This window comes from Sapajus apella, unplaced genomic scaffold (genome assembly GCF_009761245.1).
Source record: "Sapajus apella isolate SASKATOON/1434 unplaced genomic scaffold, GSC_monkey_1.0 scaffold2, whole genome shotgun sequence".
Classification (NCBI taxonomy): Eukaryota; Metazoa; Chordata; class Mammalia; order Primates; family Cebidae; genus Sapajus; species Sapajus apella.
In genome coordinates, this window is record NW_022436942.1 from 85043135 (window position 1) to 85115223 (window position 72089).

General features: G+C 40.2%; 1 long non-coding RNA gene across 1 annotated transcript; it reads left to right on the forward strand.

Annotated features, from left to right (window-relative positions):
- The first annotated feature begins 14148 nt into the window (after positions 1-14148).
- Positions 14149-34349, forward strand: LOC116557224. The gene is made up of 3 exons (XR_004271426.1): positions 14149-14238; positions 19563-19569; positions 34333-34349. It is a non-coding gene; the product is annotated as an uncharacterized LOC116557224 (long non-coding RNA).
- The last annotated feature ends 37740 nt before the right edge of the window (positions 34350-72089 follow it).

Below are 72089 nucleotides of genomic sequence, written 5' to 3' on the forward strand. Positions count from 1 at the left end.
AACTGGTCATGATTATATCTCTCTAATTGGTTAAGAGACTGGCAGGTCACCCAGTTCTAACAAATGAGGTGCAAGGGACAGCTTGTGCCTTGGATAACATGTGCCTTGATAACAAAGTGTCCTTTATCCATCTACTTAGATAAGTATCTTGTAGCCAACAAGCTCAACATCACAAAGCAAAAGATCTTAACATGGCAGAATGCAAAGGCAGGAAGTGACGTCACTGAGCTGCTGAACCATTCAGGAGCCGCTGATCTCCAGACTTCCTGCTGTATGAGACAATGGGATGCCATGCTTTGTATTCCAGTCTGTCAGAGCACTGCGGGAAAGCTGACAGAGAAGCTTGTTGGTAGAAACTGCCAGGTTTCTTGATGATCCTTGATGGTCAAGTGTGGAATTGCATGATAAGGAAGAATCCCTAGGCACCACAGACACAAGGGAAGTTTGTGTATACTGACCATCTCCTTCTTTCTGATCTCCATCTAGTGCTTCTTAAGAAGGCTGTATGCAGAGAAGGACACCTGAGAGACCCCCACCACCACCCCACTTGATGGTTCAAGTAACAAGGTTTGAATGTAGGACACTAGCGTAGGTACCTGGAGTAGATAATCTATTCTTCAACACTTGCGTAGAGGCACATAGTAATGAGATGCTGCAAGTAACAGACACACAACACATACCAAATCTGTATTCTTCTTTTATACAAAGCAAAATTCACCTGCCACTAGAAGAGGGGCCAGAAACCTGCCCATGAATGGTTTCTAATGCTGTTTTGACAGGAAGGCTGAAATGGTACATAGCCTCCCATGGCTACATGTATTAGTTTGTTCTCACACTGTTATAAAGACATACCTAAGACTGGGTAATTTATAAAGAAAAGAAGTTTAATTGTCTCACAGTTCTGTGGACTGTACAGGCCTCTGCTTCTGGGGAGGCCTCAGGAAACTTACAATCATGGTGGAATGCAAAGCAGAAGTAGGGTCATCTTCATGTGACCGATAGGAGAGAGAGACAGAAGGGGAAGCTACCACACACTTTTTTACAACCAGATCTTGTGAGAACTGTATCAGGAACAGCACTAGGGAAATGGTGCTAAACAAGTAGACATCACCTCCATGATTCAATCACCTCCTACCAGGTCCCTCCTTCAACACTGAGGATTACCATTCAATGTGAGATATGGGTGAGGACACAGAGTCAAACTATTTCACTACATGTTAAACTTCAACACAGCACAGCTGCCTATATAGCAGAGTTTAATGGTTACCTTGAAGGCCATTTAGGAAGTCCATATGCAACTTCTTGCCTTCTAACTTTGTCATAAAACTCTTTTCAGCAACAGCAGTTCACTTTTTTTAATAGTATTTTCATAGCTATTATTTCAGAGAGACTATTAAAAACAACTACCCTGTGAACACACTAGAGGAGAAAAAAAAATAAAATTAAAATAAAATTTCTCTAAACACCATAAAGAAAAAAGTAATTAGTGCCCCCACACCCCCGCATTGGCATTAGAAATAGTTATTGGCTCAAGAAATGGAATGTTTTAAGTCAATGTATTCCCCAGCATGTGGGCATAATCAAAGAAATGGAAACGGTGACAGCCTGGGGCTGAGTATCTGATTTCCAAGACAGAATAAAAGCTCAAATGAAGGCATGAGTCTGTCTATCCTATTGTGTAAACAGAGAATGAATAAGAAGCTAAGGCGCTTATGTCAAATAAAGTCTTCAACTCCTGATGTGGATGGTGGATTCTCAGAACACCTGGCTTGTGGCTGATGGCTGCTCTATCATCTCCCTGATTGGGTAGCTTGTCAAATTAAACATAGAAATAATAATAACAAGGGAAGAAGAGAGTATAGTCGTGCTTGGGAATCAACATAGTAAAAACTGGGATTGTGTAGATAACAATAGTGATGATTAAAAACCAATGCATTCTGGAGTCCCCAAAATGTGTCAACTCTAAGATGGTTGTTCTAAGCAATGTTTTGCCTGAATTAACTGTCTTTGCTCCCTAGTAATTTTGTAAATCATTTTTTGACATTGTCATCATTTTGCAGGTGTGGAAATGAGTGCACTAAGAGTTTAGGTGCACAATTTACATTGTACAGTGATGATGGGGGTGGTTGGGACTTGAACCCACTTCCTGTGGCCCAGCTCTAATGCTTTAAGCATTTACATTTCTCTGCCTTAGTAAATCTGTTTTCCACGGGAGCAAAGGCTTCTTTCTGGGCTCATGAGCTTGCATTGTCTTGTGTCCCCTGCTAGATGTAGGTGGGGTTTGTTGTTGTTGTTGATTTGTTTTTTTGAGACGGAGTCTTGCTTGGTCGCTCAGGCTGGAGTGAGCAGAGGTTCTCGGCTCACTGCAATCTCCGTCTCCGGGGTTAAAGAGATTCTTGTGTCTCAGCCTCCTGAGTAGCTGGGACCACAGGTGCTCACTGCCACACCTGGCTAATTTTTTTAATTGTTAGTAGAGATGGGTTTTGCCATGTTGGTCAGACTGGTCTCAAACTCCTGGCCTCAAGTGATCCACCTGCCTTGGCCTCCCCAAAGACTGCAATTACAGGCATAAGCCACTGTATCCAGCCAAGGTCTAGGTTTAATGCCAATGCTTTGCCTGTGATATTAATCCCCAAAACCAAGATAGAAAATAGCATTAGCTTCTTTTATCTAAATTATTTCTCAAGAGTTTGAGTGAGAAGGATTTAATGCCTCCCTCCCTAGTCTTAGAGGACAAGGAAACCCTCCATTGAGATTTGTTTTTCCATCATGCCCCAGAACAGTGTTTCTCTAGCTTTTCCTGGGAATCCTGATGTTCCCCAACAAATAAACTTGATGCTCTGTCTGGATTTCTCAGGACTGTTGTTGAAAATCAGGAAAGCTGACTCTAATCTCACTTAAGCAATGCTGGGCAATTTATTTTGTCATCAAGCTGTGCTATGCACAGATGGACTTGCCAAGATAATAGACTCCCTTGGACTCTGGGACGTTAACATCACCAAACAACATTCGTCTTATTTTTCCTGATCTTTCTTCTCTTTTTGTTTCTATAATCTGATTCCACTCTCTGAACTGCAGACATGTTTTTTATAAGCCAAAGGAAATGTGAGTACAGGAAGCCCTGAACTCATACTGTAGCAGTACATTCTATCTGGGAGGAAGAAGGGGTCATTCCTATCAGCTCCAGATTGGAAAATCCCAAGGAAGAACTCAGGAACCTGGGCTTAGATTATGTGTTCATCCTTGCACCAAACACTGCAGCCAGGAGGGAGGGTGCATGGTCCTCCCTGCCTTGGGCCTGAGACTGGTCAGTGCACAGGGCTTGCCACTGAAGGAGGAAGCACAGGACTGGCCCTGACAAATGAGCAGTGCCCTACTGCCAAGCAGCAAAATGAAATGACTAACAGAAGGTTTTAGTTATCTCCTGTGATAAGCAAAATAAGAACCCCCCCCACCCAACCCAGAGATGTGCACATCCCAGTACCCAGAAACTGGGAACGTGTTACATTACATGGCAAAGAGGTATGAAGGTTGAAGATGGGATTAATATTGCTAATAGATTGACTTTAAAAGGAGGAGATTATCCTGGATTCCAGGCTGACCTGACCTGATGTAGTCAAAGGGTCCTTAAGTGTGAAGAGCAGCTACTCAGGGGTCTGAGGTGGGAGAATCCCTTGAGCCCAGGGAGTGTCATTGTCTGTGTAGTAAGACATTGGCTGCACTTGGCTACTCATAAAGTGTGAACTGAGACATTTAGACACGTTCGCAGTTCAGGCATGTCTGATTTCAAGGAATTTAGTAGCTGTGATGGAGAAGGCAGCTCTAAGTAGCACCGTGACTATCACGGCCATGTGATGCCTCAGCAGACTTAAGGCTTGGACCCAAGAGATTTCAAGGATCAGGTTTCTCCAAGGCCATTTGTGAGATGGATGAGTAGGCAAACCTTCTAAATTCTCTGAGCCTTTTATTATCAGTGAAATGAGAGTAAACTCACAGGCCGGTTTGACATCACAGGATTGTGGTGAGCAAAAACAAACTAACATCATTAATGTGACCTAATTTGTCAGGAAAAGCTCAGTGAAAACGTAAATAAAAATAATATTTTTCTTCAAATATAATGCTCATTTTCTGTATATTACTCATGGAAGACAAGGAACCTTTGATGACCTTGACTGTCTAATTTTGGAGTTGAACCATTGGCTGTACTTGGTGATTGGTGGTGACGAAAAACTCTTAAAAATATTTAAAATTCGATTTTTGGCAGAAAATATAGAATTACTAGAGTCTTGGGTTCTATTATGTCTTATACGACTACTGAAAATATTTTCTAGCTAATGCAAATAACGTAATATTTTGGAGATGGATCAACAGATACTCTTAATGAAACTAAATTGTTAATATAAAGTGTTAGTCCAACAATATAGTTGCCTAACATTCGTTTTCCCCATAGCTGCTTTAATGATGGTACATTCTGCTTTAGAACTAAATTTCAAGTTGATATTGAATTGTATAGAATGATGCTTTTAGGCCATTAAAATTCCTTTTTCCATTGTGCCTTCCTGGGGTCCCTAGGAATGTCTTCAGAGTCTACTCATTATCCTTCCACAAATATCTATGTCAAACTGGAAGGTAATGAAGTAGAGAGGGACAGTTAAGCATTCTCCTTTAAACCGTTTTATTACACTTGCTCTATTCTTTTTGTTTGTTTGTTTTTTGAGATGGAGTCTTGCTCTGTCCCCCAGGTGCGATCTCAGCTCACTGCAACCTCTGCCTTCCAGGTTCAAGTGATTCTCCTGCCTCAACCTCCCAAGTAGCTGGGATTACAGGTGCCCACCACCATATCTAATTTTTGTATTTTTAGTAGAGATGGCTAATTTTTGCATTTTTAGTAGAGATGGAGTTTCACCGTGTTGTCCAAGCTAGTCTTGAACTGCTGACCTCAGGTGGCCCACCTGCCTTGGCCTCCCAAAGTGCTGGGATTAGAGCCACCATACCCAGACTACACTTGCTCAATTTTATCACCATACATATTAATTTTCTAGTGTGATGATTCATGCACTTTGAATATTCAGCACCAAGATATGCATTATTTTTGAAATTTTAAATTATTGTCAACAAACTATAAAGATTTGCTTCTTATCTTTGTGCCCCAAATCACCAGAATTTACTACCTTTTCAAGAGTTCTTTGTATAATATATACGTAATATTTTACATACTCTCTGTCTTTATTTTCAGTAGAGCAAGCAGGGAAAAATGGAGGACTCCTAGGTATGTGTGTTCAGCCAGATTTCTGGTATGAACACCACAACCTAAACCCACATTCCCCTTGGAACTCATCACATTGATGACCAAGAAGTTCTCCCAGGGTCTCTTACTAATAGCACTAGAAGGTGTTTGTGAGCAATGTACAAATGGCAGGTTCCAGGGGCTTGACCCTTAAACACAGGCATTCAGTTGATCCTTTAATTGTTAAAATGAGGGTGAAGAATGGAGTCTGGTGACACTTGAAAATTCTTGAAATTTGTCTAGAGATGAACCATTAGCTGTAAAAAAAAAAGTTTGCAAAGAGATGCTAATACCTAGCAGAAAGTTCCTCAGTTAGCCAAAGAAAACCACTGCTTTCTTCATCTTTTCTTTTTTTATTGCTGCCATTATTATTTTTAACTGGGTTATTTGTTTCTGCCACTGTTGCTTTTCAAAGGATTTGGTGGAGAAGTAGCTGAAAACCCACCGCAATTCCAAGCCACACAGGTAAGTTCACCTGCATGTTAACCGAAACACAATTAGCAAACTAGGCTCGTGCTTACTGAAAGGCATTTTCTGTTTTCTTTCCATCTGCATCCTCAACAGGAAAAAATGTTTTTTTTTTACCCTGTGTAATTTGAATTGCAAAAGGGAATGAGCCTCTCTCACCCAGTTTCTCTGTTAACAGATACTGGGTGTGACTTCGGCTTGTGGGAGCATTGTCATGGATAAGAGACAGGACATTTCCTTACCGAGAGCGCAGTGAGGAAAGCAACATCTAAAGGAGGATATTCCCACATTGTGGATGCGTGGATGCTGAAGCCAACTCAGGGTATGCAGGGTACTGCATGCAAAGGTGGTTTCTCAATGGAGTGGTTAAAGCACTTCTGCTCTGAAAACGGCTTCAGGAAGGAAACAAAGATCCCTAAGTTAGAGGTCACCTCTGTTTGTCTGCTCCAACTCAGCTCCAGGTAAAAACGCAAATAGACGAGTTGGATGCCCACTGTCAAATTAAACTGTTATACATATCCATAACTTTACATTTCAATGCAGTATATAGCAAGTGAAGGAACATTTTGATGGGAAGCAATGAGGCCTTTTAACTAACCTTACATTTGCCACAGATATTAATCAGCCTAACAGAAAGTCGTCGAAGTTTCATCTGCTCTCTTTCCCTGATCATTGGGCAGCACAGGTTACAGCCACTCTTGTTTTCTAGCTGATTGCTTTTCAACAAACAGAAACTATGCCCTGTGATATGTAAAGTGAAGATGGGTTTGGGAAAGAACATAGGTTATAAAGTCTAGCAATTCAGTTCCCTGGACATCTGTAGAGGTCTGCAAGGCATGTTGATATGCACACTTCCATCCCAAGGTTTTGAGAAATAAGAGAGGAATCCAGGCATCCAGGCTTCCAGAGATTATTATGCCAGGCTTCTGCTCCGAGCTTTCCAGCTGCTGAAAACAAGAAAAGGTAAATATCTGTGTAATTTGACGTTTAGATTTATGAACATGCATTTACTTTCTTCCATGCTCTTAATGCTCTTTTTGCAGAAATTGAAGAAAATATAAACAAGTTTTTTTAAAAAGTTTAAAAAGGCACAAAGAAGTTGAATCTCTAAAAATTATCTTTCCTTCTTCCTACTAACCTGAGTAAAAGTTTTTGTTTTTGTTTTGTTTTTTCCAGATGTCCCAGTTTGATGATAAGAGAAACAGGACAAGTATTTGTTACCTTCTAATAGGGAGAGCAAACTACCTAAAAACAGTGTCTTAGTGGCCAAGACCATGGATCCCATTTTGCTCTTTTGCTTTAATGTCTTGATTATGTGTATGTGTAGGGGCAAGGGCTTTATATGGCGCCAGGAGTGAAAACATGTTACTGGTTCAGACGTGCAGAGCTCTGGAGACGTAAGAGAGACTCAAGACAACTGAGGATTCTGCTTGGATCCCTGAAGATTGCTGCAGATGTTTCAGGATTAGGGGGTGCATTATTTACTAAATTTTTTACAAGCCATCCTGTTGGCTATGGGGGCACTTCACGAACCTATCAGCATCATCTTTGCCATTTTGACAAACGTCATCCTCTGTCATTGGGATGGAAAGGGAGTCGCAGCTGGATGTATCTTAATGATCGATGACTCCCCTATTTCCAGACACCACAGACATCGTATAATAATAGACATACAACTTTAAAACTGTCTTTGTGAAACTAACCTGTAAAGCTGCATGCTTTTCTGAGTCTAAAAAGCTGGCAGAAAATGAGACAAATTGCTGGGTGTGGTGACTCATGCCTGTAATCCCAGCACTTTGGGAGGCCGAGGTGGGCAGATCACAAGATTAGGAGTTTGAGATCAGCCTGGCCAAAATGGCGAAACTCTGTCTCTACTAAAAATACAAAAATTAGCCGGGAGTGGTGGTGGGTACATGTAATCCCAGCTACTTGGGAGGCTGAGGCAGGAGAATTGCTTGAACCGGGGAGGCGGAGGTTGTAGTGAGCCAAGATCATGTCACTGCACTCCAGCCTAGGCAACAGGGGGAGACTCAATATCAAAAAGAAAAAGAAAGAAAGAGACAGAGAGAGAGAAAGAAAGGAGGGAGGAGGGAGGGAGGAAAGAAAATGAGCCGAAGTGCTTTTCTAGCTTTGCAAATTCAGCCTTACCATCTATGCTATTTCTTAATATTTTAGATAATTTCAGTACATCCCTTAAAATTTAAATTTATGGCTGAGCGTGGTGGCTCATATCTACAATCCCAGGACTTTGGGAGACCGAGTTGGGTGGATCAATTGAGGTCAGGAGTTCTGGCCAGCATGATGAAATACCGTCTCTACTTTTAAAAAAAAGTACAAAAATTAGCAGATGTGGTGGCACACTCCTGTAGTCCCAACTACTTAAGAGGCTGAGTCACAGGGATCTCTTGAACTCTGGAAATGAAGGTTGCAGTGAGCTTAGATCAAGTCACTGTACTCCAGCCCAGGTGACAGAGACCCTGTCTCCAGAAAACAAACAATTTAAATTTACATAATTACATATGTAAATATAATTATTTAAAGAAAACTCGTTCCTCCTAGAATATAGAAAACTTGAGCCATAGGTCCTGGCATTTTCTCTCCAGATCTCGCCATGCATGTATGTCTTGTAGTAAATGTGGTTTCAATAAAAAAAAAAAAAAAAAAAAAAAAGTGGAATTTGGAAATAAAAATTGTCATTCATGAAAAAAAGTACACCATTATTTTAAGTTTTGTTTGCAAAGTGCAAACACTACATATTAAATTTAATTCACATTGTGAGTATGCTTCAATGATCCCTTTATGAATTTGTAAAATGTAGATAAGTTATGATGCCATATTTGCTTCTTTATTTTTTAGATTTTTTTCATTTTTCATGAAGGGAAGTCTGGAGAGGGACATGACCGAGGCCGGTGTTTTATGGGGTGCCCTTACTTGAGACAATCAGAACATCATTACTTTTCAGATGGAAAATAACGATCCAAATGTGTTAACGTCCATTAGGGAAATTATTCTTTCAGGCCAAGAAAGCAATCGTGTTATCAACTTATAACACTGGGCGGTCTTCATGTTCTGTGAAATGTCTTCAAAATGTCATTGCTTCAGTTGGTCATTTTTTACATGATTTGTAAAAATTTTATTTCAAAATGCGGGCTTATCTCTTTAGGTTCTACAAAGGATGAAGCTATAGAAAAACCTTTTTACATATTTGTATTGCCTGTAGGAATAAACCACTTTGCAAATAGTGAGATGGATGTTGTGTCTTAATTTTTTGTCCGTGTGATGATGACTTTTTGCTCCTTTAGATGGTTTAATTCACTCTTTAGATGATGCAATTCTCTTTGCTGCTTTCATTGTACAAAAGGAATGTGAAATATAGGGAAAGAGGTAATTCACAGTTTTCACTTTTTATTGTTACACTTGGAACTGAAGTGACCCATTGCTTATTTTGAGAGAGATTGTAGATCCAAGTGTTAAAATTAAAAGAACAAAGCTTCTAAGAAAAAACAGAAGATAAAATTCTTTGGCATCTTGGCAAAGATTTCTTAATCAGGTCTCAAAATTGATAAAAATAAATTAATAAAATAACTGAACTTATAAACATTTTTAAAAATACTTTTCCTGATCCAGGAGAGAACTGACTAAGAGTGTGAAGCCTTTTAAAGTCTGATAAGAAACATTTGCAATTTATCCTCTCTGAAGCCTGCTACCTGAAAGCTTCATCTGCATGATAAGAATCTTGTTCTCCACACCACCCGTTATCTAAGCCCAGACCCTCCTTTCTATGGATACTTGGTCTATAGATAAACTCTTTCAACCAATTGCCAATCAGACAACCTTTGAATCCGCCTGTGACCTGGAAGCTTCCACTTTGAGTGGTCCCACCTCTCTGGATAACTGATGTCTTCTGTCTCCCTGGAATGTATAAAACCAAGCGGCGGCCTGACCACCATGGGCACGTGTTCTTAGGACCTCCTGAGGTTGGATCACAGGCATGTCATTAACCTTGGCAAAATAGGCTTCTAAATGGATCGAGTCTTGTCTCAGATACTTTTTGGTTTACAGTGTGAAATACACTATGCCTCCATTACACTCATTATCATGGGATAACACCTAGAAAAAATTAAAAACAAATCAACAAAAACAGTAAAGAACTTGGTACCATCTATTCTTCTTCTGCCCTAGTATTTGTGGCTGGGTCAGAAACAAACTAGACAGGACCCTGAGGGAGGGATATTTTTCTGACATCTGTAGGTAGGATCAGGCTTCTAGTGTTGCAGGAGTGGCCACGGGAAACAGATCTGTTGGACACCGAATACTGGAGGAAGGAGTTTATTTGCCTGGGAGCCAGGTGGCATATTTGCCTAATATCCAAGCTCGCCTAACAAAGGAAGGTTCCTTCTTTATATAGGCTTATACTTTAGATGTGACACGTGGAAGAATCTTAGGTTTATAGCTTAACATATGAAAAGGGTCTCTGTTCACAGTCTTAGGAATTACATATGAAAAGGGTCTCTGTTTACAGTCTTAGGAATTACATCTGAAAGGGGGAAGTTTAAGGTATTAGGAATGAAAAGGGGAAGTTGATCTGAGATGCCTGGGTCTCCCTCTTCACTAGGGCTGCAGAGGGAAGCGTTTCAATAAGACGAGGAAAGAGCAGTGATCATGACCTTCACGGGTCCTCTATAGCAGACTGTCTGGGCTGCGGTGCCCCGGCACATTTCCGTGCAGAGAAAGGACAGCAGTAGTGGGCTTCCTGATGTCCTTTCTGTTTTCTCTGAGGCCAGGAGGTGACAGGGTGACCTTTACGCCCCCTGGTCGTGGTCCGGGCCGCACACAGCCTCATGGCCGTCTGGTTTCCCAGGCGGCATGCAGGAGAATGCTTCGGTAGAACTTCGTTACTCCATAAAGCCTCCTGGTTCTCTAGTCCCTGGTAGTCTGTTCTGGTTGCCAGGTGCTTGTTTGCATTCCAAGCTCCACATTCCCCAGGGTCCAGTGTGGTCTTGTGTCTAATCTGGGTTCTGGCCACCAGAGGCAGGTGTGCAGGGCCTTGGCTACTGTGGCAGGTCTGCTGATGGCCACAAGCCTTTACTCACAGCTCTGCCTTAGCAGTGGTGATGTCTGAAGGCTCAGGGAATACACAGGTCCTCTAGGTTCCTGGGGAGATGATGGTCAGTAAGCCTTCTTAATAGTCTTTTAAAAATGCATAATTTAACATGGACAAAGCAAGCAATCAAAAGACTATCTGGCAAGGTGAAAACATTGTAAAATTCTTAACAAGTTTAGTTAGATTATAAACCCAGAAAAGCCTTGAGCTTCCTTTCAGATAGGTCAGCTCTCTGAGTGAGTTAGGTACACTGGGTTTGCCATCAGTTAATACTAATCTGAACAGGTCTATCTCTCTCTGTGCAATGATAAAAGAGGCCTTGCTGAAAACAAGTCAAAGGAAGCCCCTCTCCATGGTGAAGCGTGTATATGGGTCACTTACAAAGTTAGATATGATTTCTATAAGATGATGTCCGGCCTAAGTCACTTGAGTGAAAGCAGCTTATAGGCCTGGCAGAAGAATAATTTACAACCTATGAAAGCACTTTCTGGTCTTTAAAAACATCTGAAATTTGTTTTACAAAGAATTTGAAGGCTGGAAAGAAAGGGAGAAGGACTTGAATACACAGAAGAAATTATTGGAACTCTAATGAATATAAAACACAAATCCTAAATGATAAATTTAGTTTAAGTGTCTGATGGAAAGCTTTTTGAATATCACATATCTACCAGCCAATGGAAGATAATGTAGAAGGTGGAAATCTGAAGTTAAATATAAAGAGTGAATTATAAAATGAAGACCACATTGTCCATTAGGCAAAGTCCCTTTTGAGAAACCTATTTGTACTTCTAAGGTAAATCCTTTCTCCTAGAGGAAAAAAAAACAAAACAAAACTAGAAGACAGATAGTAAACCAAAAAAGAAAAAGAAAAATCAAATAAATTTCTTAGAACTTAAATTGAAAATATCCTATGGAAGAAAGGATCTTTCCATTTAGAAAATGCTCAAGAAGAGAGTGAGAAAGCTTCCACAGAAATTTAAAATCCCATTCGAACTTTTTCAATAACAGATACATCAGGTATGGATTTACCATTTAACATTGGAGAAGAAACAGTTTGAAGTAAAAGGAAGCATCAACCAGCCCCCTTCTAAGCTGGACACATAGAGAAAAGAACAAGGGAATTGAGTCAGAATTAGAAAGAGGCACTTTGATTTTATCCAAACCAGTTTGTGTCCTCTAAGGAAGAAAGCTTGCCATAACTAATTAGCAGTTCTGGCTGCTGGAGAAACCTCAATGCTTTGAGAAAAGAAAATGCCCAGGAAAACCACAAGTTAGCTGGAGTTGCATCAAATGTGAGCTTTTATGAAGAGGCTCCTTACATCCCTGCAATCCCCAGTACAGCTCTGGGAGAGCTTTCAGAGGGCACAGTGGCCCACCGATACCCAGATCCAGGGAAGGGAAAGAGAACCAGCAACAAACACATCACTAAGTTGTAAAACTGTTTTTTTCCCCCTATCTCCTATGCCAACAGTATCACCTTTAATAAAAATCTTCTGTGCTTTCTCTCTGTGGCAAGGGGAAAGCAGGAGAAAAAGATATTTAAGAGCAGGTCCTCGTGTGCACATTCTGCATAACCTAAGGATTTGGGAACGCTTCACTCATCTCTGAATTCATCCAGTTTCAACAAATCAAACCATGGAGGCAGCTCAGGGTCAATATAATTGCTGTTATTTGTGAGGTAAAGGGCATATCTAACTTCCACACAATCCATGCTGTGCTTCAGGACTCCTAGGAAAAAACAATAATTGTACAGGTCATCTCTTCCAGAGGGGGCTGGGGGCTCACTCCTCCTTTAGACTGGGTATTCTGGGTGCTGGCATAATCCGTGACCCACATTATGCCTGTGTAAGCAGGGCTAGTTAGCAAAGGGCAGTGTGAACAGCTTTTCGGTGAATGTCATACTAGGATGTTATATATACCAATAACTAAATCCCAACCATTCCAGCAAAAACACACATACAAAGTTTACAGTAAAAAAATGGAAGGCCAGGCTCAGTGGCTCACACCTATAATCCCAGCACTTTGGGAGGCTGAGGAGGGCAGACTGCCTGAGGTTAGGAGCTCGAGACCAGTCTGGCCAACATAGAGAACCCCCGAATCTACTAAAAATACAACAAAATTAGCCAGATGTGGTAGCATGCACCTGTAATCCCAGCTCCTTGGGAGGCTAAGGCAGGGGAATTGCTTGAACCAGGGAGGTATGTTGCAGTAAGTGGAGATCACAGCACTGTGCTTCAGCCTGGGCAACACAGCACAATTCCATGTCAAAAATAAAAAAAAAAGAATAAAAAAGAATAATAAAAAGAAAGAAAGAAAAGAAAAGAAAGAAAAAAAATGGAAATAAGATGGGACACGGTGGCTCATGCCTGTAATCCCAGCACTTTGGGAGGCCAATGTGGGCAAATCACCTGAGGTCGGCAGTTCGAGACCAGCCTGACCAGCATGGAGAAACCCTGTTCCTACTAAAAATGCAAAATTAGCCGGTCGTAGTGGCACATGCCTGTAATCCCAGCTACTTGGAAGGCTGACGCAAGAGAATTGCTTGAACCTGGGAGGCAGAGGTGGCAGTAAGCTGAGATCACACTATTGCACTCCAGCCTGGGCAACAAGAGCAAAACTCAGTCTCAAAAATAAAAAAATAAAATAAAAGGAGATAAAACATTTTAGACTAGTTGACTGCTGGTATACCTTGAGCCAGGTCCTCAATGTCCTCAACATCTCTTAAGGAATTTGCCTTCTTTTCCCAAATGTTCTCTCTCTCTTTCTCTCTCTCTCCTGTATTGGCCATATTCTATCTCCATCTAGTAACCAACGTGACAGTGCCATGCTTTTATTCTGCCAATGAAGCAAATCGTAGGCAGACTCCACACATACACAGGTGAAGTGGGGCTTCCAATTTCTAACCACGGTCAGCGGTCACTTCAGAAAGAGGCATGTAATTGAACACCTGCAATAAGAACTTCCACAAAAATTCTACAGGAACCACTGGGGACCACATTCTTCCCTTGGAGGACCCTTGGTTGTGTGTAGTCAGTCACACATGCATTTCTGAAGCCATCACTGTGGGAAGGGAACATTCTGAAGATCAAGGCAATTCCCAAGGATTTCCACATGAAAGGAGAGTAGTCAGATTACAATTACTCAAAGGAAATCATGGAACACAGTTAGCAGAGAAAAGGAGAAGGGAGGATGGACTGGCAGAATAACTAGGCAGGTGAACGCATGGGTACACAGAGTATAAAGGTGAACGTGTGGTGCTTCAAAAAAGTGTCCTGAGAACTGAACAGAATAGAAATTATATAAGGCTGGGCTCGGCGGCTCACAGCTGTAACTCCAGGACTTAGGGAGGCTGATGCAGGTGGATGACCTGAGGTCAGGAGTTAGAGACCAGCCTTGCAGCATGGTGAACTCCATCTATACTAAAAAAAAAAAAAAAAAAGTTGGGCTTGTTGGTGGGCACCTGTAATCCCAGCTACTCGGGAGGCTGAGGGACTTGAACCCAGGAGGCAGAGGTTGCAATGAGCTGAGATTGTGCCATTGCACTCCAGCCTGGGCTACAAGAGCAAAACTGTCTCAAAAAAAAAAAAAAAATAGAAACTACATAAAACGGAGCCATCGTGCTGGTCCAACACCACTTCACCTCAGTAAACTACACTGATGGAAATTCTCCTTCTGACCAAGATGGAGTAATCAATACTAAATTCATGCTTTCACCTGGGAAAAAAATAAAATTACATAAAATAATGGTGTTCAAGACCTTAGGCATCAGGCAGTGTAGGACAGTGATTCCTAAGAGATGGGAAATGATCAAGGTGGATCCTGCAGCTGCCCCAGTCCATTGCCTAGAGAGGCTTTTGAGTACATTGCACAGAGTGAGGACCCAGTTGAAGCCTGGTGAACTTCCTGAGCTGGTGTCATGGAGGACGGATTCTGGGGCGACTATGGCAGCTGACGTTTGCAAGCAGAGTTAACCAAGGTGAGAAAGCTGCACCTAGAAGAAACTCTTGGAGTGTACAGAGAGCCCACGTGAAGTCCTCAGCAGAATTCTGATCCACACATGCACGTGCTTTAGCCAAGGAAGAACCACCTAAAAGGGTGTGAGGGAAAAGTACTAAGAGCTCACACAGGAATGGGAACATGCAATTCCCAGTCAGAGTGGGAAGGTCACTGAAGCATTTGCAAGTCCTCCAAAGCACAAGGCTTTCTTGTGAATGGCAAGAGATGAAATTTCTTCCACCCAGTACTGAGGGTAAGCCCACCCCAGTCTCCAGCCCCCCGACCCAGGCCCAGTGGCGAGGGTCCCTCTCACCTGTCTGATGTTTTCAGATCTTTCTCAGGCTGGCTGGTGTTGCTGTGGGCTTGAGTTTAAACTGTTCACATACTCCGATTGGACATATAAAGACATAAAAGCAAACACACACAAACAACGGGAGAATTTGGGGCCTGGCTCTTACACCTGGTGAGGAAACCACAACCCATCATGTACCCTGCACACCCCAGGGAGCCTCAAAACGGTGATGGTAACATCGACTTACTTGGTGAGCGCCCCATGCCCAGTGCATCAGATGGTCTGCTAAGTGTTTTACGAGCGTAGTATTACATAAGTCTCCCTGCCTGGGCCAGCTAAATGTAAAAAGATGTGAGGATTTGAAATCGTCTCTGTATCTGGCTATACTGTCTCTATGTGATAAAACACAGAAGCACGAAAGCTCAACGAACCATGGACAGCAGCCAAAATGTGAATGAATCACCAGAGGTTGCTCAGGGAATAGACCTGTATGTCTAGAATCCAAAGGATAACAACTAAATGAAGAAAATGCAGGCTATTTACAAGGGAACTGTCACCTTTTTTCCACCCTTTCACAGACGAATTTCCCCCAAATAGCTGTTTTGTGATCAAATTAGAAATGGAACTATGTGGCCCGGTACAGTGGCTCACGCTTGTAATTCCAGCACTTTGGGAGGCCGAGGCGGGTGGATCACAAGGTCAGGAGTTCCAGACTAGCCTGTCCAATATGGTGAAACCCCTTTCTACTAAAAAATACAAAAATTATCTGGGTATGGTGGTACATGCCTGCAGTCCCAGCTACTCGGGAGGCTGAAGCAGGAGAATTGCTTGAACCCAGGAGGTGGAGGTTGCAGTGAGCCAAGATCGTGCCACTGCCCTCCAGCCTGGGCAACAGAGTGAGACTCTGTGTCAAAAAAGAAATGGAATTATGTTATTTCTTTATGTTCCATTGAGGAAACTGAGGCTGAGGAATTTGGAACGGCTCTACTGAAGGCACACAGTAAATCATTGCCAGCCCTGGATGCTAAGAACTCCTCTCCCAGGGGTTTAATTGATGAAACAGTTTTGTTAGCACTCTTGGCAGTGCTAATGACTGGGCATTTCCTCTCCTCTCTTGCTATTATTTCAACCTAATTACTACGGAAAGCATCTGTTGCTGAATGTGGCACTGTCTGCATTGCCATGATTAATTGGTTTTTATTAATTCCATTCAAAAAATTATGAAATTTGGCTTTTCCTTAGAAAACTGAAAGCTGCATGAATATGTTCCTCTCATGTTAACAATAAGACAATAAAATGACTCATCACTATAAGCACCTAACTGTAAACTGAGATCCCCATGGAAAGAGGTCAGCTAAATTTCAGTGACAAGTTCCTCTTACCGGAGCAAGACACACAAGCTTTGGAAAAGCACAGTAGGAAAAGAGGCAGCTGTAACATTAGACAAGCAAAGAAATAACATTTTAGCAAATTATTAATACATAAATTGAGCTACCATGTCAGTTGGAATTTGAATGCCTAAGAATGCCCCAGACAAAGGGCATCTGCAGATACAGAGGTGAGTAATGCCTTCCCTGTGACTGAGCAGGAATCCTGTTTGCACCCAAGACCCTATGCCTCTACGGAGGAAACTCTCTCCGCCACTAAGGACAGAGTCAGCAGTGCTGAGAAATTCCTGCCTCACTTTTACCCAGTGATTCATGCCATCTTGGTTTTCCAAACACAGCCCCAGGCAGAGACTTGGGAAGATCCCCTAGATTGTCAGAAATTAAGAAGGCAGGCCGGCTGAGCAGAATGGATCACTGAGCAATAAAACGAGATTTGCTTCCCATCTTTGTGACCCAAATCACCAGAATTTATTACCTTTTCAGGAGGTCTCTGTGTAATAAACACATGCTATTTTATACAATCTCTGTCTTTATTTTCAGTAAAGTAAGCAGGGAAAAATGACCCTTTTGGGACCGGGTTTACACGCCCTCTAACCACACAGAAGTAACATGGCCTTGGACCCTCAACCCAGGGCCCAGCCAGCTGCTACCAATCCCTAGCCTTTGCCTGGCTCAAGACTCTTGGGATTTGCCAGCCATTTCATGTTCCATTTACTGTCTAACCTTTTTCTGCAATCATCAGTTCCTCTGCTGGAGCATTTTTCTCAACCTGGACATTTGCAACACAGATATTTTCCAGCTCAGATTCTTCCAGAGATGCAGGCCTCTGCTGAGCATGACTATTCAGAAGGGCCTCTGGGGTCAGAGCATCATTGGTGCTAATTCCTCAAGGCATCCTGGTGTGCCTGCCATTTTCCAACGTGCGCTTACAATTCCTGTCAACAAAGCAGCAGAACGTATTTATTCACGCCGTGAGTTTCCGCTGAGTCATGTCACCTGTGTGGCAACAGCATGAGATGCCAGCGGCAGAGTGGCTGTGCTAAGGCCGGTTTAAGGGGCCTTGAATTTTCCACTGTGTGTTACAGACCTCTGCCATTCCTGTGCCACAACACGCCTGGGCTGACTGGTTCTAAGGGAAAGCTGACAGCCACACAAGGGCACAGCTGTTTGAAGACAAGGCACCCCAGCCAGGCCCAGCGTGGATCAGCCAGTCCCCAGCTCATCCACAAATGCACGGGCCACCGTTGATGGGTGCTTTGCCTCAGAGGTGCTGTGGCTGGTAGCAGCACTATCACGGCCACAGTTCACAAACACACATCGATTTAAACCGGCCCTGCTTGCCTTCTACCCAGCACCTCTCACTCCCGAAATACCTTTGTCATTGATGGATGTATGCACTTTTCCTCTTTTATTCTCCACTGTATCTCTGATAAGTAAAGCAACGTTTGCAACACAGGAGTTTCTGAATAGATATCTGTGAATACACGAATGAATATAATTCTCACACTAGCCCTCTGAGGTAGTATAGAAACTTCCCTAATTCCTATTTGAGAGATATAGAAACAGAGGCACAGAGCTATGATAAAGTTGTTCATTATCACATAGCCAGTAAGAGAGTTGGGATTTAAGTCAACGGATATGTTTACATCAACAGAACTCTCCAAAGCCAATCTAGACGTTCGTGCCCAGCTTCTTTTAGGTTCTCTAAGGTGCAGCTCTGACTGTAAAGTCTATCTGATATCTCTGTTATCATTGCAACGAAGTGGAACATTGTTTGTAGCTTCCCAAGAACCACTTTCTAGCAGACACCGTCCCCACCCATATATACACAGCTCTCCCTTCTCATGGAAGCTGCAATTTGTTCAGTCGGTGTTAAAGGTTTTCACCAATTAATCAAGTGGGAAAGGTCACAGAATTTACAGGAAGAAATAAATATTGTATGGGAGCCTTTTCTGAAAGCAAGAGAGAGAACAAGAGGCTGCATGTGAGTTGAGTTTATGTAACAGATACGAGGCACATGCTCAGTTAGTGATAACTGTGACAGCCATCACTCTAGGTACAGAGGTTATAGACTAAACAGCATGATGTGGGTTCTGTCTTCAAGGAGCTTATATTTTTGTACAGGGGAAAAAGTTTCTTAAATCACAAGTAAATGAATGTGGCAGAGCAGACAGGAAAACATGATAACTGAGAAAGGTACCCAGGGAATGTACATTTGAAGTCAGTGGTCAGGAATAGGGATTATTGTTTCAATGTAATAGTCCATGCACCCTTTTGGATAAGCTGCCACTGGACCAAAACTTGAGAGAGACAGGGAGTAAGTCAGTCATGTGGCTATATAGAGAAAAATACTGCTTCAGCCTTGATGGCAAAAGCAATCAGAATTACCCTTGGGCATTGCTAAAGATACTTAAAAGTGCAGGACCAGGGAGTCTCTGGGCATATCCAGTGCAGCCAATTTCTCTCCAGCGTTGGGGCTGAATGGCTGTATCTTCAGCTGATCTCCGAAGGCAGAGGGTGTCTGGTACTTCAGGGCCATGTAGTATGAAAATCCGAGGATCATGTTCAAGATGATGTGATGCTCAGAGGCAGAGACAGCGCGGGACCAAGCCAGAGGAGACAACAGGATCACCATGTGCATTTCGTGTTCATTCTGGAGCGTTTGCTCACGGTGTGGATAGTACATTTGAACCATTTAGATGGCCTTTCTTTATGCTTCCTCTGCCATTTCTCCCTTTCTCTTTTTACTTCTCTCATTCATGCATATGTATATCCTAATTTATGTCATCTCCAAGAAACCTATGCTGCTTGTAACCAAAGAGTGAAGGCATAGATTTGTGTTTGTAAAAGCCAAAACTATAAACAATGGGTTAAAGCATTAGAGAAAAGACTTCATAACAAGAGCTACACAAACGTGAACTGGATTACCCTGGAAAATGAGTTCTGTCTCTGGCAGGACACCGGGGAGCCGAATGACCCTCTGTTATGGCATGAGCCAGGGAATTTGGCTACAAATAACAGTAACAGGGTTAATGTAACTTAAACAGAAAACGAATGTATTGAAAATTAATGGGTAGTTCCCCAAATCCACTAACAGCAAAGAGGAAGCCAGCTGGAATTGCGGGAGGCTGGGCAGACCACGTAGCCGAGGAGCCCCCGCAGTTGTGAATTGGACACTGGGGCTGCCAGCTAGCTGGCTCTGTTCTCACGTCCCTGACGGCTTTGTTCTCATGTCCCTGCTTCTAGATGCCAATGTCAGGGCAGAGACTTAGTGGGTCAAGTCTATCTCTCCTTCCTTTGCCTGAGCTGGCAGAAAGCAGGAAGAAGATTTGTGGTCTCATTTGACATCTCCAAAGGGATATAAAACTTCACCCTTATCTGGAGTCAAACAGTGGGGACCAACCAGCAAAAGAAAGGCTGATTAGATACAAGGCTGTCTTCCTCTTCAAAATGGGCCATATCCCCCAACGCAAGAGCTATTCTGAATAGTGTGATTTACAGAGCTAGATAGCCTAAAAAATGTCTTTCTATGTCCAACATTTTATAAATAACAAGTGTGGTAAAATGAGAACCCATGGGAGAAATATATACAAACTTTCCAATTTTCAGGGATGACAAACTATACTGCTGTATGACACATTTAAGACTTCTGAGGTTTTATTGTAATTGGCCAGGTTCATCTAGTTTTAGCCATTATACGATTCTAGTACCCACCAGATACTTACTTAGGTTAGCATTCTACAGCTGTATGTAAAAGAGACCTTCTCAAGTCAGCAGAGCTTAAAAGGACAATTTATTATGAGAAGCAAGATGTCATGAACTACAAAAGATAAGCTGAAATGGGGGCCTCTGTCACAGGGAGCCAGAAAGCTCTCAGGGCTTTGTTTTTCTGAGATTCGTTTTTCTCTGCCCCCTTTGATTTCCCCTCTCTGTCTGTAGATCTAGTTACTTTTCATGGCAGGCAAAAAATGACATCTTTCATTTCCACATTGGAATGTTATGGTCTGGCCAGGTTGCACCTTTCTGTTGGGAGCTGCTTTATTTTGTGTTGATTACATGTTGATATCAGCCATAGCATACGTGTTTCCAATCTTGTGAATACAAAACACAGCCCATATGAGGAGGTAGTTGGCTGGCAATGAGGCACCTTGTCTAGAACATGGTGTCTACCAGGACATGCCATTTAGATTTCAAGCCACAATTAAACTTGACATCCAATTACAGTCACTATCGGTTACAAACACAGTTTTACAATAATTAACTGCCAAATTGCCAATAACAAATCCAGCTAGGTAACATAAATTTCACCTTGTTGTATACAATGATGAATTATGAAGGACAGTGAGAATCTTTAAAATCAGTTTTCATATTTCCAATAGTAGGTTATTCTTTCATGAAGAAAAGCAAAACACACCATTATCTAATCAATGAAATACATTGCTTGAGAAGGAAGAATTTATAATTTTATTACATACACATTACCCCACAATAATTCACTTATATAAATTACCTCTTTACAGCAATGCATTAGATACGTAATTTTGATTGAAGAACTTTACAAACTTGTGAACTTTAGAAAACTTCTAGCTGCACAGTTTTCAGGATTTTTGTTAGGTAGTTAGTTTGTTTTAGAGTGAGAGCTTTGATCAGGAGTGGACATTGAGGAGAGAAAAGATCACCTGGTATCCATCAAGCAGGAATTCCAGAGGCAAAACTCCTTACCTGAGAAATTCAGACGTAATTAGACTTCCCTATGATCTAAAGCAGGCATCTGGTTCCAGGCTTCTTTCCCAAAAATGTATAAGTAACTAGAATTTCTATACATCTCCAGAATGCGTAAACATCAAAACTCATTTTGCAACCCTTGATGACATCAAGGCACCAGAATGTCTAAAAATGTAATCATCTATCATGATCTACATGGCGAATGTGGTCCAAACTACCCTGAAATACCCCTAAGGAACATCCACTATGGTGCAATCAGTTCTCTCTTGCTGAGGCTCCCGTTGAACTCCTCTGCAGCATTCTTTTTTTCTAATAAAACTTTCCTTTTCATCCAGTCTATCATTGATGAGCATTTAGGTGGATTCTGTGTCTTTGCTATTGTGAATAGTGCTGCAATGAACCTGTGCATGCATGTGTCTTTATAACTGAAATATTTAGATTCCTTTGGGTGTATACCCAGTAATGGGATTGCTGGGTCAAATGGTATTTCTGTCTTTAGGTCTTTCAGGAATCACCACCATGGAATACTATGTAGCCATAAAAAAGAAAGATATCATGTCCTTTGCGGGGACATGGATGGAGCTGGAGGCCATTATCCTTAACAAACTAAGAAACCTGTATAACAAACGTGCATTGTACTCCTGAACCTAAAATAAAAGGTTTGAAAAAGTTTTTATTTTTTCAAACCTATACTGTTGTTGACAAATTCCTCTTACTAACTATGAGTCAATCACTTTTTGTTGCTGGGACTCTGACACCTCGCCCAGCATGCACCTACCCTTTATTTCCCCATATACATGTCTAAGCAGGAATTGGTGACTTAACAAATTTCAAGGAAGATTTTAGCAGAATGAGAATTTGATCAGATTCTAACTAACAGACCTATTAGTAGGTAGTCAAGATTCTCCAGAGAAACAGAAGCAGTCGGACATGGGGCAGGGAAAAGGAGAGAGAGAGAGAAAGAAAGAGAGAGTAAGATTCCAAGGAACTGGTTCACATGCTAGGGGATGGCTAAGCAAACCCGAAATCTGTAGGGCAGGCTGTCAGAAAGGGCAGGCAAGAAACTCTAAGGGCCAGGAGCCGCAGTCCTGTGGTTCTGCCAGGCTGTGGTCCACAGATAGAATTTCTTATTCTCAGGGAAACCTCTTCCTAGTCTGGCAGCAAATAACGACTCTAAATGGATTTTGTGGCCAAGGCTCCACAGGGATATAGAAAAAGTTCAGCAGATATTATTAAAAGGCATTTAATCTCTAGGCAACTCAGCTAGATGAAATGCAATGAAAGAGTCACTGCTTTTATCAGGAGAGATACATGAGGCATCTTTACCTAATAAACACCATTTGTTATATTGAAGCTTTAGGGCTGAAGCCGATGAGTTGAAACTCAAAAAAAAAAAAAAACCCTGCACGTTTAGGCCTTTCTTTTTTTCTCCTTCGGAATCTGAAGAAACTTTTCTACTTACTCTGCCTCCCCACCCCCACCCCACCTTTCTTTGGCTTTTGTGATGATCCACCCCCCAAAGAATGAGGACCACCTGTAAAGGTCATCAAAGGTCGTTTATTCAGATCTTACCAATAAGGGACGGAAAACGCTTTCATTCTGAAAGACTCTCAGGGGTTTTAAAAGAGTTTTTATAGAATCAAAGGAGCTTTAAGTTTTAAGACAGCTCTTGATTGGCGGGTATCCTTTGAGGATGAGTTTTTCTCCTAGGGTCTGCTGGAGCAGGGGAGGTTTTCTGGTGGCTTCGGGGTACGTCAGATCAGCTTTGGTTGATTTGGCTTCTACTTGTGTATATCTGGAGTCTTTAAAGGCTGGCTGGAATCATCTGTGTTTTCCCAGCTCAACTGATAGAATAATGGTCCGTGGCTTTGAGGTCCACGTTTTGCATAAACAATTCCACAGGTTATATCCTAATATCAACTAGTGTTGAAGACAGGGGAGTTGCCAAAAATAAATAAAAATATGTATATTCTGCAGAATTTGAAATGAACCCCCTTTGTTTTGATGTATTGAATCTGTTAGCCTTAAAAATAAATATCTATTGTCTTTTATATAACTATCTGATATGTGTCTATTATCTATCTATACGTTAACCCTGCAGGAATAATTCAGAGATTTGGGGAAAATAGAATATTACAGCTCTGGACTCTGTTGCATGATCAGAGAGCGGATATCACTGTGAAGGAATAATCTTTATTGCAATGAAATATTTCATTATCTGTGTTAAATAATTCTCTAGAAAAAAATATCAAACAACTTTGAATCAATACCAAGTGAATAAACTACCAAATTTACAAAATAAGTAAGTCAATATATAGGTATATACATGTTACTTATATCTTCCTGACTCTTCAGTAAGTGGCGTATATAGAGCTTTCTAAATGAATGGCATGGTGTAGAAACCACTGTGGTGTTATCAGCAGCAAAAACACCATTGTAATAGCTAATATTGAGAAGCTTCATTTTTGTGGAAAATAGTCCTACAAAAATATTCAAATGTAATTCTCACAGTTAATACAAATAACACAATAAATAATAAATAAACATATTTATTAGCCCATATGTCAGTGGTTCTCAAAAAAGGTCCAGTTGTACCTTAAGAGGCAATTTGGCATTGTCTGGAGACAATTTTGGTTGGCACCACGGGAGAGATGTCCTGGCATCCATTGGGTAGAGCCCAGGGATGCTGTTAACATGCCACAGTGCACAGCACAGCTCTCCCCAACAAAGAATTATCTGGCCCCAAATGTCAGTAGTGCTGTGGCTAAGGACTCCTGCCTTGCACTCTCCCCTTTGATCTTCCCACCCACCCCATGAGAGAGAGGGTATTATTGTAGCACAGAGAGGCATCAAGGTCACCAAACTATTTTTATCTTCTTCTTGGATCATCACCTCAACATTTCCTACTGATAAAACAGATTACTGGTCAATGAGAAGTGGGTAAAAGTGACGTTGTCACCGCTATTTTGGGTTTACAAAACCTCTCGTTCATTTCTTCCTGTTCTCTCCTTTACTCCCTTCACTGGATGGCCACAGTGATCCAGTGCAGGACCCTGAGCTGCGCATAGGAGAAGAAGCCCTAATGTGAAAGAATCCTGATCCCCTAGGTGACTGCATGGACAAGAGCCTCGTCATTGACTCAAATTAGGCTGCAGCTGAAAAACAAACCTCTTTGGGTTAAGCCAGAGTTTTGTGGTTATGTGTTGCACCACTTATCTTATTCTGGCCAACACAATTATTCTACCTATTTTTCAGATGAGAGAAAATGAGGATTGCAGAAATGATGCGTGATCAGAAGTCCAGTTCAATGTAGTGCTGATTCTCTGAGCCCTGTCTTTCCTATGCCACCTCGATCCTCATGTCTGCTGCAATTCCAGCTCTCCTTCAAACAAGCCCTCTTGATGCTCCCTCTCCTGGCACAGGAAAGTTTTGATTTCACTAATGGACTTACTTTAGGTTATTTGCACCTTTGAATTTGTCTCTGTGCTTAGGGCAATGCTATGCACTGATTGACTTGGGTTATCACCTTAACTACTCATGGAAATCAGATGAGAATGAAGTTACATTGGTTCAGCTCCAAACTTGGTGCTGTGGGTCAGCGCTACCCATTCACACCTGATGGCCTCTGTGCTGTCTGCCACAATGCTTTTCTTTTCGAGGATATGCGTGTGATGGAGGTGACATTGGATATTTTATGCCACAAAGAAACTTGAGAGGGTCATCCTGTTCCCTAAAGCAATAGGGACCATGCTTGCTTGAGAATTTCACACAGCTCAGAGAGAACATGAAGCCCAAATGGATGGTTATGTTCCAAGACACGACCAGTAGGCTAAACACCAGATTCAGCTAAAGGGATTTTACACAGTGACTTGCTCCACCCCTTCTGTGACTGTCATCCAAAGGCATTCATTCTAAGGCAATTAGAATTTTGCACTGTGCCTTCCTCAGAAACCTAATGTGTTTATCACCTACTGGTGAAAGGACATTGCTTCTATGTTCAGTGAAGAAAGAATATTAAGAACTATAAAACTCCCAGTAATTCAGAATAAAGGAGCAGAGACCCAGACCACTTACAGGCACTGCATCTGTTAGCGTTGGATTTATATTCCTGCCCTTAAGTATAGTCATAAAATAGTATCTATTGGATAGTTTTATCTAAGTAGACTTTGCTCTCTCGTCTCACCTGACTGATTTAAAGTCAAAATTGGCATTAACACGCAGGGGAAGATAAAATGGAGTGGCCAGTAAATGGGCACTTTTACCAGCTTCATTAGATGCCATTTTCTAAAATGATTTACTAGAGCACAGAAGAATTATGTGAGTGTGAAACTATAATAATAACAAATATCTTGTAACCTTGCTATACTTGGAATCAGAAAATTAAGATGTGCATTTCTCTTTCCTGTTCAGTCAGGGAGAAATCACTTGTGAAGAATAACGACTTTGAGGAGAATATCAAGTGTTCTCTGTGGGGACACCCATGAGCAGGGCCGCCACGTGCCATTGTTCTGCACCCTGAATAAGGGCTCGCTGGAGAGAGAGTAAGTCAGGGATGAAGTTTAGCCCTCACGCCCTGTGTTAAAGATGGGTACAACTCTTTTTCCACAACTTCCATGGAGAGATGAGATCTAAGTTGAATTTCCTGGCATGTGGGCCAGGTTCATCATGATTCATTTACTTACAGACGATGTTTACAAAATAAGCAAGTGTTGAAGCCTCAAATCACATCGAAGCCACCTATGTCCAGAACTTGGCTCTTTACTGGGGGAATATGTTAAGTGTGATATCAATTAAAATAATTGCAAAATGCCACCTTTCACCACTCTTACAACAAATACGAAAGGATCAGGGAATCAAAATTAAGGGCTAAGCAGCATTAGTTTTTCTTTCTTTCTTTTTTTTTTTTTTTGTTTGTTTGCTGTAGTGACTCCCATTTTAGAAAAAACATCATTATCATCTGCCTGGGTGACATTTAATACTTTCTGCAACCTCTTGTGACATTTACTCAGTGCAAAAACAGTGATGAGTGATTACTATCTAGAGAACAATAAGACAATTGAACTAGAAATGTCAATCACAGGAAAAGGTCAATTATCCAAATATTCTAGGAACATTTTCTGGACCTTACGGCAAAAACATTTTTGAGTTCACACCTACTGCATTTATTAAAAAACCATTTACAGCTCACGCATACTTGCATTAAGTAACATATTAGAGTAAATTATATCTTAGACATTTGTTTTGCATCTTCTTAATATAATACAGTAAAGTAAATGGTCCATAAAGAAGAAGTAATTTTTCAATCATAAGTTTTTAAATATGCAAACAATATTATCCATATCAGAGCACGTATAAAAAGGAGTTAGCTGCATTTTCTTGATGGAAGTTTTATAAAGCTTTCATAAGCAGACTGATTATTCAAAATGGTTAACATTTTGTTCTATTAGATCTTCTAACCCATGTTTCTGATGAATCTCACTACTTCAGTAATAACATTATCATAAATGCCACAGAGTATGTTGGCAGAAAATAAACCCCACAGACTTCATGAAGCCTTAATAATTCAACTTGAGATTACCCTTTAAATAATGTCAGAATTTATCCTACTTCTTTGGAGGTTACAGCTTTTGATATTACTATTTTTAATCATTGTACATGGTGTCAATTAAAGCAAATCTAGCAATGGTAACAGATATACTCGTAATAATATTAGTCAGCCCACTAAAGTGTCTTTAGAGTCTAACTGGCTGCTGGAATATAAGAGGCTCTGCTCCACACAGTCACTTAGGGATCCAAGCTTCTCCCATCCAGTGACTGTGGAAGACCCTAAGATCTCAAAGGCATTGTCTGGCTTCCTTCCACCTTGGACCAATGGATGAAGAAAGAGTATTAGAAAGATTACATGGGAGGATATTAGGAACACACCTGGAACTGCCACATAGGAATGTGCCAGATAATTCATTAACAGGACCAAATCATAAATCGCATACTCTGCTGGCTGCAATAGAGGCCAGGAAATTTACCTGTATGTCCAGGAAGTAAAGCAATCAAATATTGCAAACACATAGCAAACCCTAACACACACTCATTACATTGTGACAGTCTTTTTGTGAATCCAGCTTCCAAACATAAAATATAAACAGTGAGAGCTGTATTTTTTGACCTCATTGTCACAGTTGGGTAGGCATGTGACTTAGGCTCCACCAATCAGAGACTTTTGTTTGAGATTTCAATATGGAAGTTTCATTAGGAAATAAGTGTGACACAGGGCATCAATATTGTGAAAAATGGTCACAAATGTGGCAGCATGATTCCTGGATCAGTAGTGGTGGTGGCATCTTCTCAACTCTTAGAGCCATGATGGCTCCTCTTACTTCAAGGCTCTTCCCATCCATGGCTCCTCCCATCCATGGCTCCTCCCATTTTGTAGTCCATCTCCTCTATGACCCCTCCCATCCATGGCTCCTCCCATTTCATACACAGTCCCTCTCTTCCCTGGCTCCTCCCGTCCGTGGCCTCTCACATCCATGGCCCTTTCCATTGCACAGTCCCTCTCCTCCCTGTCTCCTTCCATCCCATGGCTGCTTTGGTTTCCTGGTCTTCCCACTTTTAATTTCTCTTTACATGCTGGCTGATTGTTTGGAGTGTCTCTTGGAGTTGTTTCTGGAAACTCAAGCAAACCTCTGCTATCCTTGCTTTGACAATACATGAACTTCCTAATATTTCTTAATATGCTCTTTCCTGCTAAAATTATTGTTTTCTGAAATTAGAGATCCTGCATGTGATGGCCCTTTGTTTGGGAAAAAAAAAAGAAAAGACCACAAAACACACAATGTTTAATTATGAGGTTTCATTCTGGCTTCCCTTGACCAACAGAAGAGTTCTGTTTAAGCCAAGCAATATACTATTATTATCACTTACAAATTATATTATTTTGTCTCTAAACCATATCTGAATTCTTTTTAATAAGTTGAAAGATTTGACGTATTTGAGAATAGATACAGGGAAGTTTTCACTCATTAATACAGCCAACGTTTTTTGTATGCTTATGGTTTTCTAAACCTTTCTAAAGAGAAAACAACTTCTAGGCTATTTCCTTTTGGTCAGGTTTTATTATCTGATACAGGCATGAGCATTTACTCTTCCTGTGAGATAATCAACACTATCATGATGGAAATGGATATCAAATTGTGGATTCCTGAGCCTTAAAGACGAAATGGGTTTCCCAAGCAGAGACTGTGTTTTGGATGTACAGATGCATCATTTTCCTTTCTGAAACTGAATCAGTGGCATTCAGATTTGTGCATTTCACTTTTGGTCACTTTCAGTGGGCTATTTGATAGAGCTCCATGAATGACTTGATAGTGACTGAATTGCTCTTGTCCTTTGAAATAATCAGAGTCTCAATAATCTCAACCACTGGGGAATGGGGCAGGGAGAACCCTGGGTAACAGCAGTTCCAGGTGACAGGAACCCCATTTTCCTCTTAGAAGGGTATCTCCTGGTGTTAAGGAACATGTTTGCATGTTCGCAGTATAAGTGGAGTTGAACAATAAGAACACATGGACACAGGGAGGCAAACATCTCATGGTGGGGCTTGTGGGGGTGGAGGGTAAGAGAAGGGAGAGCATTAGGACAAAGACCTAACGAACGCAGGGCTTAAAGCCTAGATGACGGGTTGACAGGTGCAGGAAACCACCATTGCACGTGTATACCTATGTAAAAAACCTGCACGTTCTGCACATATATCCCAGACCTTAAAGTAAAAAAAAAATAAAAATAAAAAAACAATCATGACTCAGAGCAAGAATAAAAGTAGCAAAGTTAAAAAAAATATATCAGCTTTCGAAGTACACAGGTCCTGGGTTCTGCCTTTTGGCATAAAACAGTTTTTGATTTCAACACTATTGACATTTTGGGTGGCTCAATTCCTTCTCCTGGGTGGTTGCCCTGTGCGTCATTAAACGTTTACAGTTATCCCTTCCCAACACCCACTAGATGTAAGAAGTACTCTCTTTCCGGTTATGACAACCAGAATGACTCCAGACAATCCCCAGTTCTCCTGGGAGAAAAGCTGCCCTCACTGAGGACCACTGCCTTAGGAACTGACAGAGTCCTGCTTTGTTGGAGTGAGACTATTTTCATGATGATTCTGTAGAACTGAAAAAAGCACATACTCTTCAATTATTTGCAGGCATTTAGCCTGTAAAGCTGAATCTGTTATTTTTAAAGTATCCCTATACTTTGCAAATGCACTTGAAACAACAAATTGGACACTCAGAATGATCATTCAGTTCAAGCAATCATTCAAACATAATTTATTAACTTGCTTCAAACTGTATATACTTTACAAAACGTTTTCATGTAAATTATCAAAACTTCATGTCAATAATTTGCTAAAACAGTAATAGTAGACCTTTTGACCCTCAGCTGTTAGTCTTATAACTGTTAACATAACACCATATTTGGTACTATCAGCATTTTTACATTGACGTCCCTCATTTGATAACATCCTGGTAGAGCTGGGAAGCTGCCATCCCCTTCGTATCGAATATGAGGAAACTGAGGCTCAGAGGGGTTATAAGTGTGAGGTGCCAGTTCCAGAGCGAGAACAAAGAATGAAACCCATGCGATTCCTGATCAAAGGCAGTCTCCCTACACCATGCTAGCTTCTCACACACGCTCCCAGCTCCCGCATTTCAGGGGCAGAAGGAGGGTTTGTTTTTACATCTTTCCCTCTCTCTTTCCTACCAGCTGACCTAGTTTCTCTCATGGATGTTGCAGGGGGAGAGAGGAAAAGAGGACACAGAAAATACCATGGGGCTTATGGTCCTAGTTTCAAGTCCCCACTCTTTCCCATTCAGTGACATCATCTTAGGTATGACAGCCCTGAGTTTCTCTTTCATCATCTATAAAAGTTCGATTCATGTGGTTGTTTGTGAGAATTTGAAGGCAATCAGGCTGGTAGATTTTACATGTTAAAAAAAAAAATAGGTAGGGCTTGGCGGCTCATACCTGTAATCCCAGCACTTTGGGAAGCTGAGGCGGGCGGATCACCTGAAGTCGGGAGTTCGAGACCAACTTGGAGAAACCCTGTCTCTTCTAAAAATACAAAATTAGCTGGGCATGTTGGCACATGCCTGTAATCCCAGCTACTCAGGAGGCCGAGACAGGAGGATTGCTTGAACCCCAGAGGTGGAGGCTGCAGTGAGCCGAGATCACGACATCGCACTCCAACATGGGCAACAAGAGCAAAACTCTGTCTCAAAAAATAAAAACAAAAACAAAACAAAACAGACAAAAAAAGATAAATTTCACATTTGAAAAATTAAATACAAATTACAAAGTACACTGATTAAGCAACTGATAAAAGATGAACTGCAAATGTCCAGTATATTTTTTTAATATTTAAGGTCATTAGTAATTGACAAGGTAGAAATTATTTTAATAGTTTAACATCAAATTGTATTACCTTTAAGATGCTAAAGTTGAATCTACTACATATTCTTTCTCCTTTTTCTTCCATCAGTTGACTACAGAGGACGAAGCCCAAGAAATGAAGTAGCCACATTATGGAAAAAGCCTGGATTCCTGCATGACTGTGTGGAGCAGAAACTCCTACTCACCCTGCTGAGCCATGATGTAACAAGAAACAAAACCTTCTTGATTTAAGCCAGTGAGATAATACAGATCTCTGTGACTGAGTAATGTTACATGGCTTCAATGTCCAAATTGACATTTTTATTCGGAATCCCAATATTGTCAAAGATGTTCTAAAGCATTCTCTCAGCGTCAGTAGAATTCTCTTTAGTAGAATTCTCGGTAGAATTCTCTTTAGTCTGTCAGTGTAATAAAGATTTCAAATTAGTTACAAAATTTCCAAAATTTTATTAAAAATCTGAACCTCCAGTCTTCTGAAAAAAAAAAAAAAAAAAAAAAAAAAAAGGCACTGCAGGGCTTATATTCCTCTCTTACGAAGTGACTGAAGGTGAGTTATCGGCAGTCTCTAAAATACTAAATTTCCCACCTGCTCCACGGGGCCACCCTTTTGCACTGGTGCTACCTTCTTTTCCTTCCAGTTGTGTGACATCCACCACAGACTGACAGTGAATAATTACTAATTCAGGATTTTCCACACGAGCAACTTGAGAAACCTTACTGGTATATCAAAATATTGTTTTGCGTTTTAGAAGATGTCCATGTTTGTCACGTTTAGGAAATATAGATTTCATTCTTTATTCATCTCTTTTCCATGTCTGCATTTCTGAACACTGGCTTGTTCAAAAGCAAGGAATTACTCAGCTGTTCAAGTTATTTTTCTAAGAGATGTTTCACTAAAGTACAGGCCTATAACACGTCTTTCCTTTTTATCTTGTGTGGCAAGATAGAAAAAACAAACCAACAACAAACTATCCAGGACTAGTATCTAACAAAGGAATCATTTGTATTAAGGTTACAAATATTCTCCATCTCTCATCCAATGAAACCTCTATTAAGGGTTCTCTTGAAGCATAAAATCTATCTCATTATTAACTGTTTTTAGAAATGATTTCCCTAGGGTGTCAACTTAGAACAATTTTCCTTATCAAAACCTACTTCTATTTATCATTCAACAATCCAATTACTGTCCTTCCACACTAATGATTTTTTAGGTTGTGTTTTCCTTTCAGAGATAGTAGTGTAGTCTACAGTGTATTTTATTTCATGGGTGGCATCCTTGGGGGCAGAAGAATAAGATTTCCTTGGAAATGTTCAGGCTCCTTATTTAGGGTCTCCTGATTTCTCAGATTGGCTCTTTAATTAAAACCTAAATTTGGCCAAGCTTGATGGCTCACGCCTGTAATCCCAACACTTTGGGAGGCCACGGTGGATGGATCACTTGAGTTCAGGAGTTCAAGACCAGCCTAGGCAACATGGCGAAACCCCATCTCTACTAAAAATAAAAAAAAAAAACCCAGCTGGGTATTGGCGGCACATGCCTATAAGTCCCAGCTACTCAGGAGGCTGAGGCAGGAGAATTGTTTGAACCCAGGAGGTGGAGGTTGCAGTGAGCTGAGATTGCGCCACTGCACAGCATCCTGGGTGACAGATTGAGACTCCATCACAAAACAAAACAAACAAAACCTGCATTTCATTCTCTCTCTTACCCTGGCCATTTTTTTACTCCTGTCTTCCTTCTTTACTTTCTTCAAACCTTTTTTCAACATCTTACTGTGTTTTCTAAGAACCACATTGTGCTACGGTAAACAATATGTGGTTCTAACTGTATAGAATATTAAAATTAGGTCTCTTTCCTTAGCAAGGGAAAAGAAAGTCACATTATTTCTAGATAGAAGAGAGGGAATTTATTGGTTACAAAACAAGCATCCAGGGTTCATTTGAGTTTCAGGTGGACCTGGTTTATCTTTTTACATGTCAGTTTAGTTGTCTGTTGTGTCAAATCCAAGGCACACTTCTTTTGTGAAGGCAGTCAGGGCAGCTGTAGTTCCTCTAATCTTAAGTCTAGCAGAGATGGAAGTTATTATTCCCCCCAGAGGTCCTATACATCCAGGGTGTGCAGGAGAGAGTTAACACAACTGTGCCAAGCCTGCTGCCCTTGGAATAGTCCATTTACAAGGTTGGCACTCTGCTGCCATTTCAGAACTTGGATTTCAAGAGGGTTCCCACCATTCCCTGACAAGAATGGCTTATTGCATCAAGATTATTTATTCAAACAATGCGGCTTATGGTGACCCCCTGCTTTTTGGGGGGAAGTGTAGAATTTTGGTATGTGCCAGACAGAGACTGCCAATGTGACCAGCCCTCAATGGAAACTCCAGGTACAGATTCTCTGATGAGCTTCCCTGAAAGACAGCATTTCAGACATGCTGAGACATGTTCTATGGGGAATTGAGTGTTTTCCATGCAGCTCCACTGGAAGAGGACTCTGCAAGTTGGTACCTGGCTTCCTCCTGACTTTGTCTCATCCACATTTTCCATTTGCTAATTATGCTTTGCTTTTTAGACAATAAATCATAATCAGAAGTTGATTCTATGCTGAGTCCTGTGAATTCTCCTTTTAAATTACTGAACCTGGTAGTGGTCATGGGGACCATGACACATTGGGCTTCACTCTAATTGCAAATAGATCATGGGCAGGTCTAACAGCTTCCACGTCCCTTAGGCCCTCAGCTGATGGCCTGCGCCCCTAGAGCAGGAAGTGTGTACAGTTAGTTTCATATTAGCTGGGCACTTGGATATTGGTGTGTAATTGTCCTCAGGCTGATACAAGTGGTATGCAGAGACGTTGCTGGGTGTGAAGACCCAGAAAAGTAGTTGGCTGATGGCAGTGTTTGCAAATACGTCACATGATTAATTATGTTTTAAGGTATGCTCGGGTGCTTAGGTTGGGGAAATCAGAATCTTGATCAATTCCACTCAGCACATCCTCAGTACTGACAGGACCGCATCCTGGACAGACAGAATGCCATCATCATTAACCTCGAGGACATGCGATTGTCAAATAAACCTTCCCACCAAACACAGGCACCTGGACGTCTTTGGAAATATGTGTATGCTGTGTGAGGCCATGACAGTGCTCCAATATTTATATGTCAGGGCGATACTCTCCCCAAGCCCCCAATCCTCTATTCTGGTTTTCACAATCACATGTGCATTCATGAACACATTTCTATGACCAGACATGAGTGAAACTCTCAAAGGGATTCTGTGCACTGATTGGCTAGGCCTGAGTCACAGGGTCCACATGAAACCTGGTGTGATGTCACCTTGTTATCCTACAGAGCACATGGCCTGAGACTAGGGTGGGGGTCTGATTTCTCTAAAGATATTCAGGAAGCTGTGAGATTATAAAGGAGGGTGAGAGATGAGGTGTCAATATCTTAATGCACGTTGACTTGTATGGAGCCTTTTACCTGTGTAGATAGTAAATAAATAATTGTAATACCAACCTTATAAGTGTTGCAGTTAAGATTCCAAATTATTTATTGGCCAGCATGTGCTGGCTCACGCCTGTAATTCCAGCACTTTAGGAGGCCGAGGCAGGCAGATCACCCGAGGTCAGGAGTTCAAGACCAGCCTGGCCAACATGGTGAAACCCTGTCTCTACTAAAAATACAAAAATTAGCTGGGCATGGTGGCACATGTCTGTAATCCCAGCTACTTGGGAGGCTGAGGTAGGAGAATCGCTTGAATGTGGGAGGTGGAGGTTGCAGTGAGCTGAGACCACGCCACTGCACTCCAGCCTGGGTGACAGAGCAAAACTCCTTCTCAAAAAAAATGATCTAAGTCATTTATGAAAATGGCAGAGGGAGAGATTTCTCTGGGACATCAAGGAAGGCTTCCCAGAAAGGAATGGATGAGCTGAGTCTGGATGGATGACTAGGAGTAGCCAGGTAAGGGAGGTGAAGGCTGTGGGAAAGGTATTTTTGTTTGCACTGAGCTTGGAGTGACAGAATCCATAATGGGAAGTGGCTTAAACACCAATGCCAATGATGCTCAAGAGAACACGTCAGAGGAAGGGGATTTTTCGGAACTGTTAGTTGCTCAGCTATGTCCTCAGGCAGTTAGGGTCTTTCTTTTTATTCCATTTCTATCAGTCTGGGGCTGCACTTTCAGATTTTCTCTCCATGGTGCAAGAGGCAGCTCCAGACAGCAGCACATCTCACATATCACAAAGGAGGGGGTTTGAAGATGAAAAATTTCACACAAGCATTTCTTTTTATCAGGGAGTATTTTTTCTTCCCCCAGAAGCTTCTGGCAAACATCTTACGTCTTATTCACCAAAAACTAGGTCAATGTGGCTACCTGTGATTGCTAGAGAGGCTGAGAAAACAAACATGTGATTTTCTTAAGAATGAGGGGGACCTGGGCTCTGCCTACAAGAAAGATAGTCACTGGAGCTGGGCGCGGTGGCTCACGCCTGTAATCCCAGCACTTTGGGAGGCCAAGGCAGGCAGATCACTAGGCCAGGAGTTCGAGACAAGCCTGACCAACAAGGTGAAACCCCGTCTCTATTAAAAATACAAAAATTAGCTGGGAGTGGTGGCACATGCCTGTGATCCCAGCTACTCAGGAAGCTGAGATAGGATTGTTTGAACCCAGGAGGCAGAGGTTGCAGTGAGCAGAGATCACACCACTGCACTCCAGCCTGGGCCACAGAGCAAGACTGCCTCAAGGAAAAAAAAAAAAAAGAGATAGTCACTGGAATAGCATCTGTCCCAGCAATTCAAAGAGAAAGAAAGACAGGGAAAGAGCTATAGAGAGGGAGGAAGAGGGCAATGGGGAAAAAGAGAGATGGGGAGAGACAGACATAGAGAAGGAGAAGAGAAAGGGAGAGAAAATGGAAGGAGAGAAGGGAGCAAGAGGGAGAGAGGAAGGGGGAAGAAAGAAGAGAAAAGGAGGGAAGGGGGAAGAGACAGAGAGAGACAGAGCTGGGGAAGAGTTAGGAGAGAAAGGGAGGAAGGGGAGAGAGAGAGGGAGCGAGGGCTAGAAAGAGGAGAGGAGCATAGAGGGGGAGAGAGGGAAGGAGGGGGACCGAGAAGAAAGAGGAGAAAGAGAAAGGGGATGGAAAAGGGAGGAAGAGAAGAAGAGAGAGGAGAGATGGGAGATGGAAGCGGGGAGAGAGAGAGAGAGATCAAGCTGGAAATGAAAATGCACGTTAGTGCCACAGCATTAGGGCACTTGGATGCCAGGCTGCAGAGCGGGTGCAGCATTTCCAGAGAAGAGGTAACATGGATATGACTCTATAGACATCTGGACATGTTCCCACATCACTGGTGTGTTCAAATCGTTTGCAGCTATTGCCTAGAAATAACATCAGTAATGCTGCGTGTCTGCGTCTCCACACCCATGTATGTCTTATGTGCAAATATGTGTCTCTATGTGTGTGCATTTGTATGCACACATATGTGAAGAGTCTGCTAAGAATCTGTATTGCCAAGAAAAAAATGCAGAAAAGAAAAACAGGCATGGTTAGGAGCCAGTTTCTTTGAAAATCAAAATGATTCCTGTACATATCTAGAAAATTCAAATAATCTGAAAACCTTGTTTAAAGAAAAAGGTAACAAAAACCTGAACTACAAAGCAGCTGCCCACCCATTACACATTTCCCCTAGACCAGAGGCAATTCTGTACTACTTTTTTTTTTTCCATTTATTTGATTGCATTTTAGGTTTTGAGGTACACGTGAAGAACATGCAAGATTGTTGCATAGGTACACATGTGGCAGTGTGATTTGCTGCCTTCCTCCCCATCACCTACATCTGGCATCTCTCCCCTTGCTATCTCTCCCAAACTCCCCACCCCCCACCGTCCCTCCCCTATTTCCCCCCAACTGAAAACGATGAGTTTGTGTCCTTTGTAGGGACATGGATGAACCCGGAAATCATCATTCTCAGCAAACTGACACAAGAGCAGAAGATCAAACACCGCATGTTCTCACTCATAGGCGGGTGTTGAACAGTGAGAACACATGGACACAGGGAGGGGAGCACTACACACTACTTTTCTTTTTTAAATATTAATCTCTACAGCTCAAAACAGTATCCTTATTTTTACATGTTTTGATTCCTTGCTAAAACAGCAAAAAACAGTTTTTCTTCTTTAAGAGTTCCTTTTCCTTCAGGGTTGCTTTACTCTTTCTGGTTTCTTGGTTTTTTGTTTGTTTTATTTTGGAGACAGAGTCTCACTCTGTAGCCCAGGCTGGAGTGCCATGGCAGGGTCATACTCACTGCAGCCTTGACCTCCTGAGCTCAAGCAATCCTGCCACCTCAGCCTGCCAAGTAGCTGGAACTACAGGTGCATGCCACTATGCCCAGCTGATTATTTTATTGTTATTATTTTTAGTAGAGTTGAGGGCTTGCTATGTTGCCCAGGCTGGTCTCAAACTCCTGAGCTCAAAGCTGTCCTCCTGCCTCGGTCTCTCAACATGAGCTTACTTGTTTTATTTTTTTGTTTGGATACTCTTTTGAGCTGTAGAGATTAATATTTAAAAAAGAAAAGTAGTAAAGAACCATTGCCTCTGGTCTAGGGGAAATGTGTAATGGGTGAGCGGCTGCTTTGTACTTCAGGATTTTGTTGCCTTTTCTTTAAATAAGCTTTCAGATTATTTGAATTTTCTAGATATGTACAGGAATCATTTTTGTTTGGTGTCACTTACGTTGAAGGGTGTCCTCGTGTGTGGTGGCCTTTGTTGCTCGTCTGTATCAGAAAGGGGGAACTGTGCAGCAGAGCCTGCAGCTGGTTGCTGGGGCTGATCCTTATAAGGTGATCTGCTGGGATGTTTTATTTCTGAAGCCCTGATGCCAGTTGCTTTAGGCATTCTGCCTGCCTTGGTCAAATACTTCAGAGAAGGAGCGTCCGGTTTCCTGTGAGGAGAGTCTCCACCTGCCATCATCACCTGGAGCACGGCTGAGGAGAAGGCTGTGTGTCCCAGGGTTCACTGCATCTTGCATCTGCTCAGGATGGGACCCTCATTTCCAACTGTGCTGGAGACTTTCTGTTTCGCCGTTTGCAGAGAAGAATCCAGCATCCGTGAGGGCATGTATCTGTTCTAAGCAGGAAACGCGTGAGGGGAAAAGAAATGACATACATACAATACCTTTAAGGGTAAAAGCTTTTATCCCAAGTTAAGGCAGTACAGATATAATAAGCAAACTGCAATGGGAAGGGGAGAAGGGAAAAAAATATGTATATATGTACATATATATCTTTTACTATACGATATTTTATATATTATATACAATTATACATTTATTTTCTATATAAATAGATACAATATATATTATACATATATATTTATAGATATATAAATGTATATTTATAAAATATGTATATATAAATATACATTTTTATGTGTATAAATATATATACATATACATATATAAATATATACATATAAATATGTATATATAAATATACATATTTTATACATGTATAAATATATACATATACATATTTATACATGTATAAATATATATACATATACATATATAAATATATACATATAAATATACATGTATATATAAATATATTTTTAAATACATATATGTATGTATTTATATTTATAAATATATTCATATACATATATATAAATATGAATATATTTCTGTATTTATAACTACATGTATATATTTATATGTACACATATACACTTGTGTCATATATATGTATATTTATTTACAGTCACCAGCCTATGGAGGATTCACCACCAGACTGGGAAGCAATAGTCTGGACTCCGAGTCAGCCAGTCACCTGTGCAGACGAGGAGAGGTCTCATGGAGTTTCGGCGCAGTCTGGGACCCCAGCTTTCTTTGCAACAAGTTGTTTGGCATGAGGCCCAGTCACGAGGGCCCTTCGAGACTTGACTCAAGGAACACGAAAAGATCAACGTGTTTTTGTGACTGTCTGTTGTTTCTCAATAACTGACTTAATGGAACAGATTGAAATAGAGATTTTTCCAAAACAGCGCTGGATGAACACCTCAAGGGGCTCACACAACCTGCTTCTGGACTTGGTGACCATTGTTTGTGTCCATGTTCAACTGAGTTCAAATTTAATATTCAGCTTTCCCTCCACACTATCCATGTGCGTGGAACTGGGTAAGGAGCCAAACTCTGCAGAATAAATGTGATTGTGTTTTAACGCCCCTCCCTCCCCATTGGTACAGGATTTAACTTGCTGGGAGTCTCACTCCCAACGCCAATTTCTCGTTTGTTTTTTATTACATCCTCTGCTTTTCCCCTTGTCTCTTGGGTTTATGATGTACAAACAATCAATATTTGTATTTTAGTAGTGTTTGGGAAAAAGTAGGGGGTATAATTTGACATCTTTACTAAACGCTGATTCACTGATCTTTTTACAATTTCATTTGAATAATTTAATGTTATGCAGACCACATTGTAATGGGCTACACAATGTCAGCTTTTAATTTATTTCATCCCATATGATTATTATCAATTTCTTGATTATTCCATTAGAATGTTTTCACAGCTTTTAGTGTCTTCTTATTGCCAGTAAAACAGATAAAAATTCAGCACCCAGGGGTCAAGATGACAAAATCAACTCCTTTCCTTTCTTTGTTTTTTTCCTAGTAGACATAGTTTGTTTGTAAATCAAGTTTTTATGGAAATGAAGGGGGAAAAAACAAGAACATAAAAACCTGCTAACATTCTTTTTTTCTGCCTCAACCTGCTAAGATGCATGATTCCTTGTACTCTGAATACCTTGGCCCTCAAAACAAAATAATCAATTTTAACCAGGACATCTACATAACTTTGCTCCCCGGAGTACTGACTTTGCTTCTGTTCCGGAGTATGGAACAGAAGCAAAAGGTCAAAAAATTTTCATAATGTACATTTTTTTCTTTTGAAAACATATTTCTTGAATGGATTTTATGCCAAGTAATATGTAGACCTAATCCCTAGGTCTTCATATGTTAACACTGAACCCTGAGTAATGATTCTGTAAAAAATACGTAATGTTTGCATTTTCTATAGGCCATCAACCCAGCAGAGGAATAAGAGAGTGCTTCCAATATTTAGTTAACCCTATAAGTGAGAGAATTATTTGGCTTTTAAAATTAAAATCATTACTGTACATCTTGATTCTCTTCACATTTTTCTTTGTTACTATTTTCATCCTGTCACCTGTCACTTGTATCACAGAAAATGTTACATCCTTTATAAGACATAACAATGTGTTGCAATTAGCAAGATTCATATTAAATGATTAAAGAAGTATATGCTTTTTATTGACAAAATTGAAAATCATATAGGGAAAATCTTTCCTTCTTTCTCCCTCCCTCCTTTCATCCCTTCCACCCTCTTTCTCTTTCCCTTTCTTTGTCCTTTTCTTCCTTTATGAACAAAGAGGAGGAAGAGAGGAATGTCCTCAGAAGGGAAATAGGTTCAGTGATCTGTAGTTAATTCAGTCGTGTACATTGTAAACCAGCCTCTATTTTAATTTTGTATTCTGTATCTGAAATTCCTAATCACACTTTCACTCCATCTGCCCCGCCCTTCCCCTAAAGCTTTATTTTTCTTTACTATCCTAAGAGTCACCTTTCGTAATTTATTTGGATCTCACAGCTTTAATTTTAAGATGATGACTCTCTATTTCTCTAATGGCAAGAATTAAGAGAAGCTGATGTAATCACAAAGGAGAGGAATTCCACCTACCTGCAGGAGCTGGCCTAGCAATTCTCAGAAAGTAGGAACCAGAGGAGGCAGCCTCTGAGAACTCCAGCCTCTAGGCACTGGGACAGATCCTGACACTGCGGAGGGCCGATGTGTTACAGGAACGGGGTCCTGATCCAGACCTGCAGAGAGGGTTCTTGGATCTCCCACAGGAAAGGATTCAGGGTGAGTCCACAGAGAAAAGTGAAAGCAAGTTTATTAGGAAAGAAAAGGAGCAAAAGAACGGCCACTCCACAGACAGAGGAGCTCTGAGGGCTGCTGGATGCCCGTTTTTATGGTTATTTCTTAATGATATGCTGAACAAGGGTTGGATTATTCATGCCTCCCCTGTTTAGATCATATAGGGTAACTTCCTGACGTTGTCATGGCATTTGTAAGCTGTCATGGCGCTGGTGGGAGTGCAGCAGTGAGGACCACCAGAGGTCACTAGTCGCCATCTTGGTTTTGGTGGGCTTTAGTGTCTTCTTTACTGTGACCTGGTTTATCAGCAAGGTCTTTATGACTTGTGTTGTGTGCTGCCTCCTGTCTCGTCCTGTGACTTAGAACCCCTTAACCATCTGAGAATGCAGCCCAGTAGGTCTCAGCCTCATTTTACCCAGCTCCTACTTAAGATGGAGTTGCATATGTTCAAATGTCTCTGACAAATTCACTCCCCACCCACATGTATGCTTAGCATCTCATGGAGAGAGTTGTCAGCCCTGCTCATGCTTCTAGATTTTCGGAGCAGTACAAAATGATTAAGGAAAATTAGACGGTATTTTACAATTTGCAGTACAGTGAAGGGGAACTTGTTCTACCCTTTACCTGCATTGTTTATAATTTAATAGCACCTTTCTGAATTTCAGCTTTGGTATTTAACTCAAGCAGGCTGAAAAGTTTCTTCTAAAGCCCCGAACAGTAAATTAAAAGTTCTGGTTTTAGAAAAATGTTTAGTGGCTTCAAATTCTGGGTGGCGTTTCTCTGCACAGACTCTGAATAAAGTTACCAATGCCTCCTTTATTGGAAATCTATTTCTGTAAATGAGACCTTCAGTGACCAGTCAATTTTTTCATTTAGAAGTATGCTCTGAGAAGACATGAGACCCTTCGAGCCACCCTTCCAAATGCATGCCCTGTGGCCCCAGACGAGCTCCGGGAACATCAGGAATGACCTTGGGTGTCAAGAACTGATGACTGGGTTAACCCTTCTTGGCGTGGTGGTTTATATCCTTGCGTTTGTGTCTCCTAAAATCTGTCCTACAAATGAACTTGAGGTCATGGGTTAGCTCCGCTAGCCCCCATTCTTGGTCTTATTTCTGACTTACTGAGGAGCCTCTGTTGAACTGGTGACTCCTGCTCAATGTCTTCATACACCTGAGTCATTGACCACATCAGATAGGGAAGAAATAAATCCTGGGTTAAGCAATGAGCAACTTGCTGTTGTTGTTGTTGAGACAGGGTCTTTCTCTGTTGCCCAGCTTGAAGGGCAGGGGTGCGATCATGACTTACTTCAGCCTCTACTTCCCTGGCTTAAGGAATCCTCCTGCCTCAGCCTCCTGAATAGCTAGGACTGCAGGCACACACCACCATGCCCAGCTATATATATTTTTTAAATTTCTTGGTAGAGATGGGGTCTTGCTATATTGAGTAGGTTGGTCTTGAACTCCTGGGCTCAAGGGATCCTCATACCTCAGCCTCCCAAAGTGCTGAGACTACAGGTGTGAACACAGAGCCTGCCCCTCAATAACTTTTATGCGTAATGCTTGGCAACAAATAAAGCAAAACAGATATCAGATTAAATCTCGGAAAACTCATGCATCTCACATTGTTAACAACGTGTGATTCTATTACACACCAAAGATGCAGGTTACCGGAAAGGGTCCTGATCCAGACCCCAAGAGAGGGTTCTTGGATCCCGTGCAAGAAAGAATTCACGGTGAGTGAGTCCACAGAGGAAAGCGAAAGCAAGTTTATTGGAAAAGTAAAGAAATAAAAGAATGGCTACTTCACAGACAGAGCGGCCCCAAGGGCTGCTGGTTGCCTATTTTTAAGATTATTTCTTGATCAAATGCTAAACAAGATGTGGATTATTCATGAGTTTCCCGGGAAGGGGGAGGCAATTCCTGGAACTGAGGGTTCCTCACCTTTTTACACCACACAGGGTAACTTCTTAATGTTGCCATTGCATGTGTAAACTGTCATAACTCCGGGGGAGTGTCTATAGCATGCAATGAATTCTAATTAGCATATAATGAGCAGTGAGGACCACCAGAGGTCACTCTTGTCGCCATCGTGGTTTTGGTGGGCGTTAGTGGCTTCTTTACTGCATTCTTTTATCAGCAAGGTCTTGGTGACCTGTGTCTTGTGCCTACCTCCAGTCTCATCCGGTGACTTAGAATGCCTTCACCTCCTAGGATTGCAGCCCAGCAGGTCTCAGCCTCATTTTATCCAGTTCCTGTTCGACATGGGAGTTGCTCTGGTTCAAACGCTTCTGACACATATATTCTTTAAGCAACAAAACTTCAGTACAACCATGTCTTGGAGTGTCCCTCCGAAATGCATTGTGATTTCTTGTCCTTTAAGCAGGAAATGAGAAATATACGATAACCTATCAGAATGCTTGTGTGACGATGTGTATGGGTGTCTGTGTGTGCCTGACTGTGTGTCTGTGTATATGATTATGTGTGCAACTGTGTGTGTCTTGTGTTTGTGTGTCTGTGTGACAGTGTGTCCATTGTATGTATGTATGTTGGTATGTGACTGCGTGTGTGTGTGTGTGAGACTGTGAGTCTGTGTGTGACTGCATGTGTGTGTGACAGTGCATGTCTCTGTGTTTGATTGTGTGTGCGAATGTCTGTGTCTGTGTGACTGTGTGTGTCCAAGTGCGTGCATGTGTGTCTGTGTGTGTGCATCTGACTCTGTGTGTGTGTCTGTGTGTCTGTGTGTGTATGTATCTGTGTGTGTGTGACTCTGTATGTGTGTGTCTGTGTGTGTGACGGTGTGTGTATGTGTGTGTGTGGCTGTGTGTGTGAGACTGTGTGTGTGTGTATGTATGTGTGTGTGTGTCTGACTGAAAATCATCAATATGAGCGTTGGCGGTCTTTTGGGTACCAATATTGGATGCAGTGAGGCCTCTGAAGCTGCCTAACTAATCCTGTTTGTTCCTTTATTTAATGCTCTCAAGCAAGCATGTTTCTGAGATTTTCTCTTAGTTTTTTTAATGACCCATCTTATTGCTGTGTGCTGTCACTTTTTGTTGCTTTCAGTGTGCTTTTTTGTAACAGGTTTCACATGTGCAAAGTTGCTTTTTGTAAACAACTTTTGAGGAACAAAGCTTTGTTTTCTATGCTATTAAGTTCCATGAGGGAAGAACCTCGTTTCTCTGGGTCTCCTTGCACCTGGCACATAGGGAGGCTGAAAAGAGAGCTCACTAAATATTCACCGAGGGAATAACCAATTCTATTTCAACTGAACATAAAGGAAGAGTAAGTGTCTCTGAATTCGAATGGCTTAACGATGCCTACAGCTCATGGGCTTGAACACAGGGACTCCGTGGGTCTACAATGACTTCTAACAGGTCTAAAAATCGCTTGGTTCTTGTTTATGCCATTGAAAGGTGTACTTTCTTGGTATCAATTCTCCTGTTTTTTCCCAAGACCTCCTTGCCCACTTCTTCTTGGAAATCCTCCTTTTCCCTCTCCATGTGGTTCTAGAGAGTTCTGTTATTATTACACTTTGTGATAGCTTTACTCAGGGATTTCATTTGAATTTTGCTGTGTAGTCAGTTTGAGGAAGAGACCCTTCAAGGAACATGACCACTCATTGCCTTTGGCAGATTTTTTTCTACTACACTTTACTTTAATTACCTTACTCTTATTTAAATTCTTTGAGTGCTCTCCTGTTTCCTTTGCAGCTGTTTACATCCATTTAAATCTCTTCACATCAACAAAGCCACTTATTTTGTCCTGGTAATTTACTGGTCCAGATGTTAGTTACTGCCTATAGGATTTTTTTTGCCAGTTAATTCAAGATCTATCATTTTTCTCTGTCTACGCTGTGTCTCATTTCTTCTACAAAAAAATGTAATGAGCCCACTTTATTAAGGGACAATTAGAAAGGTAGTTTTTATACATCCCTTTCATTTTATTGGGGATTTTTCCTTTCCTGTTGTTCACACCATTGTGGAGAATAGACTGAGGAAATTTACGTCCTGAATGTGGTGATGGAGCGTGATGGTAATTCCTACTGATGATTTATTTTGCTCAGTGTAATTTTTTTCAATTTCAGAAAAAAAATCTCCTTAAAGGATTGTTAGATTGAAGATAATCACAGTTGCATGCCCTCTGCTATTTGTTCCTTTAGAAATATTTAGTAAGCTTTACTAGCAATTGCTATTGATGATATAGTTCTGTTACTGGAAAGGGGTTGTGATCCAGACCCCAAGAGAGGGTTCTTAGATCTCATGCAAGAAAGAAGAGAAAGGAGTCCGTAGAGTAAAGTCAAAGCCAGTTTATTAGGAAAGCAAAGGCATAAAGAATGATGGCTGCGCCATAAGCAGAGCTGAGGCATGGGCTGTTGCTCTGAGCATATTTATCTCTTGATTATATGCTGAGCAAGGGATGGATCATTCTTGAGTTTTCTGGAAAAGGTGTGAGCAATTCCTGGAAGTGAAGGTTCCTCTCCCTTTTAGACTATGTAGGGCAACTTACTGAGGTTGCTGTGGCATCTGTAAGCTGTTAGGGGGCTGGTGGAAGTGTCTCTAAGAGACATTAGTGTATAATGAGCAGTGAGGACCACCAGAGGTCAGTTTTGTCACCATATAAATTGGAGGGAGGATTTTTACTTAGCTATATCCTCTAAATTGTAAATTCTGGGACAATGCTTTTACTTGATTTTGGTGGGATTTGGCTGGCTTCGTTACTGCAATCTGTTTTATGACTTGTATCTCCTCCTGACCTCCTATTCATCCTGTGACTTAGAATGCCCTCACCGTCCGGGAACACAGCCTAGTAAGTCTCAGCCTTATTTTACTGAGGCCCTATTCAAGATAGAGTTGCTCTGGTTCAAACGCCTCTGACGGTTCCTCAAAAGCATGTCACCATTCACCTTGTGAGAAGCTCGCTTCAGAAAATAGTGAATGTCAAATCATCCACAGACTTATTATTTTAAAATACTATTTCATCTCATCAATTATAGTTTTCTAAACTCTTGTTAAAGGAAATAAATTTACATTGGGTTATGAATTCTATGCTTGCTTCCATTTGTTTTATTTTTTTTTTAATTTTTGAGAATAAAGGTGACAGGTGACAGATATGGAAGGAGGTTCTTAAAAATATCTTTCCTCTGCATCTCATTCTTTGTAAACTGACATTTCTAAGACCCAAGAAAGACTTACACTAAGATGGGGGTAATTATGCAGGATCTTTTCACATATTTGATAGAAAAAAATGGCAGAAAGAGACATGCATGTCAGGAGTGGGTGACTGGGGGCTCTGAAGGCAAGGGAAGACAAGCTTGGAATGCTCTTCACCTCCAGAGAGGATCATTTAGCTCTGAGGGAGGTTAGAAAAGGAAACAACGGGCCTGCTCATGTTAACAGAGAAGATAGTCAAGCTTTTCTGCTTGCATTTCTATTTGTGCTTTCTTTTCCTTTTAATTGGCTCCCCTGTTACATTTCTTTCCTGATTTTCAGCTTCTGACGTCATGTTGCACACATGTGGCGTCTATTCTGAATGTGATAAACGTTCTGCAGAAAAAAGTATGTCCAAAGGTCACAGAATTTGTCCGGACTCAGATACTTAGGAAATTCGTAAACCTGGGCCAGTTACAGGGTGTCAGTTTTCATACCTAGAAAGGGACTATGAGCCCTTACTTACAACATTGCAGGGACAGTGGGGAGTCAAATGAGTTACCGAATGTGACAAAACGTGTATGGATACCATTTACATAGGAGATGAACGAGGATTTTTACTTAGCTATGTCCTCTAAACTGTAGATTCTGGTACAATGCTTTTACTAATGTGCTCAGAAAATCATTGGGGGTCTCAGGCAATCATTCGAGGGGCCTATAAGATCACAACACTTTACATAATAATACTGAGGTACCAGTGCCTTTTTCACAGAGAAATCTCTCAGGTGTGAACAGGGTAGTTTTCTACTGATGTCTGGTGATGTCACTGCTGTGAAGATGTCACTGCATGGGGTGTGTGCCTGTGCATTCTTGTTTCTTAAAATGTTCCAAGTCTGAAAATTTAGAACAAAATGTGTACACTTTCAGAAAATAATTGTTTGTTTTTAGTGCTCCTCCTGACTCTCTACTATTTATCTTCAGATTTATCTGTGAAATGTTGAAACCTCATTCTCATTCAATGACATTATTTTGAAGACACAGAGTTTTCCTCGAGCCCGTGAAAGAACACAAGAGATACGCTATTATCTAGCTTTGAAATCATACTTTCCTTTCAAAAATTGATATAGTTTTCTTTTTCCCAAATCTGCAATTTTACCATTCAGTAAGAATTTTATCCTAAAATATCAGAATATTATTTAAAATATGATCTTCTTTGTTTAAAGATGGATAAAACTTCAAAAGTAAGATCTGAAGACTGTCTCTCTCAAGCTAAAACAGCACTGTCTACATAAAAACGCTGAAAAAAACTAAAAATGACTGTTGAAATAGCTGTCCATCTCATGAAAAGGAGAAATCTGCTCAAAAAAATCTAGCGGCTAGGAAGTATAGCAGACAGGGAGGGAGAAGGAGCCATTTGTTAAACGACTTCGAGACCACCCTGGCAAACATAGTGAAACCCCGTCTTTAGTGAAAATGCAAAAATTAGCCGGGCATGGTGGTGGGTACCTGTAATTCCAGCTACTCAGGAGACTGAAGCAGGAGAATTGCTTGAATCCAGGAGGCAGAGGCTACAGTGAGCTTAGATCATGCCACTGCACTCCAGCCTGGGCAACAGAGTGAGACTTCATCTCAAAAAAAAAAAAAAAAAAATTATAGCCAGCTTGCAGAAATGAGTTCTACTGTTCTGTATCACTGTAGCATGATTATAGTTAACAGTAACATATTATACAGTTTCCCTGAATTAGCCGGGCTTGGCCCAGCGTGCCACTTTGAGAAGGGAGGCACAGGGCTTGGGTGATGGGCAGAAGCCATCAGAACTGCCCGGCTTTTTGGGAAACTGAGAGCCCAAAGGCTAACTACGTTCACCTGACGTGAGTGTTGAACCTCAATTAATGTCTGTTCGTCGCCTTTCCTAGTTCTAACCCTGAGCCCTGGGGAGGCAGGAAAGTGTGGCCAGCCTGCTGCACAGCTTTTCCTCCAAAGCAATCTACTGAAATCAAACCTCATTTCACATGCGTTTACGCACATTGCTCAATCTTGTTAAGTCATTCTCCCGGTCCTTAAAGAAGAGATGCTTAATACGACAGCCTTACCTTAAAAAAATTGTATAGTTTCAAATAGCTAGAAGGAAGATATTAAACATTTCCAAGAAAAATGATAGGTAAGTGTTTGAGGAAATGCATATGCTGGTTATTCTGATTTAATCACTCTGCATTGTGTATACACATAGAAACATTCTCAGATACCCCATTAAAAAGTATGACTATTGGTCAATTAAAAAATAAAATTTCAAGTCTAGGTGGAAGTTTAAATTATGAATAAAATAAGAAAAAATGTGTATTCCCCTTAATTTAGTGTTAATTTCTTGTATCATATTCAAGAGAACATTTCAAATACTAACAAGGTATAAGATCGACTTCAATATCATTTTGTGATTAATCTTTTTAAGTTGAAAGAAGTCATTGACTGTTTTTGGTGAAGTTGTTACTGCAATATTTTTGCACCAATATGTGCACTAATACGTGCTCATTAAAGGTCACAACACTTTTGTTGCCGTTTTTCAAATTAGAAGGGAAAAACAAACACGATGCTTCTGAAGCGTAAATCGTGATGTGGTATTGACTAAGAAGGCAAGAGAACGTCAGAGCTCTGCATGCTTGGCATGACTGGATTTCTCCCAGGTGAAACTCTAGTGAAATAAATTACAGAACCTCCACTTTCCCACGATACGGTATCCCGCTGATCAAAAGACCTAGCTGTCAACATGAAGACTGAGTTAATATCTCATATGCAACATCATATGTTTGCCTTGAAAATGGGTGAAGATGAGCTGTGGAACCAGGAGTCAGGGCAGGACCAGCCTTTAGAAATTTCCTTCCATTCTTTGATGAGTATTGGTCAAAAGGAGTGCCACCAAAACTGTAACCGAAGCAGGCGTTATGCCTCCAGGAAAATCTCAAGGAGAAGTTTTGCAAGCAAAAGTCATAGCTGTTGGGTTGGGATCTAATGGAAAGGACGGAGAGAGTCAATCAGTTAGTGTAAATGCGGGAGACAAAGTTCCTGTCCCAGAATGTAGAGGCATCAAAGTCGTTCTAGATGACAAGGATTCTTTCTTCTTTAGCAATAATAACATTCTTGGAAAATATTATAAATCACTATTGAAATGGCATCCACACGAAGCTGCCCACTCCACTGAAGTTCTGAAATCTCTCATCATTTCTGAGTAAATTAATAACTCAGAAAAAAGAAAAACATTCAAAAAATCAAAATGAATGCACCCCTGGGCTTGCTACTTTGCTTATTTTTATCTGGCATGAGCACCAGGTAGCCATCAAAGACTGCCTTTTATGTGATGAAAATGCAGTGGTACTCAAAGAGAGAAATGCTGGAAAAGTTTGTACTCATCGTTTATTCTGGAGCAAGTGCATCGATGCTTGCCTTGGAGGAGGAAAATGACAGGTGGTGATACTGCAGGGGCCTTAGCATAGATCAAAGCAGAGGGATGGAAAGGCTATGGTGGTCACTGTGAGAATCCCTGGCATCACAGCTAAATCTTCTGCTAATGGAAAGATCATTGATTTTATTAAATCTCAGCACTTGAGCATAGATCTCTAAGCCTTTTGTGTCAGAACATAAGGAGATGGCATGAAGCACTTCTGCTGCGTATTGGAGTACAATGCTTATCATAAACAACCAATTCTGTTTTTGTATGAGTTTTTAGTTAAAAGAAACACTATTTTCACAGAACTCCTTTTTTGTATGAAAGATGAAGTGACAGATAAACCATGAGTTATTCAGATTTTGGGATTTGGCAGACATTTTCTCAACAATGAATCAAGTGAGCTGCCTTCAAGGGAAGGGGGAAATTGATGGCATTTGTTACCCAAGATAAAACCTGAACTTTCAAGTAACAATAACAATTTTTGAAACTTTGTATCTATCATCACAAGTTTAATATGTTTTCAATACTCAAAACTGCAAATGAGATCACTGGTGACATGAATAAATATGACTTTAAAAAATATATTGTGAAAAAGAAAAGATCTGAAGAAACCAGTGAACTAATCTCTTTCAAACTTTTACTGCATCATGTTACAAAATCCAACATAGCTAAAATTCAATATGCAAGAGATACCAATGGATTGTAATACAGCAGAGTATGAAATGTATATTGATATAGTTTCAAATTCCATAATACACCTAATAATTTTTTTAATGCCACTTGTTGATTTGGGGTGTAGTATCAAAGAAGAATACCTATATCTGAAAAGATTTTTGAATTCTGTTTTTCCATCTGAGGAGGGCTTTATATTTTAATACACTTCAATCAAAAGAACCTGTCATAACACAGCAAATGAGAAAGCAGATGTGAGAATTCAGCTGTCGTCTCTAAGACATTGAAGATATTTGCAAAAATGTAAAACTCCCATAAATTTTGTCTTGGGAAGTATAGTCACTTTCATAAAAATACTTATATTAACATAAAATATATTTATATTATCTTAAATAAATGCATGAATATTTTTTAAAATTTTAGTTTTAGTGATTAATACTGTAAATGCAAATACACATATAATACACACAAACAAAAGACCTTTAGAGTCATCAATAATTTTTAAGATTATAAAGTGATTCTCAGACCAAGAAGATTAATACAAGATGCACTAAAAATTATAAACTACATTTTATCAACAGCCTTTGCAGTCTATCTAGGATAGAGTAGAATTTTAATAACTATTTACTGAGTGAATAAAAGAAATGCATATCTTCAGGCCTCTATCTCACAAAACATGTAAACATTTATGATGCAGTATTCTCTCTCTCTCTCTCTCTCTCACTTAAAGTAATGCTGATTGCTGTAACAAATAAATCCAAAATACATAGTAGCTCAAACTTGATAGACATTTATTTCTTTTATTTCTATGATTTCTAATATCAAAGCAATTGTTCTTGATCACATATGGCCCTCCTCTAAGTGGTCATGAGAAACTCAGCCCTTTGTGCTTTGTGATTCTAGGACTGTCAACATGTGGCTTCCAACGTGACCATACTTGTCTGAGTCAAGCCAGGAGAAGAGAATGATTAACTAGAGAAGATGAAGCTGTATTTGAAGGGTTCTGCTTCAGTGTGATACATATCACTTCTGCTCATATTATTTTGCTCAAGTGGCCTGGGACACCATGTCTAAAGGACAACCCTAGATGAGGGAATGTGGGAATCCAGTTTTAAAGGGCAGGTACGTTTATAGAATTCAGAGACATAGTATATAAATGAATGGAAATATCTAGATTTTGGCTCCCATTTAAATACTCTGTTTAGTGTGCTGTGCAGTTAAGGCTAGGAATTGTGTGTGAAGAGTATCAAGTTAAAAGTCTTTTTTTTTTTTTCAAGGTTTTAAAAAATGTAATGAGCCAGTATGTCTGTATTTTGGTACAAAATTTCTCCCCTGCCTCTCTTATCTTCACCGAAATCTTTCAAGCACATCCATTTCTTCAGTCATTGAACTTATGGAGCACTCACCAAAAATATGATCACATAGTGTTAATTAACTTTTGGGGGGAAAAACTGCTGTATGGATTACTTGAGAAGAAAAATTATCAAGTTTTGAAGGCATGAAGTCCACGTATACTTAAAAGCAACCAGGCAAATTTTAGTACTCGATAGATAGATATGCTTTTATTAAGTTTTTGATTTTGAAATTTATGATACATTTAATGAGATTCTTAGCACGAAGATAAAAACCAGTTTGTTCTAATTTAAGCATAAGACAATTTATTGGACACACACTAGGGATTTACTGAATTGCCAGGTAGCTGGATTTTGGCCCATCAATGGGCAATCCAAGGCAATCCTGCAGGACGGAGAGCAGGAAACTTCCCAGCAACCTCTTGTCAGAAGCCACCTGGAAAAATGAAAGGGACCTTGAGAGAATGGAACTTGGAACATCATCAAGCAATTTGTCCTTCCACTGAGAAAGAGGTACCTTGTGGGTTTAGTTAGGGATTTTTACCCACTTTTTAAACACCGGAGAATAGGTAGGAGCTGTCTTAAATTCTCTCTCACACACAAAAATAAATTGAGGTGCTATTAAGAAGAGAAAGAGGTACTAAAAAGACAAGAAGAAATGAAAAAAGAAATATCTGCTCTGTCTTGTGTTGCCTTATCTTATCCTTAATTCTGAGCACATAGTTCTCTCGCCCACGAATATATCAAATCCACATTATTTTGGTCTCCCTCTGACAGCTCATTGATACTATGGGCAGTGCACATCATTAGGAAACATATTTCTACATCTCCATGGGACTTCAAAACATGGCAAAACAATTATGTTGTTGTTATCATGACCTAGAAATAGAAATTCCATTTGACTCAGCAATTCCATTACTAGGTATATATCCAAAGGATTGTAAATTGTTCTATTATAAGGATACATGCACACGAATGTTCATTGTGGCACTGTTTACAATATCAAAGACTTGGAACCAACCCAAATACCCATCGATGATAGACTGGACAGGGAAAATGTGGCACATATACACCATGGAATACTATGAAGCCATAAAAATCGATGAGTTCGTGTCCTTTATGGGGACATGGATGAACCTGGAAACCATCATTCTCAGCAAACTGACACAGAAACAGAAAATCCAACTCCGCATGTTCTCACTCATAGACGGGTGTTGAACAATAAGAACACATGGACACAGGGAGGGGAACATCACACACTGGGGTCTGTGGGGAGAAAGAGGGGAGGTACAGTGAGGGGCAGGGAGTGGGGGAGGGATAACATGGGGAGAAATGCCAGATACAGGTGATGGGGAGGAAGGCAGCAAACCACACTGCCATGTGTGTACCTACACAACTATCTTACATATTCTTCACATGTACCCTAAAACTTAAAATGCAATTTAAAAAATTTACAGTTGTTTTTTCATCAGGACCTAAATTCAAGCGAAATAGATGCAGTCAATTGCTAGAAGGAGCTCCAGGTTTATATTGCGTTCATATTTTCCATGGTGATGTATTTGAACTCACTAAATGCCCCCCAAATCTCAGTTTTATGTTTTATTCTATTTCCAATGTGAACATTCTGTGAGACTAACTGATTCTAGAGAAAGAGAAAGAATGGTAGAGATTTTCAATAAATTCCACCAGGAAAACTTTTTCTCTTTTTTTTCCCTTCTCTATTTAATTGAAAGCCTGAGCTAGAAAAATCTGTGTAACATTCAATAGGTGTGATTTTATAATAAAGGACAAAGGCTGATAAATGTCCTATTGTTTGTACTTCCCATTATTAGGAATTGTTTAACTATACATTAGCCTTCCTATCCAGACAATAAATGGAGTCTCAATTTCTCTCTTAAGAAAAAATATACACAGTTTTCTTCTGTCTAATTAAACTGCATTGTCATCTTAAGCCTCTGGTAAAATTTAGTGTGGGCTCATCTATATTCCTGTGGTGTAAGAGCCTAGTCTGCACAGTTTGTATAAAATGGGCTCCGGGTTTAACACGATTCGTGTTTCCCAGACTCTTTGCTGAATGTAGACTGCACTCCGTCTACAGGTCAGTTTGTCTTTAACGCGCACAGTGAAATTTCGAGGTTTAACATGTGAATAGCATATGCAATCTGATCACATCAAAATTATTTAAGATGCTTTTAGGTTTCTGTGTGTGTATGCCTGTGTAAACATATATGTATGTATACATACACAAACATATTATGTATTAATTAAAGTATAATATATGTTGATTATATGTATCTATATTGAATCTGATTCTTCAATCTCATATTCATCTATAGTCTACTTCTTCCCCCATAATTCATTTATCATTTTCTGGCTCTTGGGAAATTAAATTGACCTCCTTCAGGCCCCTCTAACAAAGATAATTAACTCCAATATACTTTAAGTTTGACTCCAGATTTTTAGCAGGCTTTTAGCAGATTCATTTCGGATTGATTAGTTGTTAATGTAATTGAGTAATATAATTAAATATTATTTAACGTGGTAAGAAGAATGAGAGACGTTATTTCTATGAAAACTTCCTTGGATACATTGGGAAGTCTGGATAAATATAAATTGCTGAAAGGAAAGACTATAAAGTTGGGAGTAAAGAAAACAGCGTTCAATTTTGGAAACAAATGATGAAAACATCCATGGACTCTCTATCCTGATTGCTTCTTACGTGTCGTTAGGTTCTTAAGTGGCTTTAAGTGACTTAAAGCTGATCATTACAGCAAATGAATGATAGATATATTTTATCCACGAAAGAAGATGGAGAACTCCAATCAGCATGGCAGACCAGAGAAAAATTTCTGTGCCTTGTCATGGTTTGGTTCCCCGATATAAAACGTGAGTTAAACTCTTGGCGGAGGTTGGTGATTTGGGAGGTGTTTTCAAGAGCGGAACTGAAAGTGGGTTTAAGGAGAGGAAAGAGCAGGATACAGACGGGAAGAGGCCACGTGGTTGTGAACACTGGGAAACCGGGATTTTTACTGGCTGTATGGAACACATATCAGAATTTCCCGACCAAGGAATGGAGGGTTGGAAGCATTTATCCACCAACACCCACTTCCCATTAATTTAGGGATGCCCCCCTCATGCATTATCTCCCCTGTACTTCCAGGTGGCACCTGTGCACAGGCTGACAGAGCTTTGCTGTGGCATCCTCCCTTGGGGTGCTGGCAATGTGATCTCGGCTCCATGAGTGATTGCCGCAGCCTTACAGGAAAGGAAAGAGTAGTCAATATACATTTGCACAGTTTAAATTAAAGTAAAATGCCTGAGATAAACATGTATCACTTATCGTGCGTCGTCACTTTAATTAACATTCATAGTTATAGTCTGAATAGGCACAGGTCTTCCCTTATAAACAAGTCGTATGCAGGTTTGCAAACCTTGACAACATGATCCATCATACGTTGAGAATTGGAACTCACTGCTGAGCATGTGTTCTTTCCTTCGGTCAACAGAAGTCGCATGCTTTTCTCTTGGCTGAGTGTTTCCCAAATCCGTGTCTTTGCTAAGTCCCCTATACCTGGAACCTCCACCTTAGCCCTCACACGCTGATAAAACTTTCTAACTTTCCCAAGGCCTTATCCAACATCAGCTACTGAAGTCTTCCCTGAAAGACATCAGCATCTGTCTCCATCTAAACCTTTGAAACACTGTGCTCGTGTGACTGTCATGGCACTGAGCACATTCTGCCTCCACCCCTTATGTCCGTGTATCCCCTGTGGGCCATGAAGCTGTCATCAAAGATGCCCACATTTTACTTGTCATTGCATGCTTATGGTTCTTGGTGACCCCAGGATGCTGAATATACATGTAATCTTTTATTAGATCTGCTGCAAAAAGTCATCATCCTTATGCATATGAGAAGAAAAACCCCAAAATGTAACTTTATAGTAATTTATGACTGGAAATTCACATATTACAAAATTAACAATTTTAAAGTGAAAGACTCAGTGGCATTTATATATTCACAATATTGTGAAACTACCTTCTCTAGTTCCAAAACAGTTTCATCATTTCAAAGTAAACCATTTACCCATTAAGTAATTTATTTCAATTTCTCCCACCCTCCGACACTTAAAAGCTTCCATCTGCATTCTACCGCTATGGATTTATCTACCTGGATGTTTCATATAAATAGAATTGTACATATGTTACCATTTGTTTCCGGCTTCTTTCACTCAGTATCATCTTTTCAAAGTTTATCCATGTTGTTATGTGTTTCAATACCTCACTCTTTTTCAAGGCTCAGTAATATTCCACTTATGGCTATAACACAATGTGCATATTCATTCATCCACTGATGGACATTTGGGTTGTTTCCATGTTGCTTTCTATGATTACTGCTGCTGTTTTCAATTCCTGTGGTTACACAACTGGGAGGAGAATCACTGAATGATATGTTAATGATATGTTTATATGTAAAAGCTAAAGCCACAAAAGTTTCGGAAGGAAACGTGACTGCAAATCCTCATGATCTTAGCATAGGCAGTGGTTCTAAGACTTGACACCAAAAACGCAAGAAACCAAAGAAAAAAATAAATCGATTGGATTTAATCAAAAATAAAACTTTTCTGCATCGAAGAAAACAATCAAGAAAGAGAAAAGATAAGCTACAGAACATTTGCAGGTTGTAGGTCAGATAAGAGCTGGTATCCAGAATATGGAAATAACTCTTCTAAGTTAATATTAGAAATATCAGTTACACATTTTAAAGTGGCCAATGATTTGAATAAATATTTATTCAAATAAAATATACAAATGGCCAATAACTACATAAAAATAAGTTCAATGTTATTAATCATTAGGGAAATCCAAGGCAAAACCACAATGAGATACCCCTTCATAGTTACTAGGATGGTTATAAAAAAAAATAAATAACTAAATAAACAAATAAAAAACACTTGTTAATGAGAATGTTAGAAGTTAGAACCTTATATTTTGCTTGTTTCACTGTGTACTGGCCTAGCAACTGTGGAGAACAGTTTGTCAGTTCCTCATATGTTAAACATAGAATTGCATGTGACACACTATTGCATTAGGCTGGTGCAAAAGAAATTGCAGTTTTTACCATTAAAAATAATAACAAAATCTTTCAATCAAACTGAAAGCTTGGTGCGTTTATTTTCAAATTAAGTGATAGGATTTTTCGTAGCTTTCTGAGACTCTGATTTACATTCACTATTATTTTATCATTATTAAAATTAATGATAAAAACCGCAATTACTTTTGCACCAATGTAATATTTCTTGCTATATACTGAGAGAGTGAAAACATATGTAAAACTTGCATATGAATATTCTCAGCAGCATTATTCAGAATAGTCAAAAGTCGAAACAAGCCAACTGTCTGTCAACTGAAGAGTGGATAAGCAACATGTTGTACATCCACACAATGGAATATTACTAAGCCATAAAAAAGAAAAGAAGTACATGCTACATGAATGAACTTTGGAAATATTGCACTCAGTGAAAGAAATCAGTCAAATGGCCACATGTATTAGTTTCCCTTTTGTAATATATTACCACCAGCGTCATGATTTAAACAACACAAAATTATTCTCTTTCATCTCTAGAATTCAGAAATCAATTTTAAGGAGATAAAATCAAACATTTGTCAAGATTAGTTATTTCTCAAGGATCCTGAGGGTGACTCAGTGACTTGCCTCTCCCAGCTTCTAGAGGCTGCGGGCAGCCCTGGGCTTGTGGCCACATTGCCCTAACCCCTGCTTCCTTTATTCACCTGTGGCCACATTGCCCTAACCCCTGCTTCCTTTATTCACCTGTGGCCACATTGCCCTAACCCCTGCTTCCTTTATTCACCTTCTTCCTCTTTGACTTTCACCCTCTCACCTCCCTTTTTTGAGGTCGCTTTTGATTACATAGGATGTGCCTGGGTATTCTAGTATCACCTCCCTAGCTCAAGATGCTTAATCACAACTACAAAATCCTTTCTTCTTATATAAAGTAACATATGTATTTACCAATTCCAGAGATTCAGCTGTCACATCACACATTATATGATTTTTTTTTTTTTTTCTGAGACAGGATCTCACTTTGTCACCCAGGCTGGAGTGCAGTGGCAGGATCATGACTCACTGCAGCTTCCGCCTCCTGGGCTCAAGTCATCTTCCCACCTCAGCCTTCTGAGTAGCTGGGACGAAAGGCATCCACCACCACAACTGGCTAGTTTTTAATTTTTATTTTTCTTTTGTGTGGAGACATATATGGCCTCACTATATTGACAGGGATGGTCTCCAACTCCTGGGCTCAAGCTATCCTCCTGCTTCAGCCTCCCACAGTGCTGGGATTACAGGTAGGAGGCACATACCTGGCCTATGATTCTATGTATATGAAAAGTCCAACATAGGTATGTCCAGAGGCAGAATGAAGCTTAGTAGTTGCCGGGCCTGGGAGGAGGGAGCAATGGGCAGTGAATTATCATTCACATTGCTCAGGGTTTCTTTTCTGAGCAATAAAAATGTTCTAAAATTTATTGTGGTGATGATTGCACAAATCTGTGAATATACTTACAAACGCTGAATTGTGTGGTATGCTAATTATATTTCCATAATGCTGTTTAAAAATATATATGCAAACATTATGTTCTGATTTTGATCAGAGTGTTTGTTTTCCAATTCAGCAATCATAAGAATTGCTCATTTATTTTATTGTTCGTTAATAATATGTAAAAAAGTTTGGATGTCTTTTAAGTAGATAATTAAAATATAAATTTGATTCATCTAAAACATTTTTAAAGCATAATATGAATGATAAACTGCTGTTTTTGATTCTGTAAGCCCATATTACAACTTGGCAGTAAAATCTATATCCAGGAAGGGCAAGAAGCTAATACCTTTAAGAACTTTTTAATGATTCTAAAAAATTGTATCATTCAGAGATCCTCAGCAAGGTTGCTGCAATGAAGCCAACCTTGAATAATAATAGTATTATTTGCATAATTTTATATTATTTTATTATTTACAGTAGTCACCTTTTTTTTTTTTTTTTTTTTTTCTTGAGATGGAGTCTTGTTCTGTCCCCTAGGCTGGAGTGCAGTGATGTGATCTTGGCCTACTGCAATTTCCGCCTCCAGAGTTCAAGCGATTCTCCTACCTTCTAACCCTGAGTAGCTGGGATTATAGGCATGCACCACCATGCCCAGCTAATTTTTGTATTTTTAGTAGAGATAGAGTTTCACCATGTTTGCCAGGATAGCCTTAAACTCCTGACCTCCAGTGATCTGCCCACCTCGGCCTCCCAAACTGCTGGGATTACAAGCATCAGCCACTGACCCTGGCCAAGTAGTCACCATTAATTGAACAATATCTGAGTTCAACCTAGAACGTAGTGCTAACTACTTTACATATATTATCTAATTGATGCACCCAACTGTCCTAGGAAATAGAGTCTATTATTAATCCCAAATGACAGAAAATGAAATGGAGACCTGTAGAGTGTAACTTACGCAAGATCACAAGGGGCAGCACCAGGTGTGAAATTCAAGCTTCTGTGATTCTGAAGCGATGCTCTCCGTCTCTAAGGTGATGTTGCACAGGCCCTCTCATGAGATGTGGAGCTGTGGCTCAGATGCCTGGAAGGCCAGTCCACATGCCCTCTGCATCCAAGAGAGCCTGGGAAGAGGGCTTTTGGCTTTGTCCCCAAGTAAAGTTTTCTCTCCATAACAAATCCACTGGGATATTGGGAAAAAATAAGACTGACAATTATTAAACAGCTTTAAAATTCACATTCTATTGGCCAACTGCAAAATCTGCACTGTGTTGTGAACTCACATTTTCACGAGCGCTATGCTGTTGTGACTGGCAACCTTGTGGTGTAATATTTTTATATTATTGAAAGCATCCATTTGTGAAATGTAGACTCTAAATACATCAGATTCCCTCACCTTGTGTTTGCACTTCCCCATGAATAGCACCTTGGACTTTCTTAGGTGTATGGTAGTGCCATTTCTGTAAGTTCTGTGCATGTAAATTATGACAGATGTCAGTTAAAGAAAAAGTCCCCTTGGAGTGGGGTGAATCTGGATATACAGTGTGTTTGCTCACCCTAATAAGATCCATAGTTATGATCATACACAAATACACACACCAGGGAGAACTCACTGAGTCTGGAAGGTTTGTTACTCTCATCTCCTAAAAAAAAAAAAAAAAAAAAAAAGCTTCCTTTTTCATCCTGAGGCAAGGCTGAGCTCAGGTGAGAAAGGAAAATCTCATTTTCCCCATCAGAGACTGGGGAAGCAGTACACACCTCTGTCCACACAGGTGAGACAAGAGGACAGGATACTCTCCAGTGAACTGACATCGGAGTGGCTGAGGGCTGGACTTTCCATGCTGTTGAATTGCACAGGAATGTCACACATTGTGGGACAGGTAAAGGTTCAGCTAGAGAACCCTTGTGGCCCCCAAGTTTAGAAACATCTGCCAGGCACCAGCACGCAAGCACAGCTCCCAGTAACCCTCAGCCAATGACAGAGATGACTAATCCTGCCTTATGATTTCATTAAACATCATAATACCTGTAACTCAAACATCAATATACCTTATGTGCTCCACTTTAAGCAGAAAGAGGTCAGTGTCTCTAAAGGCAATGCCAGCTTTTTCAAAATAAGTAAAATATTGACCAGGACAGCCTTCAAATGCAAGCGCTTAGCCTGGTTAAAAGAGAACTCATTGAAACATGGACTGGAGTGATGGTACTACTTTTATGTTTGTAGAAAGGATATTATGTTTAGGGTCTAAATAATTCATTGACCAGAATATGCAATACCTTCTAGTCATGAAAATTATTATAAATGTTAGCGCTATTTGATTCAACAGCACATTAAAGCATTCTCTGCCAATTACTCTGTAAGGCTCTCCACTTCTAAATAACAATGCGCATTTCCCTGAACTCTAACCTAGTGTTTCTATAAACTTAATATTCTGACAATCAGATTGTGTGTACCAAAGCTATCCACTTTATAGCTAATATTTCCCAAAGGAAAAAAAAGTTTATATTATCTGAGACTTAAATTTATGTTTGTGTATTTTTTAAAACTAATAAGAAGGTCAAATACTTTAATGATATCCTCGTATCTGTTTTATTCTATTTTTTTAAATTCAGGGTCTCACTCTGTTGCTCAGGATGGAGTGTAGTGGTATGATCTTAGCTTGCTGCAGCCTGGAACTCCTGGTCTCAGGTATTCTCCCACCTCAACCTCCTGAGTAGCCAGGACTCCTGACGTGCACCACTACACCTGGCTATTTTTTAAATTTCTTTTTTGTAGGTACTAGGCTGTGGCTTCAAATGCCTTTAAGGAAGTTCATTCTTTTCTAATGAAGGTTATGTGCAAGCTTTCTCAGAGTTGAAAATATCTTAAATGCTGCTGCCCCATAGCTTGAATAATCCTTGAGATTAAAAAGGAAAGACTAGAACTCATTACAAACTATTTGCCCCAAAGTTACACTCAGAAACTCAAAGCATTAAAACAAATCCCCAGTGTTTCTACTTTACTTACATGGGTACTTTAGTCATAATGATCAGACTGAAAGCTTTGTATGTTTATTTTCCAATTATGTAATAGAATTTTTTTTTTGTTTTTTTTTTTTGTTTTGTTTTGTTTTTTTGTAGCTTTCTGTGACTTATTTACATTTCACTTGTTTTACTAATCTTGGATTTTCTTCCTCCATTGAGTGTCTTTCATTAAAGGTGTTCTCATCAATAGCACTAGGTTAGAGCTGAGGGAAATTTGCCATGTCATAATCTGTAATTATGGGGAATTAAGCTTCTTAGGCATTCAAACAAAACTTGTCATTTAACAAGTCAAATACCTGTCACAGTTTTAACCACCATTAATTGTGACTTACAGGTTGTTTGTGAGAACGTAACACAAAAGTAGCAACTGAGACTCTTTCCAAAGATGGAGTCACTTTATGACATATTCTATATTGACCAATTATTTATAAAGTCTGTGAAATTTGTCAGATACTACTGGTAGAAAAAGATTTATTAAAACAACTAATGTAAAATGCAATGAAATAGATTAAGTCTCCTTATGAAATATTAATATCCACAAAATCTGGTAATCATAAGCCGGTATTTGCAATTCTGTTTGTGGATACTCTTAATCCAAGTGGTTGATGGGGGTTTAAGCTCTTATGACCAGGAACACCCCAGATCACAAAATCAAAAGAGCTTCTGAGAATAATAAACATCAAACTCAGGATAAGAATTCTCTCACAGCGAAATGTCCCAGTTTGGGAAGAGAGCTCAATAGGTTTGAACTCTACTTGCTCTATTACTGTAGTCTTTTGGCCTGTCAGTGTTTGTATTTATTCTCATTCCTCAAACAAGATTGTGAAAAGGACTCTTTCTGGCTTAGACAAACAATGGGTAATAAGGGCACCCATCTTCCAAAATGAGGTGTTAGGCAGCCACTTGCAAAGATTGTTAGTGAAACTTATGAGAGCACAGAAAGGTTGATAGAAAAGTCCAAGTGTTTACACATTTCTTCGGAAAGTCATTTGTGCTCTTCAGTGCCAGGATTACCCTACCTAGGGGAAGTGGCATGGTGTGTTCTTTTCTCATAATCAGCAAAGTGCAGGATGTCTTTTTCTCATGATGTCGTCAGGTAGAAGATGACACGGAGATGAGAATTCAGGGGCAAATAATGTCTTTGGTCGGTATGATCAGAAAACACTGTAGGAAAGTGAAGTCATGAGAAAGAAAGGGGAAGAAGCTTTTAAAAGGACTGCTATCAAGCTGGTCACCACTGTGGGACAATCAGAGCTAAGTCTCAGCGAGGAGCGCTTGGAAAGAGTATAGAAGACATACCTGAGAGTTAGCTTCCCTTGGCAACAGAGAACTGAAACAAACATATTCATCCACCAATTCTTTTGTTGGTGGGGGGAGGTAAAATGCATTTATTAATTAAACATGAGATTTAAAATGTTATTTGCATTTCTTTTTATCTTTAATTTTTATGAGTATACAGTAGGTGTATATATTTATGGGGTACATGAGATATTTTGATGCAAGCATATGAGTAATAGTCACAAGTATATTGGAATGTTTGTAATATAAAAAAATGATAAATGCTTGAGGTGACAGATGTCCCATTCACCCTGATGTCATGATCATTTACCAATTCTTATCAGATGCCATCTGAGGACAGCTTTTGGGGGCAGAGATGCTAATTCTCTGGCATTGCTTCCCTGCCATTTGCAAAGGCAGAATGGGTCCTGTGATCAAAGAGGGCTTTCAGCATAAAGTCATGATTGGAAATTTGCTCTGGCACACATGGAAATGAAAACCCACCATAGGTGTATGGATGGAAAATGGGCAGCATCCACTTCAGGTTTGAGGGAAACACAGGTATTGACTGATCTTCTTTGGAGTTTGTTGGGGCCCAGGGACTGATTCTAGACGCACTGCTAGAAATGCCTAATAGAAATATTAACTGGACCAAGCCAGCTGGTGAAATAAATGCTTTTCTGCAGTAGAGGTGGGTGGTCACAAGTATGCATCTCCTGGAGCCAGCTGTGGACCCAGTGATCAGGACGGTGACCTGTGTGGTCTGTAATAGAAGATAAGAATTTATCAGGATAAATAAGAGAACACTGCCCACCCTGAGGGGATTCAGTCAGAGGAAGTCAGTGGAGGACTCTCCCAGGATGTCTGTGAATCGTTTCAGAAAGAAAGTATCTCAAATGAACCTCAACTGGAGGAACTCAAGAGTTTGCATCTGGGCCAGTGAGATAAGACCTTTCTTCTCGTCTTCACTCCTCTCTCCTGGTTCCTACCCTGAGAAAGCCAGAAAAGGTCATGAACGCAAAAAAAGTGGGTGCTGTAATAGGAGCAGTGTGCTAGATCAAAATGTTTTCCGAGGAAAGGAAGGCAAGAGCTCTTAGGAAAGGGAAAAGAAGGATAACTATGGTCTACTCTCGTCATGTTTTGAGAAATTAAAACTGGTTCCAGATGTGCAGATATTACTCAGATATAACAAAATACAAAAAGTTAATCAGGAGCAATCTTCCCAGTAGGTTTGTCATAATATTTTTTTGTTTCTAAATTTAAAAAGCTCTTCCTGGAAGGGAATTAAGGATTTCCTCTCTGTCTCTTCATAAAATGTCTAATTCTTAGTAAGCGTTGGCAGCTCCGCAATTGCCCAGACGGACCATATCTTAATGTCCTCCAGACCTATGATCTAGAAAGAGTAAGATATCTATGGAAATGGAAAGAAGTGTGGGAGCAGATTGGCAAGGGTTGTATATGTGTGAGAGACTCAGAGTAAAAGGAGAACGTCTGTAGATGAGACTCTGAAGTTAATTGCTTAGAAACATGGGAAAGTTTGTTTTAGACAGGTTCCTGCAAATGGAAGCACCCGGCTTCACCAGTTTCATTTGAGGTACCAGATGAGGTTGAAGTGTCAACTCTTCAAGCTTAGCGTGTGGGTGTGTGTCTGTGTGTGCACTCGCGTGTGTGTCTGTGTGTGCACTCGTGCGCGCGCGTGTGTGTCTGTGTGTGTGTTTTATAGTTAATGGCAGATGAGCAAGGGGTAAGCCAGGACAAGTAGGCTTGTCTTTGAGACATGGTCTCACTGTCACCCAGGCTGGCATCCAGTGGCTCCATCACAGCTCACTGCAGCCTCTGTCTCCCTGGGCTCAGGTGATCCTCCCACCTCAACTTCCTGAGTAGTCGGGACTACAGGAACACGCCACCATGCCAGGCTGATTTTTGTATTTTGTGTAGAGGCGGGGTTTTGCCATGTTGCCCAGGTTAGTCTCTAATTGGGCTCAAGCAATCTTCCTTCCTCACACTCCCAAAGTACTGGGACTACAGGCATAAGCCATCATGATGAGCCATGTAGGCTTTTAAAAAATCTTGGACTTACATCACGTTTGCTGATATTCCATTAGTCAATGCAAGTCACGTGGCCAATCTCAACATCTCAACCAGCAACAAAATAGATGCCATCCGTAAGCAGAGAGCTGAAGCATTGCATGATGAGGGACACATACATTTTTAACATTTGGGAAATGAAGAATTGAGAAAAAGTATTCAATCCACTATAACTTGATTTAAATATTTTGTTCATTATGATTGTGAACATAAAACCCTTCCATTTAGTTAATATATCACTGCTGTCATCTTTTCTCCTGATACGAAACAAAACATATCAACAGTAGGGTGTGCATTGGCCTTGACATACCTTCTTGGGCAAGTGTCTCCCTGTGCTCTCCACTCCCGGCCTCTTAATTTTGCTGCTAAAGATTGTGATTTAGATTCAGAATTAAAGAAGCCAGAAAGACCAGACTGACTAAACTACAGAGAGCAAAGAATCATTCTATCAATGCATGCTTTAAAGAAAGTTGTAGCAAATGGAACCAACAGATTTTTAGTTGATGTGCCTGAATTTTCTATGTAATTAACTATATCGTCTGCAAAGAATAACGATTCTTCTTGTCCTATCCAATACTTATGTGTTATTATTTTAAATTTCTCATTAAATTGGTCAAGAACTCTCATACAGTGTTGAGTATTCTTGGTAATAGAGGGAATTTCTTTCTATGCTTCACTACAGAGTGGGATGTAGTTTAAAGCTGGCCAGGCGCGGTGGCTCAAGCCTGTAATCCCAGCACTTTGGGAGGCCGAGGCGGGTGGATCACGAGGTCAAGAGATCGAGACCATCCTGGTCAACATGGTGAAACCCCGTCTCTACTAAAAATACAAAACATTAGCTGGGCATGGTGGCGTGTGCCTGTAATCCCAGCGACTCAGGAGGCTGGGGCAGGAGAATTGCCTGAACCCAGGAGGCGGAGGTTGCGGTGAGCCGAGATCGCGCCATTGCACTCCAGCCTGGGTAACAAGAGTGAAACTCCGTCTCAAAAAAAAAAAAATGCTTCCGGTAGATATTCTCTACGATGTTGAAGAAACTTCTGAGATAAGTGAGGACATTTGGTTGTTGCTTTGTTTCTGGTTTTGATTAATGAGGAGTCAGTATTATGAAACAATGTGTTGAATTTAAATGAGTTTTATTAATATGATCGTAGGGTTGTCTAATCTGCTTCACGTCAGTCGCTGGTGTAGTAACAGCTTTGCATGCTTGATATTCTGTTTGATAGTAAAAAAATAAATCTTAGTATATGACAAGATTTCACTTATTAGTAAGCTAGTTCTTGGTATCTATTTTAATAACAATTGTTTGTATTATAACTTCTGAGATTATCAGTTTTTCTACCATTTATTGAGTGATTTTGATAATGTTTAGTTTTCTTAAGAAAATTCTCCACCTCAAAATATTCTCCCTTCAATTTCTTGTCAGGGGAAACCATCTGCCCCAAGGATTCTTTTGCTCTTAAAGACATTTAGTGGCTGATTTCTAATTCACACTCTTTTTACTCTTGAAGCTAGGCATAAAGTACGTAACCTGCTTGCTTCTCATTGTAGCTTCTGAAATATTATCAATCATTGTGTTTTGAAACTCAAATTTCACCATTACTGGCTATCTTTGTCCTAGTTATGGGTAGATGACACAAATGTCAATCTTCCTTATGCCATCAAGCTTTGAACTCTTGGCTCCCCCTTCCCCTCCTCAACACTCTCAGGTCATCATTATCTGTGTTCCATTTTTTAGATGGAAAATCATTTTACATGAATGTGATTTCAGTTTATTCACCTCGATTCTATTATTATTATCCCATTATCATTATTATTATTTTGAGACAGAGTCTCCCTCTGTTGCCCAGGTTGGAGTGCAGTGGTGATCTCGGCTCACTGCAACCTCCTGCTCCTAAGTCCAAGCAATTCTCCTGCCTCAGTCTCGCAAGTAGCTAGGACTACAGGTGCACACCACAACACCTGGCTAATTTTTTGTATTTTTAGTAGAGATGGGGTTTCACTGTGTTAGCCAGGATGGTCTGGATCTCCTGAACTCATGATCCATCCACCTCACCCTTCCAAAGTCATCCCTGCCCATGATCATAATGGATACAATTTTGGGAGAAAAAGTTTTAAAGTAATATAGCATATTTCTATTGGATTAAAATGTAGAGAGAACATCTGGGTAGCAGTGATCTTTCCAAAGTGTCACTCTGTCATATATAAGGTAGAAATGATAAGGAACATTTTGCACCCTGAATGAAGCATTAAATATTATATTTTAGAAAAAGTCTACATGGGAGAGAGATCCAAGATGGCTGATCACTAGCAGCTTGGGATTGCAGCTCCCACTGAAAGGGCAGAGAACGAGAGGACGCCACACTTTCAGATCAATTTTTGTTGCTCACGCACCAGGAGATTCCCATCGGAGGAGCCCCACGTGTCACCAGCGCGACTCTTGAGGCCGGTGAGGTGGTTTTGCCACTGCCTTGGTGCGGTGGTTCTTGGTGCAAAGTCAGAAAAGCACCGTCAATCTTAAAGCCGCTGTTTTGGCGGGCCGCAGTGGGTTGCTCAGATTCTAGCGCCGGGAATCAACAAGTTGGACATCCATTCAGAAACCCAACTATAAAGACGGTAATTATAAAGACCACAGATGGATAAATTTATAACGAAGGGAAGAAACCAGTCCAAAAAGGCTGAAAATACCCAAAATCAGAATGCCCCTCCCTCTACAGGGGACCGCAGTTCCTCATCAGCAACAGAACAAGGCCTGATGGAGAAAGACTGTGTTCCATTAGCAGAAGCTGACTTCAAAAAGTGGATGATAAGAAACTTCTGGGAATTAAAAGAACTTGTTCTAACCCAATGCAAAGTAACTAAGAACTTTGAAAAAAGGTTTGACAAAATGTTAACAGTAACACACAATTTAGAGAGGAATATAAGTGAATTAATGGAGCTGAAAAATACAACACGAGAACTTCGCGAACTATGCACAAGTTTTAACAGCCGAATCGATCAAGCAGAAGAAAAGATATCAGAGGTCGAAGACCAACTTCATGAAATAAAACAAAAAGACAAGATTAGAGAAAAAAGGATAAAAAAGAACGAGCAAAGTCTCCAAGAAATATGGGACTATGTGAAAAGACCTAATCTACGTTTGATAGGTGTACCTGGATGTGACAAAGAGAATCAATCCAAGCTGGAAAATATGCTTCAGGATATTATTCAGGAAAACTTTCCCAGTCTAGCAAGGCAGGACAATATTCAACTCCAGGAAATACAGAGAACACCACAAAAATATTCTTCAAGAAGACCAACCTCAAGGCACATAATCGCCAGATTCACCAGGGTTGAAATGAAAGAGAAAATACTGAGGGCAGCCAGAGAGAAAGGTCAGGTTACCCATAAAGGGAAGCCCATCAGACTCACAGCAGATCTCTCAGCAGAAACCCTACAAGACAGAAGAGAGTGGGGGCCAATATTTATCATCCTTAAAGAAAAGAACTTTCAACCCAGGATTTTACATCCAGCCAAACTAAAGCGAAGGAAAAATAAAATCTTTTATGAACAAGCAAGCACTCAGAGATTTCATCACCACCAGGCCTGCTTTACAAGAGCTTCTGAAAGAACCACTACACATAGAAAGGAACAACCAGTATCAGCCTTTCTAAAAAATACCAAAAAATAAAGAACATCAACATAATTAAGAAATTGCATCAATTAGTGGGCAAAACAGCCAGCTAACATTAAATGACAGTATCAAACACACATATATTGTTATTAATTCTAAATTTCAATCGACTAAATCCCCCAATCCAAAGACACAGACAGGCAAAAAAAGCCAAGACCCATTGGTATGCTACATCCAGATACGCCTCACATGCAAGGATACACAAAGACTCAAAACAAAGGGATGGAGAAAAATTCACCAACCAAATGGAGAGCAAAAATAAATAAATAGAAAGCAGGAGTTGCAATTTTTGCTGATAAAATAGATTTCAAAGCAACAAAAGATCAAAAGAAGCAAAGAAGGATATTACATAAAGACAAAAGGATCAATGTAACAAGAAGAGCTAAAGATCACCCAATACAGAAATACCCAGATATATAAGACTTATAAAGAGACTTGGACTCCCACACAATAATAGTGGGAGACTTATTAGACAGATCAATGAGACAGAAAGTTAACATCGATATTCAGGACTTGAACTCAGATCTGGAACAAGTAGACTTAATTAACATTCATAGAACTCTCCACTTTAAATACACAAAATACACACTTATGAGTACTACATCACACGTATTTACAGGTTCGAATGAAATATTGGTTGGCTGCTTGTTAATTGTTTTCTTCCCTCATTTTTTTTTATGTCTCTATTGTTAAACACAATTACAGGCATACCCAGTTTTAGACTGCATTCTAGCCCGGGCAATAAAGCAACACCCCTGTTCTCTCTCCCTCTTCCTCTTCCTCTTTCTTCCTTTCCTTTATTCTTTTCCTTTTTTTTTTAAATTCTTTTTCTTTAAAAAAAAAAAAAGGAAAAAGAAAAAGTCTGCATGTCACAATATTCTGCTACAGAGAAAAACTCAAATGTAAACAAACACATTTAGATAAATATGAACATTATGTTCTCCTTCAGCAGATTTTCCTGCTCTCAGTCTCTGGCATATTTTCTCAAATGTTTTATCAAAATGTAAGCATCTGCCACTGTTTCTGATGGCCCGATAAATAAGCAGTACTAGGGGAAAACATTCCAAAACAGTGATAGGTATACTTTTTGAAGAAATCCATTCTTATATTGCCTTGTAACTGAAATTTCATTCTTTTACTTTGGAAATTCATTGACTATGTCTGAAAGAAGAGAAATAAACCAGTTGGATCCAAATACTTGGTTTAGTTTGTGAGAAAGAGAAACAGTAGGTAAAAATTGAATATGTGGACCAGGCACAGTGGCTCATGCTTGTAATCCCAGCCCTTTGGGAGGCCGAGACAGGTAGATCACTTGAGGCCAGGAGTTCGAGACTAACCAGGCCAACATAGCAAAAGCTCATCTCTGCTAAAAATAATAATAATTAAAAAAATAGCCAGGTGTGGTGGCACACACCTGTAATCCCAGCTATTTGGCAAGCTGAGGCAGAAGAATTTTTGAACCTGGGAGGTGGATGTTGCAGTGAGCCAAGATTGTGTCATTGCACGCCAACCTGGGCAACAGAGGAGATCCTGTTTTGAAAAAAAGAAAAAAAAATTGAATATGCAGCCCTGTGTATAATAAAAGGGGTGCATGCATTAGCTTGCATCTATCACACAATATTACCTCCGTATAATCCTATAAACACAGATCATACAACTAAAAGAATGCACCCACAGTGTGATTAATTAAGGGAAATTCAATTGCAAATCAGAGCCAACTACCTGTTCTAGTATTTAGTTTTACTGTCATATATAGCCTGGAATTAATACATAATTGGTTTTCAGGCCAGTTAACTCAGAATTGAATATGATGGTATGCACATGTATCTTACATAATCTGGTCAGGTGACTGCTAGTCATTTGGTAGCTATGGTCTTCACATTCTAGGAATTGCATTGATCTTGTGTATTATATAATAGATATTGTTTTAATTGAATATGTTTGTACTTTTGTAACATAAATTATTACCTATTGTAAACAAGCATACATTAGGCAGAGCATATTAATTATTAAATCGTTAAGATATATACTTAGGAGGTTTGGCCGGGTTTACCACACTAAAATTTATTATAAAAACATATCCAGGCTGGACATTTTTTGTTGTTGTTCAAATCAGTAGAGAGTTTTGCCTTTGAGGATTTGAGTCTTTTCTCTGTCTCACTCTCTCTCTCACTCTCTCTCACATACAGTAAACCTTCACTTAACATTGTCAATAGATATCTTTTTTTTAACAATGTTATAATAAAAAGATATTGAAAGAAATGATGTTATTTGAAGGCATGATGTAATACATTATATATATATGTTTTATATATTTTGTTATATATTTTATATGTTTATATATGTGTGTGTATGTGTATATATATGTACATATATATATTTCTTTTTTTTGAGATGGAGTCTTGCTCTGTCACCAGGTTGGAGTGCAGCGGTGCAATCTTGGCTCACTGCAACCTTCGCCTCGCAGGTTCAAGCGATTTTCCTGTCTCAACCTCCCGAGTAGCTGGGACTACAGGTGCATGCCACCACCCCCAGCTAATTTTTTTTTTTTTTTTGTATTTTTAGTAGAGACAGGGTTTAACAATGTTGGCAAGGATGGTCTCGATCTCTTGACCTTGTGATCTGCCACCCTTGGCCTCCCAAAGTGCTTGGGATTACAGGCATGATCCACTGTCCCTGGCCTATATATTTTGTTATATGTGTATATGTCTGTTTATGTGTGAATGTATTTACATATATATGTATAGTTATATACGTTATTTATTTTGTTATATATATACATATTTGTATATGTGTTATGTTTAGATATTTATTTATCAGTTATTGAGTGCTTAACTGTATATGAGAAATCTTGCATCTCTGATTTTGTGTGACTTTTGATGATTTCCTGATTTTGTGGTTTTTATAGTTGTGAGCCCCAGGAGACCACATCAGTCCAACTTAAATAAATATAAAAAAGAATTCCTTGGCTTGTGCATTCGAGAAGCCCAAAAGACACGTAGTTCAACCCGGCTGGATCCAGGGGCTCAGCTATTGCTATGGGGCCTCTAAGCCTCTATCACTTGCTTAGATCGACTTTTTCTATGTTGACTTCCTCTTCAGGAAGGTTTTTCCATGGCCTGCAAAGCGCTTCAGATAGATCCAGGCTACACGAGTGGACAGTGGTCAGTCCCAGACATACTTATCCACAGCACTGAGGGTCTTAGGTGTGGATTCTGACCGGCCTCCCCAGTCACATGCCCATCCTGGGTGAGTCATTGGTTCCAGCAGGCTGGAGGAGTCTCATGGCTCCACAGAGTTCATGTGTGGAGTGGGGGTGTGGAGTTGCGGGAAAGTCTCAGAGTTGAAGTCATAGATTCTGGAACTGAACTTTTGGGACTCAGATCTGGCTGTGTAATCTGAGGGAGGCCAGCAAATCTCTCTGTGCCTCAGTTTCTCTGTTGGTAAAACTGGGAGACTTATTTTACTTTACAAGGTTGTGGTGAAAATAACTTGGATTAATATTTGAAAAGCACTTAGAATAATGTAGAACACAATAGTGCTAGGAAAAATGTTACCAGTGAATGAAAGCACATGTTTCACAGCCACATTAGAATGACATGGAATTGGAATCTAAAAATAAAATGTTCATGGTACAAAGTAATTAAATAATGGTTCTCTCAATGCTGTCATGAATTATGTCACCAAAACACTTGGATCAGTTTGATTTATTGTTATACCCATTTTACAGATGAGGAAGCAGAGGCTTCCTAACTACAGGCTAGTTGCACAAAGACACATAACCAGCCATGGGCAGAGCTAACTCACAAACCGAGGTTACGTGAAATCAAATTTTATGCACAAAATACCACCTTAAACTGCCCAAGCTTCCTGATGCCCACACCCTGGAAGCAATTTCTGTAAGGAAAATATATGTCTTTATTAAAGCAACCACTAAAAACATAGTCACAACCTCAATGGAAGCAATCTTCCCCTCTTTCTAAGAACAAATTAACAGCGTTAAAGTATCACACAACTAAGGCTGGTTTCTCAGCTCCACAGAGCCCAGACTTGTGAGGATAGACCCACAAACTTCTCATTGCTTTGCTGACATTTTCAGTTCAAATTCAACTTGGGGGACATCAAGTGTCATAGCAAATGGAGAAATCATTGAGATCCCAAATACTGCATTCAAATTCCCTATTCCTCTATAATGCTTATTAACATGAGAGTAAGAAAATAT